At 35.1% G+C, this 72,089-nt stretch overlaps 3 protein-coding genes across 3 annotated transcripts; all 3 read left to right on the forward strand.

The window, feature by feature from the left end:
• The first annotated feature begins 15,021 nt into the window (after positions 1–15,021).
• LOC112771274 (bifunctional aspartate aminotransferase and glutamate/aspartate-prephenate aminotransferase) lies at positions 15,022–30,911 on the forward strand. Its single transcript, XM_029297457.2, is given in 10 exon segments — positions 15,022–15,363; positions 23,302–23,362; positions 23,365–23,624; positions 23,878–24,061; positions 24,064–24,125; positions 24,217–24,330; positions 29,897–29,980; positions 30,179–30,349; positions 30,428–30,541; positions 30,630–30,911. Coding segments are annotated over 10 exon segments (1,536 nt in total). The 3' UTR covers positions 30,774–30,911.
• Positions 30,912–53,489: 22,578 nt separating this feature from the next.
• LOC112791255 (bifunctional aspartate aminotransferase and glutamate/aspartate-prephenate aminotransferase-like) lies at positions 53,490–56,914 on the forward strand. The gene is given in 10 exon segments (XM_025834012.3): positions 53,490–53,791; positions 53,881–53,974; positions 54,053–54,156; positions 55,099–55,315; positions 55,318–55,346; positions 55,440–55,553; positions 55,702–55,785; positions 56,016–56,186; positions 56,308–56,421; positions 56,555–56,914. Coding segments are annotated over 10 exon segments (1,260 nt in total). The 5' UTR covers positions 53,490–53,599; the 3' UTR covers positions 56,696–56,914.
• Positions 56,915–58,115: 1,201 nt separating this feature from the next.
• LOC112791256 (protein NEN4) lies at positions 58,116–59,872 on the forward strand. The gene is made up of 5 exons (XM_025834013.3): positions 58,116–58,711; positions 58,786–58,832; positions 58,932–58,995; positions 59,113–59,295; positions 59,386–59,872. The coding sequence occupies exons 1-5, from the start codon at positions 58,268–58,270 to the stop codon at positions 59,476–59,478; spliced, it is 831 nt and encodes a 276-aa protein (XP_025689798.1). The 5' UTR covers positions 58,116–58,267; the 3' UTR covers positions 59,479–59,872.
• The last annotated feature ends 12,217 nt before the right edge of the window (positions 59,873–72,089 follow it).

Genomic DNA, 72,089 nt, shown 5'->3' on the forward strand with positions numbered 1-72,089 from the left:
AAGATGATCTTGAATTTCAAATTTATTATTAAGTTACTGGATAAGTAATCAGCATATATTATATATTGTTATAATTGTGAGATGATCGATTTTGTTGTCATCACATGTCAAATCTGTCTTATGAAACTTTATAGTATGATTCTGTAAAAATATGAGAAGAATCAAATTCTTTGATTCATCTTATTCTTATTTCCATTCTCATTTATGTTTCTGTCAACCATCCCACTTTGACTGCTTTGCACCAAGTGATAAAGAGCTTTTGTTTGAGGGAGGGGGATGATTTACATTATTTGTTTACCTGAAAAGACTTTGATATTGCAAACATGTTGACTTGTGTGTTTCTTAGCTTTCTTTTCCTTTATTAAGTGTGCACTATGAAGCTTTGCATCTTGTCCCTATATTATGCTGCTTTATGATAAATAATTGTTACTGAGAATAACATGTTATTTTTCTTTTGATAGTTTGTAATATTATCTTTCACATCTTTTCCCTAATTTATCTACATATTTTTAACTTTGAATAAAGTCTAGTATATATATTTTGTTTTGCATGAAAAACTCAGTACAAGAGAAAAGTTGGCTAGACTTGACATTATTTTGGAAGAGTTCTCAAATTGTGTTTTGTGTGGAGATGTCATAAAAGCTGTCCACTGTCTCTTTTTTCAGATGCAAAATTTTATAAGAGTATTTTGGGAGTAGCGTTGAAGGAGAAAAATCTGGTGTGGCTATGGTTAGGAAATGCTTTGTCATGTTTTGAAACATGGCTAGAACTAAAAATGCCAATTAACGTAAAAGAGATATGGTGCTTTGTCTTTTATGCTATAATTTGGTGTTTGGACATGAATCTCACTTTCTTTGTATGGAACTTTGTGAGTGTAAAAGCATGAAAAGCATTATTAGAGTTTACATTATGTTATTTTGCATGTTTAATCTTGTGTTCATGGTGTCATGGAGCAGAGTTTTTGTAATGTTATAATTGGATTTATCTATTTTTTTGGGGGGAAATATATTGGACTGGATTTCTTGAGGGATAAATTATTACAATATGCGGTATATGGGAGTTTATAGGGAGGGGAGTTAAAGGATAGAATATAAGCTTGATACTATATTGAATTTTCTATTGGTGCAACATAGATTGAGATTGGGGAAGTACAAATGAGATTTGCATTCTTTGCAAAAGGAAGGGAATAACTTGCAGGCTGTGTGGAGCCCTGAAGGCAAATTAATCACCATTCCTGTAAGTTAGTGGAAAAAACTTAGTGAAAAAATTATAATTAGTGTTATATCTTTTTTCTAACTTTTTTGTTTCGGTTTTTCTTATTTACAAGAGTGTTGAAATGGTGACCATATGCTACCTTGAGGGCTCAAGAATGTTTTGATGCATAGAGACACTAATCTATGTTAGAACTTTTATGTTTTGGTTGAACTTTTATGTTAAAACTTTTATATTTTGGTTGAACTAATCAATGTACTCACTAGCTAATGTTATTTTGTTTCAAGACAATTTTAGCTAAAAGGATCTTGTTTGACTTATGTATGTTTTTGCATATTATATGCATGTAAACTTGTTTATTAAAATCGTTAATATATTAGTTAATTTAAAAAATAATTTAGTAAATTATGCATGTAATTTGTAATAAAAAAAGTTACAAAATAATTAATTTGCTTTCGTAATTAAAGAAAAAATGTTACAAAATCATGTTATATTTTGTAACAAAATTTTTTGATAGGAAAAAAATTGACTGTCACGAAAAATGCCTTCAAAATCAAAATTTGTTATCACTTTTGTAACGTTTCTGGTTTTTTGTATCAGAAAAAATTGTTACAAAATATGGTATTGAATTGTAACAGTTCCATTTTTCGTTACAAAAATTTTTCGTAACGGGACTTACTGCAATGGACCCTTTTTTCGTTACAAAAAACTTTTGTTTCAAAATTTTGACGTTTTGTCGGTACCCTGGGAATTCTGGATCCTCTCCCTCTAATCCGACTACCCTGGTGATTTCACAAGTTGCAGATGCATCAGAATAGCCGTTCATCATGGTGCCTAACCCAAACTATGTCCCTGCGTCTATGGCGACGATGTCGCCTCCATCTGCTCAGTAGCCCACTATCTCAGCAATGCGATCTCCAGTGATAGACACCACGACGCCAGAATTCTCTCATGCAAGCCAGCCAGTTGAAGTCCTTTCACTACCTCCTATCGTACTGATGATGATTTTGCCTGATGGCGGAACGATGTAAGTAATGCTTTAAGTCTTTTATATGCTGAAAGTGTTTAATAATTCATGATTAGTGATTCTTGATTATTGATTCTAGCTATAGTAGATTTAGTGTTGTAGGTTTGAACTACTGAAAGTGTTTGATATATCATGATTAGTGATTTTTTATTATTGATTCTAGTTTTAGTGGATTTAGTATTGTATGTTTGAACTGCTAAAAGTGTTTGATATATCCTGATTATTGATTCTAGTTTTAGTGGATTTAGTAGATTTATAGATGTTGCTTCTTGATCATTCACTGTTGTTCATTGATTGTTGACAATTGGTGTTGTTAAAGTTAATTGTTGATGGATAGAGTTTGTGGCACATTCTAGTTATAGATGAAACTCTGCCGAAATTTCTAAAAAAATCTTTATATATTATGATTATTTGTTTCTGAAGTTTTAATTTATATTACCATATTCGTTTGTTTGTGAATTGTTGATAGGTTTGCGCTAAGCAACAACGTATGTACTCAAGAGATGACCAACATCATCAAGCTGATGTATGACCATCCATAGCCGAGCTACAAGAAAATACCCTTTGAGACCAGAGAGCGATGGTTTCAAAAGTGTACAGTAAAAACTTAATATAGTAAAACCTTGTTAGCTAATTTGTATCTCCTATTTTGTTTAATATGCTAATGGCTCTTCTACTTCAGTCGTGGATCCCAATGCGGTTTGGTGCGAGATCGCCTTGGCACCGTACAAGAACTGCATATACAGGTTGGGATCATTTTTCACCAGTAGCCTCCGTACCTCCACATCTGCCTCTGCCACCAGTCGAGGCATCGATCTCGAAGAAGGCATTGATTTGAGGTTGCAGGTGCAGGAGCTCACCCGGAGCCTTCATGAATAGGCTCAGGAGCTAAACGAGACCGGAACAGGAATCAAGAGATCCTCACACGCGTGATGGATATGGATGAGCTCAGGCTAGAGTGGAAGGAGCAGCTGGAGCGGCTTTAGCGGATGGAGTAGCAGATGACGGTGTACCATGCTCAGATGCGCGCCAGTGGCAGCAGTGTCACTTGTGGGACACAGACATTATTGCATTCTTCGCCGTCTCGGTAAGACCACGAGAATGATGACGACAACTACCAAGATCTTTAGTGATTAGGGCTTTGTTTTACTTTTTTATTGTATTTAATTTATTTGACTTTTAATTTATTTGAACATTTGATATTTAGTATTACATGATTGGTTTCTATTATTTATAATTTGACCTCTAATTTTGTGAAAAATAAATTTAAATAAAAAATAAAATTCAAAATAAAAAATTCAAAAAAATTGTTTCATAATATTTTTAAAAATTGATATCACTGTCGGATTTACCAAGGACATAATCCGATGGTAATAGTGCAAAAAATGGAATATTGTGACGCCAACGTTACCGTCGAAAAAAATCATCGGTAACCAAATGATTTTTTGGGTAGGTAATTAATCCGTCGCCGAATTTGACGGTAACTACTGTAAGAAAAAATCCAACGGTAATTGGTTACAAATGAGATTTACATTGTCGGATTCCTTTTGACGGTAAATCTGTCGATAACTAACTTACTGTCAGATTTTATTCATTTTTCCGACGATAATTCTGACGGCACTCAACATTTTTCTTGTAGTGAGAGATAGAACAAAACACAAAGAGAGAAATAGAGAAAACAAGAGCATGATGGAGAAGAAAAGCATCGTTGTTGCTGCTGCTGAAGTAGCCAGTTGTGTATAGTTGCCGCCGTTGCTGCTGCTGAAGGCCACCGCCGTGCTCCATCTTAACCCTGTTTGTCATTTGTCATCTTTCCTATATTCATTGAAGTTGCTGCAACTGCAGATTGGGATGGTGGTTGTCGACACTGACAAAATGGGATGGAGTCGCTGTCGAAAGAAAATGTCAGCGAACAGCTACACTCTTCCTTGCCGGCAACGCCTTTTCCTTCCTCTTCTTCTCTTCTTTTTCCTCTTCATTCTCCACCTCTCCGTCTATTCTTGTCTTTTTTTTCTTACTCTCTCTCCCTCTCTATTTATGCATTTGTATTTGTAGGGGTTAAGAATATTTTGGTCCAAAAATTAGACAAAGGATTATTTTAAAATAAAATTTAACGATAAAAATAGTTTTAAATGTAAAAATACTTTAGAGATGATTTTGATTTTTATTTAAGATTTTAAAGATGAAAAAATATTTAACAAGAAAAACTTAAGAAAAAATTACAAAATTTATTGAAAAAAATATAAAAATTTTACCACTATAAACATAGAAATTTATGAAGGTAAATACAACTTTTTAAAAAATAAAAAAATAAAATACACAAATTTATTAACAACAAATACAAAAGTGTTTTGAAAGTGAACACAATTTATTGAAGAAAAACAAATAATAAAAAAACACAATTTCTGTGTATTATGCAACTAAATTTTTTTTGTTTTTCAATTTTCAACAAAAATTTAAGGATTTTTTAGGATGTTATTCAACTAAAAAATTGCATGATTCAAAATAATTAATATGTTATGTGATGTAAATTTCTAAACTTTTTTGAGTTAGTAGGCAAATTCGTTCTTGAAAGATCACACATTTTTTAAATTAGTCTTCAAATGATTTTTTTAGTCATATTAGTCCCTGAAAGATAAAACGTAAGTCAAATTGGTCCTTTCGTCAGTTAGATAATGACGTAGCATGTTAATGCCACGTGTCACAAGATGATTGGTTGACGGTCAGGTTCGTAACACTTAGCACGCTACGTGACACTTGGCATGAAAAAAAGTTATTTATAATCAAAATAGTCCTTAAAATTTTAAAATTAATTATATTAGTCCTTATATAATTTTTTTTCATAATATTAAATTTAAAATATTTTTTAATACTATTAATTTTAATAAAAATATAATTGACAAACAAAAAATTAGTAATTGTATCTTTTCTTTTTAAAAATTCTTTTAATAGAATCATCTCTCTCCTTTAATTTTTTTCAAAATCTCTCTTATTTTTTGCTATTCTAAAACCTTTCTCTTATATTATTACATTTTGCTAGAATATATATAGGCTCAAAATTGAAATGTATATATTTATTAATCTAAACAAAGTTATATGTTCAAAATCAAAATTTATGTATGTTAACCTAAATAAAGTTATACTACTATTTTTTTCTACTATATCTTTTTTTTTTCATTACGATATTATTTACATATAGAATCCAATGTGATAGTGATACTTAGAGTCAAAATTTAAGAAGATCTACAGATTTTGCTCCAATTCCAAACTTTACCAAATATTAAAAATTTGTTGTTTAATTATTATTATTACTATATATGCTAAACAAATTGCTTCTTAAGCGTAATACATGCAAAGATCATAATAATTTTGTGTGTGTTTCACTCTTTCATATGTTTGAGATGGATTATACAATTTTTCTTTTTATTTCACAAATCAATGAGGTAAAATGAAATAGAAAACATTATACTTATGCATAGCATAGGTTACTCCGCACTAGTACATTATATAAATAGATATGCTTCGTATTAAAATAAAATTTCTTGTGTTTTAAATAAAATATTTAAAAAACTATATTAGAATATTAAAATAAATATAGTTGTTATTTTAAATATTTTAATTTTTCAGATCTTAGTAAATAAATATAGTAGTTATTTAAAAAAATATATTAGAATATTAAGATTCAAAAAGTGACCCCACAAATCAATTTTTTAATTATTGAATTCTACCATATAAATTAAACAATAATAAAAATTATCATTTTAAAAATTTTTAAAGATTTAAATTTTAAAATAACTACTATATTATTTAGTAAAATTTAAAATATTAAAATTTTAAATATATAATCAACAATAATTTGATAAACTCATTTGAATAAAAAAAATTCACTATAAAAAATTACAATTTGAAAATATAAAATTTTAAATACAAATGACAAAATAACCTTATAATAATTTAATTATTTTTATTATTTTATGTAAAGAGAATTTTATTTATTAAGGTTTAAAAAATAATATTAAAACTAATAGCATCAAAAAATATTTTAAATTTAACATTATGAAAAAATAAAAAAAATTATATAAGGATTAATTTGACTAATTTTTAAAATTTTAGGGATGAAAATAACTTACGTTTGAACTTTCAAGAACTATTTTGATTATAAATAACTTTTTTACATGTCAAGTGATACGTGGCGTGCTAGGTGTCACTGACATGACACGTCAACTAATAAGCTTGTGATACGTGGCATTAACCTACCACGTCATCCTGCCACGTGACACTTAACGTGATACATCATCATCTAACTGACGGAATGACTAATTTGACTTACATTATGAGTAAAAAATTATTTGAGGACCAATTTAAAGAATGAGTGATTTTTCAGGAAAGAATTTGTCTATTAACCCAAATTATTCAACTAAAAGATTTACTCAATTCAAAATAATTTGTATTATAGAATTAAAACTTTTGTATTTTTAAACTAATAATTTTCGTGTATTTCTCAAATTTCACCCTCTAAAGAAAAGGAAAAATTAAGTAAAAAAAAAAAAGAAAAATTGAAAATGCAAACAAAGTAAAAAATTTTAAAAAATACACCAACAATCATTAACAGGAAAAAGAAAAAAAAAAGAAAAAAAGTGTAATTTATGTTTTTTGGATTTAAATATTAATTAAAGACTAATAACTTACTTTTTTATACTTCAACCTATATTTTATAGGAGTAGATTATTTGATAGAGTTTTTTTAATTTTTCAACCTATATTTTATAGGAGTAGATTATTTGATAGAGTTTTTTTAATTTTGATATTGGGATAGGAGTGGTATATAGCGCGTTTATTGGAATACAGGGTGTATCACTTAGGTGTGTCGACAGCGCTGATTAATAAATCGGACAATCCAATGGGAGGGAGAATAATCGGACAGTCCGATTTCAGACATCACAAATACACAAATCGAACCACAGGTACATAAATCGGACCGTTCGATTTGTACACTGCATGCTATACGTTAAACATGCACTACTCCCCAACCCCTGTTTGTATCTCTATATTAAACAAATTAGACCATTCCTTTCACTCGTACCTCACTCACCCTAACCTCACTTTCTCTCTTTTTCTTTCATTGTTAAAGCAGCATCGGACCAGGAAGAAAAATTGGACCACCACCACCATCATCAAGTTTCATTCAACAATGCCAAGGAGATAAAAATAAAAGATGTCAATTATCAGGAGTTTCATATTACTAATTATCTTAATCATTCTAATTATTTTAATTATGTAAGTTTTTATTATTAAATATTTTGATTTAATAAAAATAATATTGATAATGTTAGAAATTAATAAAAATATTGTAATAATAATTATTAAGATTATAGGTATGATAAAATATTTAGGTTATTAATTGTTAGAAATAGTCAATAAAATAAAATAAATTTAGAAGATATTTAAAAATTATTGAATTAATTATTATTATTATGAATATATTATTGAGAAATTTAATTAAGGATTAATGGCTTGTTGTGTGATGTTAGAATAGAATAGTTATTTGAGAATGTTTGTTTATTATGTTAGAAGTGAAAACTTTAAAATTGTTTAAATACAATAATTGTTGGAAGTGAATTAATTAAGAATTAATGCCTTGTTGTTGTGTGTTGTTAGATTAGATTGGAATAATTAGTTGAAAATGTTTGTTTATTATGTTGGAAGTGAAAATTTTAAAATTGTTTAGATATAATAATGGTTGGAAGTAATAATTAAGGTATAGTATTATTATTGTTATAGTACCATGAAGAATGAAAACCAAATAAAATTAGTGTAATTTAGGTATGAATTATGTTAGTAATACTAAATTTTAAATATAAATTTAAAAAATTATTTATGAGTATTAATAAATTTGGTGATATAAAATATATATGTATAATAATAATTTAATTGAGGTGTTTAATACTTTTTAAAATTATTCTGGTTATATAAATAGAAAAAAGTGAATAAGAATTATTATTATAAAATAAATAGGTTTTAGACATGAGAAAATGTAATTTTAATGTATCTAATAATAATTAGATTTATATTTAAGATTCGTTTAAGGTTTATTGATAATTATAAGAATCTAATAAATATAAATGTAAATTTTTTGTAAAATAGATTTAGTATATTTTGAGTAGTTAATAATATAGTTATTAATATGATTATGTTTTATTGGTTATGTGATAATGAAATTTTGATTTTATTAAATTTATGTTGTTAATTAAATATGGTTATTTTTGTTTTGTTTAATGTGATGTATGACTACATTTTGTAAGGTTTACGGACAGTCCGATTAAAATTACGTCGCACCAAAAAAATTTTTATGCATGAAATTGGTGGGTCCGATTTCTTTATAAAAAAAAATTTTCTTCTGTAGACTAAAAATTGGTGGGTTCGATTTGCTTGGCCAAAAAAATTTTGTCCTGCATATATAAAAGGTGGATGCTATGGTAAAGTTGCCAATTTCATCTTTTTGTAAAGATGTTTTCCATTTTGTGGTTGTTATTGATTTAAAAGCGTATTATTAAAAGTGTTGCTTAAAGAGAAAGTGTTACCCTTAATCGTTAACTTGGCTCTGATACCAATTTTCAATTTTGACTTTTCTTTTAATTCTTTTTTTTTTTCGAAATTTCTACTAACTCTTCATATTTTGCTTCGAATAAGTTTATAATTTCTCAAATCCTTAAAAATTTCTTTTATTTCTACACTATCTCTTATTTCTAATTATCAACAGTTTTAATTCTTTTAAATTGTAATATAGTTTTTCAGGCATTTATAAATTTCCTAGATTTAATTCTAACTTGTTTATATTTATTCTTATTTCTATCATTTTTTATTATAAGATCATCAATTTCGATCTGAAGATTGTTTAATTCTCTTTTATACTCCTCTATTTTATTTTTTAATTTTTTCGCTCTTTTCCTTTTTATTTTATTTTCTGGTTTTTTAATCTTTTTATGCCTCATAAATTAGGTAATCTTATAATAGTTTTGTTTATCATTATTTATTTTAGAATTTATGTAAACTCCATCATTGATTCATCACTATTTTCCAGAGATTCTATTAATTTTTCTAGCTCTTCAACTTCTCTTTTTAACTTGTTATAGATTATTTTTAGAGCTTTAAATGCTCTTTGATTTATTTCAGAAAACTGCAAATAATTCAAACGATTTTCTCTTTCAAAGAGCTCTTGTTTCTTATCTTGATAAGTTACATATATTTCTCCCTTATTTATTATCATAATTTAGTATTTTGGGTTTCATTTAATTTTTCGACCCTTTTTGTTAATTCTTTTATTTCAGAGTTTTCTTCTTTAATTTTTAATTTAGATAAATTTAAAGGACTATTGATTTTAGATTCTCTTCTTTGAAAATTTGATGAAACCGATCTTTTTGATGGTTCTTTTAATAATAGAACTAGGTTTTCAATAGCTTTATATTTTGGTATTTCTGTTTTTACAATTTTCTGAAATAATTCATCAACATAAATTCTTTCTCTATTTTTAAATATTATACTATGATGGCTATTTGTTAAAGCATAATTTATTGCATATGTAACTGAAAATGGTTCATCATCTTGTTCCATTAAACTTTTTCTATGAAATTTATAAGTTAAACTTATAGATCTACCAAGATTTTCAGTTGATAAAGGTATGGCATATCCAAGATGGGCATTAAATTTAACATTTACATTTGTCAAATTTCCATGAGCAATTCCAATTATTTGATCTATTGGGTCATCAGTAATGCTTTTATCACAGATTGCTAAACTTATTGGTGAATTAATTCCTTTTATATATGTAGATTTAATTAAAACTTGTATGGTACTAATATGAATCCATCCAATTTTAGATCTTTTCTGTTGATCCTTAATTTTCTCAATTTGTTTACCTAATTCTTCATCATTTATCAAAGCTATTTCAAGTTCTCCATTAGCAGATTTTATTTTTACAGGGGCTTCAAGTTGAATTTTTCCATAGTATATTATATTTTTTCTATTAAAAACTTCTTTTAAAAGATTTTGTTTATTAAAATTTTCATTTGATTTGAGATTTAGTTCTGATTTTAGAACAACCTGTTTTTCATTACCTAATAAAGCAGTTAATTTATAATAATTAGATTCTTCTGTTAATTCTAAGCTTTCTAAGTAATTCATAACTAAGAGATTAGGACAAAGACATACCTTTCTGGAGAAAAACTTCCTTTATTTAGTATATTTTACATAAGGTGTTTTTATCTCCAGAAGGGAGATTGTAGATATTAACTCCAGAGGGGAGTTTAAAACTATTTTTTCCTAAGGGAATTCTTTTGTCAGACTACAGAATTGCCTCGGCAGCTTCCTCCTTGCTCTCCTAGCATATGAGTACTCTTAGCCTTCTGCTTTCTGTTTTCTGATGCCTTCTATAATTGCCTAAGCAATCTATTTATAATGGTTGGGTCTGATGGACAATTCCCATCCTTACCCTTCTTATGACGTCATTGCTTACGTTATTGTTTTATTATCTTGCACCAGCTACATTGTTGGTGCTGTATGACCTAAGCGCTTACGTCATTATACAATAATATTGAGGGATGCTTCAGATGCACTGTCCTCTTCTTTTATCATGTGGGTGGATGCACTGTCCTCTTCTTTTATGTGGGTGGATGCACTGTCTTCTTCTTTTATCATGTGGGTGGATTCCATTTCATTATTGCTTTCTTCAGATATTTCCAAGGCACATAACTGGCACTTGTGGTCTTCTCTATCTTTTATCAAATAGCAGAGATTCCTTTTTATCCCTTCAGGGAGCTTTTCTAAGAGTCCGGATAAATTGTAGAATACAGATTCAAATTTCACCAAGAGTCTCATCTCTCTTTCTTCAATTTCATTTCTTTTGCTGGACACAAGCAGAGTATTTCTGCTTTTATAATTAATTCTTGTGTGAGATTTCCTTGTTATTTTTTGAGTTCTTTCAAAGACCCTTGCTAATGTGCTGGCTAGTCTTCCTTCATGACTGTAGATTGTTAAATCTTGAATTTGATCAATTGGTTGAAAGTTTTCTGGAAAGACGGACATGAATATTACTTGGTGTGCTGGAACTAAGCATTCTTCTTCTTCACTAAAAATAGGTTGACTATTTGTAAATTTTAGAGATATATCCCTTGGATTTACATTGTCAATCATATTTTTAAATCTCTTTACTGCATCAACGAATCTTGCAGGAAACTCACTAATAATTTTTAGATCATTAAAAATTAAAATTGTATCAATTAATCCATACTGGAAAACTGATAAGTGTCAGATGGGGAAGCCTCTGAAAAAATAACCAGCTTTGTTAGCTGTTCTTTGACAATAGGATAGTATCTCAAACTTGCCCTTTTTTCTTCAGTCCAATTCAGGACTATATTAAGAATTTCTCTGAGATTTGATCTACAGACCCTTTTCTTTTCCTTGATTTCAGCCCTTGTAGGAATGTTTTTTATTATTCCTGTTCTTTGGGCTTGAATTAGAGCTTTATCTGCTCTTTTTAGGGTTTGCTCTAGATGAAGAGCTTCATAATCCCTGAAGGATTCCTTTGCCTCTTCTAGTGTTAAAAATCCTCCTTTATGAACTATCTTTGATTGATGTGTGAATGGTGCTGCTTTTTTCCAGGCATCATATACTCCTTTCATGGGGCCATTATAAATTACATAATATTTTGAGTAAAAGACATTTTCGTCCCTGACCTTTTTTTTTTGCGGACATTTTCGTCCTCAAGCAATAGAAAATATATTAAAGCCCCTGACCGTTGAAAAACGTGGACATTTGTGTCCCTCCGTTGATTTACTCCGTTTCCACTCAACGGAAAAGGCTGATGTGGCACAGTTGGCGCTGAGGTGGCACGTAACGGAGGCCACGTGGCATTGGGGAAAAAAGTTATAGGACATATAAGTCCCTGGAGACGAAAACGATGCCGTTTCGTCTCCTCCCCCAATCAACACAGTTGAATCCCCATATACAATACCCAGAAGACCAATAGTTGAGTGAGAGAATTACAGAAAACCCTAACCCAAATGATTAAACTCCTGCGTCTCTGTTTCTTCCTCCAAAACATACAACACGTAGAAGAGCAAAAGGTCAGGGGTGATCGCTGGTGGCAGAGGCTGAGGAGAAGCTTCGTCTGAGGTCGTGGCTGGTGTCATCGTCACAAGGTAAGATTGTTATGCTTAGCTAGGAATGCAATGTGTTTGCATGTTTACAGAGTAAGAAAGAAAGTGAAAAAGGGGTGTATTGCGTGCTGTGTAGGATTAGGGGGAGGGATTGTGTTCGGGAAATGTAGTGTCTTCCATATGTTGTGGTGTTTCCTTTTTTAATCCTAGTTCTGCACTGGTCAATTTCATATGGTTGACGTGTTTGTGGTTCCGGTCTTTCATCATGGAGGGAACTTCGTAAGAGGAGTTGGTGGAAAATTGGTTTATCAGAATGGAAAGGAGGAGAGGTTCCCTGAGATGGACCTAGACTTTGTGAATTTCGGAGACCTAGTGACACTATTTAAGGGTTTAGGCTACCAGTCATACAAGGAAGTATACTGGTATGATCCATCGAGCACTGAATTTGAATCCGGGATGAACATATTGACTGGGGATGTCGGGATCAATGCAATGCGAAAGAACCTAATGAAGCACCCAGGGCGAGGTGAGTTCCATATATACTTTGACCATCCTGTCGACGAGCCGGAGGTTGTTCAGGATGCTGCCCAGGACAGAGACACTGCAGGGGAGGTGGATGAAACTGCAGAGGAAGTGAATTCTTCCTCTTTATCTGATGACGGGTACGAGAGCACAGAGTACATCTTGTACAAACCTCCACCGGCTGGAATTGAGAGTGACAGCAGTGAGAGTGACAGCAATGGTGGGGTCACTGTTGGGAAGAGGAAAAGATGTGTGAAGGGTAAGAAGAAGGTAGTTACTCCTAAGAAGAAGGTAGTTACACCAAGGAAGCAAGGGAAGAAGAAAAAACAATTTCGCACAAGGGTTAATGAAAGAGGGGAAGGGAGTGGGAATGGGACTGATGCACGTGGTGAAGCAGAGGATCAAGGACCTGATGTCCAGCCAGATTATGCAGTCGGGGGCGGGTTTTATGTCAGTGAGCTCCCAACGGAGGTGGAGGAGATAATGTTTGAGTATGAGTCGAAGCCAGACCCACCTATTATCAAAAGGCCAATTGGACGGCCAAAGGTTCATAATAGGCAAAAGGATCCGGCTAAGCCACTCATGCAAGAAGAAAAACTGAAAAGGTCATTTGTTGTATCCTGCAGCAAGTGTGGTGAGAAGGGTCACAACTACAAAACATGTAAAGGAGCCCTTTCCAACCCAAACTGGAAGCCGAAGACAAGGCGCCCTAGTAAGAAATCAGCTACTGCCTCTCAGGCACTGATTGTGCTTCCACTGTCACAATCTGCTCCAGGTTCAGAGGTAAGAACCCTATAGTGATTACTCTGTCTTAGTATTAGTACTACTAATGTTAGGGATTAATCTGTCTTAGTATAGAAATAGCTAAGGACTACCATGTCTGATTACTGATATGCCTAGGGACTATTCTGTATTAGTACTGCTAAGCTTAGGGACTAATGTGTCTTCCTAATACTACTCTGTTCACATCTTACATGCATATTTGCAGGATGCATCCAGCAGCCAACCAGTCAACTCCCTAAACCCCACTATTGTGGAATCACCTGCCACAAGCAATCCACCTATGCCACAAGCTCCAACAAGGGTGACAAGATCCACACTTATCATTTCACCTCCAGGGCCAACAACTACTCAAACCAGGCCACCAACCCCAACTATAGGCCGTCCATTTAAACCTCCAGCGAAAGCCAATGACACATCTCGCCCACAACAGTCCAGGTTTAGACCAAAGCAGAAGATCTTCAGGCCGCCGGCTCCAGTCGCTGCATCCACAATCAACACTACTACACAACAGCCAACTCCACCAACCATCCCATCTACAGCTCCAAATCAAAAAGCTCGACCCCAAAGTTTGCCACATTCTCCAAAAACAAAGGACTCGAAAAAATGAAGACTACTGTCATTAGGTGCTTTTTGTGATAACTTTTTGTCTATGTAATGGTTGTTGACAAGTTGTACAAACAATTTAGGTTTCTGTCCCATACTTTTTGAACACCCTTTATGGGTCAGATAAACATGGATGTTAACTAAACAACTTTTTTGGATGACTAATGCAATGGTATGTTATGTATTAGGGAATCAATTTTAATTTCCTCCATATCTTACACAACAAGTACAGGGCAATACAATCATCAATCATATAAATAACACTGAATTCACCTATAATTGCTGCAATAATATTACACACTTTTTGATTCATTTGTCAACTCTTACAACTTAGAACAACAAAAATTAACACAATGACAATGACACAGATACACCATTTTATTGGCTTTCTTTTCATCTCTAGAGCTAATATCCTCTTCTCCAAGCAACTTATCCTCATTTTCATTTCCTGCTGCCTGTGATAATCTTCTACATCTACAGATTCTTTCTCTCCCATATACTTTGTTGCTGTCAATCCAAGTCCAGCAACGTGCTCATCAAGCCACACAAAAAATTTGCAATACGGTTGTCTTGCCTGCAGCAAATCAACCCACATAATTCAAACCCTAAAAATTAGTAACCCTAACAAATCTTCAACCAAACGTGCATCACATTTCGTTTTCATACCTTGTAAAAGGGACAGCCCAGAAACAATCTATCCGGATTGCTTCGGGTCTTCGACATGAAAAGGACTGCGTTTTCTCCACAGAAGCACTTTGGTGAGACGCCATGTTTGTTGTCTTTCTCCTTAGGACGCGAGCTCGAGGCCACCGGACCTCCCCCTCTTCTCCAGCTGGATGATACCCTTTCAGATGCCATGGAAGGAGGAATTTCCTTTCTGCCACAACTCCCCACTACACCCACTGCGCCGTCACTGTGCAGACCAAGGGTGAGGGAAGACGAATTTCAAAGATTGGGGGAGGAGACGAAACGGCGTCGTTTTCGTCTCCAGGGACTTATATGTCCTATAACTTTTTGCCCCAATACCACGTGGCCTCCGTTACGTGCCACCTCAGTGCCAACTGTGCCACCTTAGCCTTTTCCGTTGAGTGGAAACGGAGTAAATCAACGAAGGGACACAAATGTCCACATTTTTCAACGGTCAGGGGCTTTAATGTATTTTTCATTGCTTGAGAACGAAAATGTCCGCAAAAAAAAAGGTCAGGGACAAAAATGTCCTTTACTCTAATATTTTTTATCTTGTGTGGATTTTTTAATAATTTCAGCAATTATTTTATTTTCTGAAATTTTTTCTTCACCTGGTTTGTCCACCATGCTTAGCTGGCTGAACTCTGATGGTTTTGTTTGTTGTGTTGATTTCATTTCTTCAATGGCTTTCTTGAGGGATTGGATCTGTGCCCTTATTTGCAGATAATGCTTGCATTCTTCGAGTTCTTGTTGATATTTTTGAATTTCTTGATTTAATGCGTTGTAGACAAATTCCATTCTCTTGTCAATGTATCTGCAATAATATTTTTGTCACCCTTAATATATTCAATTTTTATTGGACATTGTAACAAAAATAATTGCCATCTTACCAATCTCCCATGATTATAATCAACTTTTAAATTGTATCAAATGAAACCTGTTAGGTAACTTGAATCTGTCCTTAATGTAAATTCTTTGGGTAGTAAATCAATTTTCCATTTTTTTAAGAGATTTAATTGCTGCTAGAGTTTCCTTTTCATGAGTAGTATATCTCTGTTCTGTTGGAGTAAAAGTCCCTGAAATATACCTGCAAAGTAATTCCTTTGGGGAATATTTAGAATCTAGTTATTCTTTTTCTTGTTTCAAACTTTTTATAGCTTTCTTAGCTTTTAGACATCCTGACCAGGTTATGTCTGAAGCATATGTTTCTACTATTAAGTAGTCATTTTCTACTGGAATATAAAGTTTTGGAAGCTTTTCACATAATTCTTTGATTCTTTGAATTTGCATACTATCTTTTTTCTTCCCATTTCCATTCTTTTTTAGTACTTATTTTTGGAAATAAGTTTTTAGTGTATTCTGTTATATTTTTTAAAAATCCTTGATCAGAAATATAATTTATACACCCTAAAAATTTTTGTAATTGTTTTCTATCTTCTATTTTATTAGGAAATAAATTTACCTTTTCTAAAATATTTGGTTGAAGTTTTAGCTTTCCTTGAGTGGATAAAATTAACCCAAGAAACTCTATTTCTTGTCTTGCTATTTTTGCTTTCTTTTTGCTAAGAACTAATCCTTTTTCTTTACATCTTTCTAAAACTATTAATAATTTTTGAAGATGATCTTCTTTATCTTGTTTTGTAAAAATTAATATATCATCAATGTAAACTAGAATAAATTCATTTAACTCTTTTAGATTTTCTTCCATAAATCTTTGATAGATACCTGGGGCTTGTTTTAATCCGAATGGTAAAATATTCCATTCATAGAGCAACACACTTGTTGATTCTTTTGTTGGGCAAGTAAAAGCAGTTAATTTCTTTGTTTCTTCGTCTAAACGAAGTTGCCAATATCCTGATTTTGCATCAAGAGATGAAAACCAAGTTGCTCCTTTGATTTTTTCCAAAATAGAATCTTTTCTTAAAAGTTTATGAGCATCACCAACAGTTGCTTCATTCATTTTCTTATAATTAATTACCATTCTTCGTTTTCCCCTTTTAATTTCATTATTGTTTTCGACATAAAAGGCTGGATCCGCATGAGGACTTTTGCTTAGTCTTATAATTTCTTTTTCCAAAAGATCTTTACATTCTAATGAGAACTCTTCTCTATCTCTTGCTGAATAAGAAATTTTATTTGGAACATTTATTTCTTTTGTAGGATCTTTTAATTTGATGCTTACTAATTCTTTATTTGTATTTTTAACATCTAAAGGATTTTCAACGCAAGTTTCATCCAAAAGTTCTTCTATTTTTATTTCAAGATTATTTTTTGGGATATTTATCTGAAAACATAAATTTAAATAACATGTTTCTAATATAGAAAATATTTTAAATTTTAAAATCTTATCTATAGTAGTAGTTGGTATCTTTATACGTTTTGATTTTTTATTTATTGAAGAATCGTGTGGAGCTTTTAAAACTATATATGTTAATTCTTGAATGAATGGATGATATAGCTTTAAGAAGTTATTTCTTATGATAAAATCCATCCCAGAATCTAACATATATATGGATGGAACAATGAACCTATAATTTTGAATAAATATTTCAGCCATTTCTGCTTTTTGGTCAATATTATGTATTGATTTGTCAGCTATTCTAACTCTTAATGGTTTCTTTAATTTTTTCCAATCAAGTTTTATATTTGTACTAGCAAAGCATTGTGTTGCTCCAGTATCTATGAAAGTATTTATAAACTTTTCTGTTATTTTTATAGTAATAAATATGGCATTATTGCTCAGTCTCTGAGTCTGTTTCTGAAACATATTCAAAAATATAGTCTAAATTATCATCTGATTCTTCTAATGGTTCCATGAAACAAGACTTAGCAATTTCTATTTGTTTGGTAAGGTCTTTTTTATCCTTCTTTTTTGGACATTCATTTGCATAATGTCCTTCTTCTTGGCAGTACCAACACTTACAATTTTCTTTTTTATTTGGGCAATAGTCATTTTTTGTTTTTTATTTTTATTGTTACTTCTTTTTCTAAAATACCTCTTTTTTTTTTCAATTTGGATAGTATTTTCTTTTTCTAAATTGATATTTTCTTTTTCTTTGAAAATTTTTATTAAGACCATATTTTTGAGGTATTTCTTCGTTATCTTGACAGCAAATTCTAATTATATTTTCAAATCTTTTTTGAGTTGCTTCTTGCATACAACGTTCTTTTATTTCCTCTTTTATTGCAGATGTTGCTCCTCCAAAATTATTTTCAATTGTTCCTCTATTTATTTCTCTTATAAATCTTTCCATTATAAATTCATTAGCAGGGTATGGAAGTTTTGTTATATACATACTAAGATAATGGTTTTTATCTTCTTCTTTTAATTTATAATAATGTATTCTATATTCACATATGTAAGATTCCACATTACATAAATCATATATTTGAATATTAGCTAAATGGTTTTTTGCTTCTTGATATTCTTTATCATAGACTTCTTGTCTATGATCTATAATATTTTTTCCAAAAAATTCTTTATATAGAATCATCATTATATGTAATATCTTATCGTAAACTGTTATTTTTGTTGCTAATTCTTGTATTATTTGGTTTTCTATTGATGTCATATAATCTCTTACAGTTCCTTTAGTATGAAATCCTATATAATTCCAGATATCTCCTCCAGACAATTCACTAAGTTTTGGATTAGTAAAGGCTTCTAATAAGAAGGAGTTCAACCAGTTCTCGAAAATTTCTTTTTCATTCTTTTTATAGTCTAAATCGAGCATTTTTTCTCCTTCCATTTCCTAGATTTTAGGAACGTATTTTGATGGTATTTTTGTATACTTTGAATTTTTATTTAGGAAAAACTACTAAAAGTACCCATAAAATTTACGAACGCTGACTAAAGTACCCATAAACTAAGGAAATTAATGATGTACCCATGGAAGATGGGTTTCGTATGACAAAAGTATCCAAACCCTAATTTTTTGTTCATTTTTTAATAAAATTCTCAAACTACCCCCACTCTCAATCTCAACTCACTTTTTCAACCTTGCATAACCTAACCTGCACCTTTAAAACCTTTGTCATGGAGTCTAAAACTACTTCTATAATAGACCAGGCTGAAATCAATGGTGGTGGTGGTGGTAGAGAACTTCGACCAGTTCCTAGCAAATAAATTTAGTATGGTGAATTCTTTCCCATTTTTTTCACCACATGTCTTCACACAAAGAAAGTCCTCAAATTTAAAAAAAAAAGGAGAAAACAACTGAAACGATTAAAAATTGTTCCTTTATGATTCTTTCTCTGATTCTTCATCGATATTGATTGATTCTTTTGTTAATCTTGGCGTGCAATCCTCTGTTGCGTTACTATCCAAAACTCACACTATAAATGTTCATTTCATCTGTTGTAGGAATAGTTTTGGACTCCATGGCAAGGATTTTAAAGGTGCATGTTGAGTTATGGAAGATTGAAAAAGTGAGTTGAGGTTGATGGTGGGGGTAGTTTAAAAATTTTATTAAAAAATTAACAAAAAATTAGGGTTTTGATACTTTTGTCATTCAGAACCCATCTTTCATGGGTACATCATTAATTTCCTTAGTTTATGGGTACTTTTGTCAGCGTTTGTAAACTTCATAGGTACTTTTAGTAGTTTTTCCTTTTATTTATAAATCCCTTTTTAAAAGCATAATTTTCAAACCCTGTTTCCATTTAAATTGAGATTGATTATCCTTAGATGTTTCAGCTTCATTTTTTACTTGTATTGGAATTGCTGGTTTTTCATCACTTGAATAATCTAAGATGTGTTCTTCATTTTCTATATTTTCAGAATTTACTAATTCTTCTTCTATTTGAAATTCTTGTTCTATAATATTATTTTTTTGAACCATTTTTAATTGTTTAAAAAGCATTGTAACTTCTTCTAATTTTTCTTCAATATTCATAATTTCAATGGTGGTTTTACTTTTAGTTTTGTTATGTTGGCTATATTTTGAATTTTTTCTTTTTTGGGATTCTCTTTCTGAAAGTATTTATTTAATATTTGTTTAATTTTGTTTATATTAGGTTCCTCTTTTTCCTTATTTCTTTGAAAATTTATGGATACTAATATTTCTTCAAGCATATCTACTATAGAATTTAATTGTGGGTTAAACGTATGGTAGAGATGTGGGGAATCATTTCTATGGTAGCATTTTTTAGAAATTTCATGTGAAATATAAGTTTTTTCAGGTTTTTGAAGTCCTTCAATAAAACTTATAGTAAAATAAAGATTTTGAGAAAAATTATTTTGTATTGATTTTAAGAATTCGGTATCATTACAATTAACATTAGTTAAAATCATTAGTTTTTGATCTATTAATTTTGATACTTCTCTTAATCTTCTAATTTACTTTTTTCCATTAGGTGACGCTTTTCTCATAAAATGTTATGGTTTTAAGTATTATGTAGTTAAAAATGTGACTTTAGAATATATGGTTGAGATTTTACCACATGCGTTTTTAAAAAAAATTATTTTTGGGATCTTTATTTGAGTGGTGCCTTATATAAAATTGGTGAATCTAATTTTTTTAGTCAAAATATATTTACCCAACACAAATCAAACAATTCGATTTATATTCTTCTCTCTCCTTAAAAAAATCAAACCATTCAATTTATTTTGATCAGTTAATCACCATCACAACAGTATATAATACCTCTAACGTCCATAACGCTCTAGTCATATCCAACAAAATTACCTATTTGATAACCTGTTTAAAGTCTTTTTATATCAATAAAATGCAAAGTTGAAAAAGTATCTATCATTATCTTTATCTACTCACAAACGGCTAAGTCTTACAAAACTATAATTTCTTTTGTTAGATTAAATTCCTTAGTTGACCGAGTATTAGTTAGAGACTTGGAGTATAGATGATATCTCTGACCCACACCTATATGGAGAGGAAACTTGATAAGTAAACAATTAGCTCGCCAATTAGGGAGTTAAAAATCTAAGATTTGAATCTATGATTATGACAACGTTAATAGTAGATAATTCAAATAGAAGTTTGCATTGAGAGGCTTGTTTGTTGTTTTAGTGCTTTTTGTTTAAAAATAAAAAAATAAAAAAGACACGCCAAATGCATGTCTGTCAAACTGTTATGTTTATACAATTTAACTGTCTGTATGTATAAAGTTGTACGAAAAAGAAATGAATCCCGACAAGATGCATACTGAGAGAAACAATAGTAAAAAAATGATTTTTTTTAATAAATAATAGATTAAATATTTATCTAAAAGACTATATTATTTTTTATTAATTTTTTAAGATAAATTATACATTTTTTCATTTTTTTACACAATTTTTTTTATCGTAGAATTATCCTACTAACAAACCCTGCTCACCTAAATATTTTTCATCTATTTTCATATTTTTATAGTATAGAAATATTTATTCCCATTCCAATTTTTTTTGTGAGAAAGTATAATTCTATAATCTGGGGCATTTTATTATTAATATGAAGGTTAAATATGTGTAATATTAGAAAATGAGAATTTAAGTATATAATGTATAAATATGAAATTAATAACGGTTTATATAAAAATCGTTGTATACGACTTAATTAAATAAAATTGTTAGTTATTACGATTTTATGGAAGAGAGAATGAAAAAGAAAAGTCAGATAGATTAATGATCACAGCAGAAAGTTATTTAAGAATTTGGGATTACTGATTTAATGGAGGGAGCCATGTGTCATCGAAAGAGAGAGAGAACAAGAACAGTCGAATCGCTGATCAACGGCAGAAAATTTCTCAAGAAATCGGTATTTTTCCTGAGGAGAAAATTTTGTTTTTCTTCAAATCGCTAGTTATGGTTTATGTATTTTTTTTTGTCACTTTCTCAAATCGTCACCTATGGCTTATTCTAACAGTATTCTATCCTATATTGATGTATTACACCAAATTTGTATAATGTTGCCGTATCACGTCTTTAGTTTTACAAAAACCAACAAAATTAGTCTGGATGAAAATTATTTATTCTAATAAAATCTACAAATTCTAATATAATTAAGCTAAAATAAATTTAATATTTTTTAATTTTATCATATAATAAAAATAATAAATGGTAAATCATCAAATACTAAATAAAAATATATAATATAATTTTAAAAATAAAAAATATTATAAATTCTGAACAGTGTTATACATAATTTATATCTATATTTATTAAAATTTACCCACATAAATAAATATATTCATATGTATTTTATACGTATAAATTTATAAAATTTATTTATTAAAAATAATTTAATATTTATATTTACGGTTAACCATCAAAAACGCCCCCAAATTATTCAAACGTCGACAATACCCGAATTTTACTATCGACAAAAATGCCTTCAAATAATTTAAAAACAGAACAATAATACCCAACAGTAAATATATTTTTTCAAAAAATACCTTAGAAATTGAATTTTGATGCAATTTTTTGCAAACATGATTATAAAAATAATATATTATTATACATAAAAATTGGTAATTTTTTGTTAAGTATATAATTTTTTTATAATTGTTTTTGTTAACAATCAATAATACTTTTAAAAAATTACAAAATAATATATACTTAACAAAAAATAACCAAAATTTAAGAATAATAATCTCTTATTTTTCTAATTATGTTCGCAAAAAATTGCATCAAAATTCAATCTCTAATGTATTTTTTGAGAATACATATTTAATGTTAGTTTTTTTGCAAAATTATCTAACATTAAATATGTATTTCTCAAAAAATATATTTGAGATTGAATTTTGATACAATTTTTTGCAAGCATGATTAAAAAAATGAGATATTAGTATCCTTAAAATTTGGTAATTTTTCGTTGAGTATATATTTTTTTTGTAATTTTTTGTTAACAACTAATAATACTTTTAAAAAATCACAAAAAATATATACTTAAAAAAAATTATCAAATTTTAAGAATAATAATATCTCATTTTTTTAATTATTCTTGTAAAAAATCACATCAAAATTCAATCTCTAAGACATTTTTTGAAAATATATTTACTGTTGGCTATTTTTGTTATATTTTTAAATTATTTAAATATATTTTTGTCGATACTAAAATTCGGATAAATTTCTGTCGGCATTTGAATAATTTCGGAGTGTTTTTGGTGGTTAACCCTTATATTTACGAGATTAAAATTACTAAAAATTGTTGTCCCTAAAAATACTAGGTAATCCTCGTGTAATGCGAGTCCTTATTTTAATTTCTGGTTAGGTGTGGTTAGGACTTAGGAGTAAGGTGCGTGGGTGGAGAGGCAGGAGCAGTGAGGAATGGAGGATATGACGGAAAAGGAAATAATGTGGTTGAGTTAACATGTGAAGGGAGTGAGCACTTCAAAGACAATGCTCATTAGCGACTATGCAGCTTCGCTTTTTCAATCTGGGTTCCTGTGATCCGCTTGGCAGCTGGACAGCCTAATTTCCAAACTCCCACACCCATTTCTCTCTCTGGAATTCATACTATTCATCAAAGCCACACAACCTACACCTTCAATGCCGGCACCTTACAACTACGCCAAGCCATTTCTCGTAAGCTTGCACACGAGAACGGAATCTGCTACACACCCGATTAGATTCTTGTTAGTAATGGAGCCCAGTAGAATATTGCTTAAGCTATGCTTGCACTTTGCTCCCCTAGAGATAAGGTGTACTATTACTATTAATTTTACTTCAATATGTTATTTATTGACCACTATTCATGCGAAAACCGGAAATTAACGGTTGAAAATCTTTAGACCATAATTACCAAAATATTTGATAATAAAAAAATTAATAAAAAATAATTAAAATTTATCTTATTTAATATTTATTAATTATTATAAATATTAAATAAAACAAATTTTAATATTTTTTTCTAACATTACCCCTAATTAAAAACGTGAAATTATTTAACTTCAGGTCATTATTCCAGCTCCGTACTGGGCCAGTTACCCAGATATGGCCAAGTTGGCAGATACAATACTTGTCATTCTTTCAACATCAATAGATAATCATTTCTTTTTAGATCCTAAACTCCTGCAATCCAAACTTACTCAAAGATCCAGACTTTTCATTCTGTGTTCGCCATCTAACTCTATAGGATCTTCTACCCCAAGAAATTACTTCAAGAGATGGCCCGCATTGTGGCAAACTACCCAAGACTTTTGGTACAATCCTTACTAATTTACTATGCACCTTTCAGCATCACACTACAACTCTTCTAGCTTCTTCAATTTTGATCTTCTCTCTTTTGTGCAGGTTCTTTCTGATGAAATTTATGAACACATCGTTTATGAATCGGCAACTCATACAAGCTTTTCCTCTTTACCATGAATGTGGGATAGAACATTAACTGTTAATGGATTTTCTAAGGTTGCTTTCTAACTTGATGCTTTTGATATTGGGTTTTTGGGCTCCCTTCCTATGTGGAGAAAAAGTTTAAATGCTAGTATCCAAACCCATGAATAGTTGAAGTGGCTGAGGTGAGTTAGGGTTGAGTTAGAGAGAGGTCATTTTGCAAGAAAAACACCAAACACTCGAGAGAAGAGAAGAGAGAAAGTCATTTTTGCACATACACAAAGTTGTCTCTATAAATTGGTCACTACAGATTCGTTAACTGTTGGATAGAGCTCAAATTTGGACAGTGTGTTCTACATATCTTGTTCTTTGATTTTACCGTTCGGATCTTTAATTCGATATCTGTAACTGGAGATATTGGTCACGCACAGTAACTTTATTTTTGTGGTATTTTCATCTTCTTGTTCTTGTTTTGTATGTTTTGAAGCTTGCGTTGTTTGGCTTGTTGTATGCACGTTTTGTGCAGTAATTTGTGACTCTCTTGTACCCTATTTTTCATCATAGTGAAGCTGTATCTTGGTCTTGGTGACTCGTGGTTTTTACTTCTCTCATTGAGAAGGTTTTCCACGTTAAAAATCCTGGTGTGTTAACTTGTTTCTAATTTCTGGTTTATGTGATTTTTCTACTGATATTGGGTATTATTGTGCTGGTATTAATACTTGTTGTGAGTGGATATTGTTGCTCCTCTAATTCTTGCAAGTAGAAAATTGTGTTTTATTCCTATCAATTGGCATCAGAGCTCAATTTTGGGTATTTGGTTATAACTTGCTTGAAAGATGGAGGCAAATAATTCTACTAGGATGATAAGTTTAAATGGCACTAATTACCATCTATGGAAGGGAAAAATGAAAGATTTGTTATTTGTCAAAAATTTATATTTACCCGTATTTTCTACACAAAAACCAGAATATAAAACAGATGAAGAATGGGAGTTTGAACACCAACAAGTTTGTGGTTTTATTAGGTAATGGGTAGATGATAATATTTATAATCACATTGCTAATGAGACTCATGCTAGGACTTTGTGGAATTAAATTAAATCCTTATATGCTTCCAAGTCTGGCAATAATAAATTGTACTTGTTGAATATGTTGATGAATTTGAGATACAAGGAAGGGTCACAAGTATTAGATCACTTGAATGAATTTCAAGGGGTTCTGGATCAATTGTCAAGCATGGGAATAAAGTTTGAAGATGAGGTTCAAGGATTGTGGTTGCTAAATACTCTACCAGATTCTTGGGAGACATTTCGTATCTCTCTTACTAATTCTGCTCTGAATGGCAAAGTGAGCATGCAACTTGTTAAAGGTGGCATTTTAAATGAAGAGATGAGAAGGAAGACGCAGAATTTTTCGTCGCACTCTGAAATGTTAGTCACTGAAACCAGGGGGAGAAATCAGAGTAGAGTTCAAAAGGGTAGAGGTAAAAGCATACAAATCCAAGGAAAGATACAAGAATGTTGAGTGTCACTACTGTCACAAAATGGGTCATGTTAAAAAATATTGCTATCTTTGGAAAAAGAAAAACAAAGGTAAGCAAGAAAAGAAGGATGATAGTGGTAATGATCGTGTATCTTCTATTTTAGATGATCTTCTTACTGTTGATATTGTTGATTATGAGTACAAGGTCAATCTTGTTTCTGATGATGAGTTCAGCTGGGTAATTGATAGTGGCGCCTCAATACATGTTACACCGAAGAAGGAGTTCTTCACTTCTTATACTCTAGGTAATTTTGGAGTGCTTAAGATGGGTAATGATGGCTTGGCAAAGGTTATTGGTGTAGGAGATGTTTGTCTTGAGACCAATATGGGAATGAAGCTACTACTCAAAGACGTTAGACACGGTCCAGATGTTCGCTTGAATTTGGTGTCAGTTAAAAGGCTTGATAATGAAGGCTTTGTAAACACTTTTGGCTTTGGACAATGGAAGCTTACTAAAGGCAACTGAGTGGTGGCTCAAGAAAAGGTACTTCAAATTTGTATGTGATGCATGCCATGATTGCAAAAGGTAGTGTGAATGCGATTGAAAGTAAAGAAGTTTGTAGCTTGTGGCACAGAAGACTTGGTCATATTAGTGAAAAATGACTTAGCTATTTGGCTTGAAAGGATGCTCTTTCAGGTTTAAAGAATGCAGAGTTGGAGAAATGTTCTCATTGCATGGCTAGCAAACAAAGAAGATTATCCTTCAAGAAGCATCAACCTTCAAGAAAATCAGACTTCTTGAAATTGGTGCACTCCGATATTTGTGGTCCTTTGAAGGTACGGTCTTTTAGTGGAGCTATTTACTTTATTACTTTTATTGATGATCATTCAAGAAAGCTTTGGACTTATGCTTTGAAAACAAAGAACCAAGCTTTGGAAAAGTTCAAACAATTCCAAGCTTTGGTTGAGAGGCAAACATGTAAAAAGCTTAAATGTATTCGCATTGATAATGGTGGTGAGTATTGTGGACCATTTGATGTATATTGCAAGCATCAAGGTATTAGGCATGAAAAGACACCTCCTAAAACACCTCAGTTGAATGGTTTGGGAAAAAGGATGAATAGAACACTGATTGAAAGAGTTAGGTGTATGCTTATTGAAGCTAAGCTACCTAAAGTCTTTTGGGGTAAAGCGCTACTTACATCAGCTCATGTGATTAATCTGAGTCCTACAATTGCTTTGGACAATGATGTTCCAGATCATGTTTGGTCGGGTAAAGATGTCTCGTATGGTCACTTGAGAGTCTTTGGATGCAAAGCATTTGTTCATGTTCCAAAGGATGAGAGGTCCAAGTTGGATGTGAAGACAAGACAGTGCATTTTTATTGGGTATGGTCAAGATGAGTTTGGTTACAGCCTTTATGATCTAGTTGAAAAGAAGCTTGTAAGAAGCCGTGATGTAGAGTTTGTTGAAGACCAGACAATTGAAGACATTGATAAGACATAGAAGAGTCAATCACAAGAGAGCAGTTACTTGACTGATGTAGATCCAGTTTAGCCGCCTCCTTCATCAGAACAAACAGAGAATCAAGATCAGGAGCATATGCAGCAAAATGAACCTTTGGTTCCTGATGACCAGGAGATGGGAGATCCAATTGATGCTCCAGTTGATGATGATGCTGATAATCAACCTGAGCTACCTAAAGATCCACCAGGTTTCTATCCTATGAGGTCTACTAGAGAGCGACGACCTTCAACGAGGTATCCTTCTAGTGAGTATGTAACATTTACTGATGGATATGTGACCTTGACTGATAGGGGAGAACCTGAATGTGATGCGAAAGCTATGGAAGGTGACAATAATAAGAAATGGTTTGATGCAATACAAGATGAAATGAAATTCTTGTATGATAATCAAACATTTGAGCTTGTGAAGTTGCCAAAAGAAAAGAAAGCTTTGCAAAATAGGTGGGTTTATAGGTTGAAGTATGAAGAAAATTCTCAGTGTCCAAGGTACAAGACTAGATTGGTGGTCAAGGGCTACAGGCATAAAAAGGGAGTTGACTATAATGAAATTTTTTCACCGGTTGTGAGAAGATCTTCTATTAGGACTGTTTTGAGTTTGGCTACAAGTCTTGATTTAGAGATAGAGCAAATGGATGTGAAAACTACTTTCCTTCATGGTGATCTTAAGGATGAAATTTATATGGAACAAAATGAAGATTTCATGGTAAAAGACAAAGAGGATCATGTTTGCAAACTAAAGAAAAGCTTGTATGGCTTGAAGCAAGCTCCAAGACAATGGTACAAGAAGTTTGAGTCTGTTATGGCAGAACAAGGCTACAAGAAGACTATTTCTGATCATTGTGTATTTGTTAAATAGTTTGCTAGTAATGATTTTATTATCCTTTTGATATATGTTGATGACATGCTTATTGTTGGTCAGAATGCTTCTAGGATTGATATGTTGAAAAAGCAACTTGCAATGAAGGACCTTGGGCCAGCAAAGGAGATTCTTGGTATAAGAATCGTGATAGAAAGGAGAAGAAACTTTAGTTGTCATAGGAGAAATACATAGAGACAATGTTGCACAGGTTTCAAATGGAGAAAGCAAAGGGCGTTAGTACTCCTCTTGCTACACACTTTAAATTGAGTTGCAAGCAAAGTCCATCAAGTGATGAAGAGAAGAAAGACATGAAAATGTTCCATATGCATCAGCCATGGGTATTTTAATGTATGCTATGGTGTGCACAAGATCGGATATAGCTCATGATGTTGGTTGTGTTAGCCGTTTTGTTTCAAACCCAGGAAGAGAGTATTGGAATGCTGTAAAATGGATAATGAGATATCTTCGTGGTACTTCTAACATGAAGTTGTGTTATGGAAGTGATAAGCCTATTCTAGTTGGTTACACTAACTCAAACATGGCAGGAGATATTGACTCTAGAAGGTCCATTTCTGGCTTCTTGATCAACTTTGCGGGTGGATCTGTGTCATGGCAATCAAGATTACAAAAATGTGTTGCTTTGTCTACTACCGAAGTCGAGTTTATTGCCATCACCGAAGTGTGCAAGGAGATGCTTTGGATGAAGAAATTCTTGAAGGAACTCGGGTCTACTCAAGAGAGGTATGTGTTGTTTTGTGATAGTCAAAGTGCTATACATTTTGGTAAAAACTCTACTTTTCATTCTTAATCCAAACATATTGATGTGAGGTATCATTGGATATGTGATGTTTTGGATGCTAAGTTGTTGAAACTTGAAAAGGTTCATACTGATGAGAATGGTTCTGATATGATGACCAAGGCATTACCAAGATGGAAGTTTGAAGTTTGTTGCTTAATCGCCGGATTGGCGGTTACCTCCGCATAGTCGTGAGGGGGAGATTTGTTTGGTTTTTGGGCTCCCTTCCTATGTGGAAAAAAAGCCCAAATACTAGTATCCAAGCCCATAAATAGTTGAAGTGGCTGAGGTGAGTTAGGGTTGAGTTAGAGAGAGGTCATTTTGTAAGGAAATACCAAACACTAGAGAGAAGAGAAGAGAGAAAGTCATTTTCGCACAAGACAAAGCTGTCTCTGTAAATTGGTCACTGCAGATTCGTTAACCGTTGGATCGAGCTTAAATTTGGATAGTATGTTCTACACATTTGGTTCTTTAATTTCACCGTTCAGATCTTCAATTAGATATCTGTAGCTAGAGATATTGGCCACGCACAGTAACTCTGTTTTGTGGTATTTTTATCTTTTTGTTCTTGTTTTGTAAGCTTTGAAACTTGGGTTGTTTGGCTTGTTGTATGCACGTTTTGTGCAGTAATTTGTGACTCTCTTGTACCCTATTTTTCATCATAGTGAAGCTGTATACTGGTCTTGGTAACTTGTGGTTTTTACTTCTCTCATTGAGAAGGTTTTCCAGGTTAAAAATCTTAGTGTGTTAGCTTGTTTTTAATTTCTAGTTTATGTGATTTTTTCGCTACTATTGAATATTATTGTGCTAGTGTTAATACTTGTTGTGAGTGGATATTGTTGCTCCTCTAATTCTTGCAAGTAGGGAATTGTGTTTTATTCCTATCATTTGATACATCTCAAACTAGTATAGTTGCAACTTGTGATGTGGAAGCTGGATCAGGGATTGGATTTTCACGCTTTTAATCTGTGCTCCTTAGACCTTTGCAATGACTGGTTGGCGGCTTGGATATATTGCCGGTCCAAAGCATTTTGTTGCAGCATGTGCAAAGCTCCAAAGCCTGGTATGTGCACAATTTCATATTTTCTAATCCATTAGTATATATAGATAGATTCTTAGATTTGACAAGATTCAACATTGGTGAATGAAATTTAAGAAATTTCTACTTTCTAGTTTCATTCAGAATGAGTTGGAGGATTACATATGCTATACATTTGTGCATATCTGTAAAATGGCTGCTGATGCATGTTGTTGAATTCAGCTGACTTCGTCACCCAATAGCATATCTCAGAAAGCTGGAGTTGCGGCCTTAGGACTAGGCCATGCCGGTGGGGAAATTGTGGCTGAAATGGTGAAAACCTTTAGGAAGCGACGAGATTTCTTGGTGAAAAGCTTCAGTGAAATAGAGGGTATTAAAATATCAGAACCACAGGTATGCAAACTCAATTATATTCTATTGTGATATGTTCTGTTGTATGTTTTACTTGATATATAAATATGCATGTTGCAGGGAACATTCTATCTGTTCGCTGATTTCAGCTCCTTCTATGGAAAAGAAGCGGAAGGATTTGGTAGAATTGAGGATTCAGAGTCCCTGTGTCGATATCTGCTGGATAAGGGCCTGGTAATTATTAATTAAACTCTTTTTGATGAGATAGATGTTATTTATGTTGAAATGATGAAAAAGTAACTAATTGTTTTGGTTTGTAAAGGTAGCATTGGTGCCTGGGAGTGCATTTGGAGATGATAGTTGCGTCCGCATATCATACGCTGAATCCCTTCCTATCTTGAACTCTGCTGTTGACAGAATTAAGAAAGCCCTCGCTCCTCTCAAATCTGCTGCTGAACTCCTTTAAAGTCTTGCTTTCTTCTTATCTTATGCCTCTAATTGTAAATTGTCTTTTCTGAGATAAGGGACTATGCCTATTGAAGCTGATAACAGGTGCTACTACAAGCACCTACATTATTGGAATGGAATGGTTTCATACTTTCAATTTCTTTGGCTTTTAAAATATTCATCGCGTATCTTTTTTTTTAATAGTTCACCAACTTTTTTACTATTCATCGGAGTAGAGATTGTAATTATAATATCGAGGACCCATTAGACTGATTATATATATTTAGTTAGACACTTAAAAGGTATTTATGAATTTCGTTTACTGAAATATTTTTATGGAATGACTAAATGAACAAAATGTATAAATATCCACATAACAATAATATAGTATATTGAAAAGATTCAAAAGAAATGTATTAAAAAAATTAGAAAATCAATACTTTTAATAAAAAATAAAAAATTAATTATTGTTAATTTAATACAAGACAAATAAATGAAAAAGTGAAAAACTAACATTTCTCTGAAATAAGAACTCAATATAAACATAAGTATTAGATTAGTTACTTGTTTATAAGTTAAAAAAAAATCAAGACTTTATGTAAAATTAAAAAATAAATTAAATATGTAAAATTTGAAATTATAATAAGATTTAAATCGTAATCATGACCACACGTTATCCTACAGGAATTAACAATTAAATTCATATCCTTAATTATAAATCTTTGTATATTTATTATTAAATATTTTATAATTACATTAAAAATTTTCGATTATGCAGTGTTATTGTATACTGAGTAAATTGTCATGTTGGCATTTGAAAAATTATGTGTTTGTCAAAATAGATCCGAACATTAATTTTTGACAAAATAAATTTCAAAAAATATGCATCATTTGAAAAAATAACTTCAACGTTAATTTTTCAATTTTAGACGTTAATAGAGATGTCTAGGTGATACGTTAAGTTCTTACCTGAAGAGTTAGAATGATATTTTGTGAGGTTGATTCACATTTTAACTTGAAAAAAAATCCTAAACCCCAAATTGAGGAGTTAGTAGAGCAAAAATATAAAAGAAATCTTTGTTGACTCAAAATGGCGCTTCTATCTACGAAAACCATGAGGGCTGCACCACAAGAAAGGAAAATTTATTTGATGGAACCTGCATTTGCTGTTAGGAGGTGGTGATGCTAAAATTGAATACTTAGACCACTTCTGAGCGTTGGTTTTTTCGTTATTTTTTTTTTGGTAGGTATGTTGTTTTGTATGAAATTCATTGAAATAGAATTTTTTATTTTTTTTTATTTGTTGAATCTTTTTTTTCATTTCTATTTTGACAAAAATTGAGAATGGGATGTGTTCATATCTTAGCCCAATAGTAAAGGTCCAGGTCTAGACAAAAGGTCTAATCCCACGGATTGAGCCTCACCCAGCGCCGACCTTCGTCTTACGAAGTCGGCACTCACCACGACCTATTCTAAAGAAGTCGGGAACGAGGGTTAGCTGGCAGATAAGCACCCATTCAGATGGGTAACTGCCCCTAAAATCTCTCTAACCACTTCCAGTATCCATATCTTAACCTCCCCAAGATAAAGGGACGGTTAACACCCTAAAAAGGTGGCACTACTCCAACGGTGGTTATTGGTTCACCACTATAAATACACTGACATTCTTCAGGTATCTCTAAGTTCCAATACATTCTAAACCTGCTTAACCCCACGCTGACTTAGGCATCGGAGTGTCTTTGCAGGTACCACCCCCCATTCTTTCACATACACAACTCGGAGGCAGCTCCCAGACGTAAACCAAGTCGGAGACCACGCTCCTCCAATGCTTGGGCCTCACAAACAAGCCCAACCTCCGTCCGGTTCTAGGTAAGCCCCGGAACATTGGCGCCGTTGCCGAGGACCGAGAGGTCAACCAGTGATGGCGGACAGATCACCCGAAGAGGGTCATGTGGAATCAGATTCTGAACAAGAGAATCTGGACACCGGAAACAATGACGCAGACTTGACCCTTCACCAGGAAACCAACGATCAGCACAGAGAAGGTACCTCCGGAGTCAAAAATCCGAAGGCAAATTCTTCAAAAGGGCGCGGCTCGGAGAAAGAGGGACCATCCCACGCAACTGAACTCATGGGATTAGTCCACGTCCACCAAAGTCGCTTGGAACAGTTAGAACAGGAACGGGAGCGACAAAGGGAAACTGAGAAGAACCTAAAAGAGGAGATGGAACGACGAAAAGAGTTAGAAAGAAAACTCTTGAAGTTGGAATCCTCCCTCAAAGGCCGGAACTCCCGAGACGAACGAGAAGAGCCGCCCATAGGAGGGGAGGACCCTTTCAGCGAGGACATCATGAGGGCAAAAGTTTCAAGGAACTTCAAAAGCCCCGATATGGACCTCTATGACGGAACCACGGATCCAAAGCATCACTTAAGCAATTTCAAAAGTCGGATGTACCTGGCTGATGCTTCCGACGCTACGCGATGCAAAGCTTTCCCGACTACCCTATCGAAAGCAGCGATGAAGTGGTTCGACAGCCTCCCTCCGAGGTCGGTCACCAGTTTTGAAGACCTCTCAAGGAAGTTTTTGATGAGGTTCTCTATCCAGAAAGACAAAGCAAAACATGCGCCAAGCCTCCTGGGAATAAAACAGGAGGTCGGAGAATCCTTACGAGCCTATATGGAAAGGTTCAACAAAGCATGTTTAGAGATCCAAGACCTGCCCACCGAGGCAGTCATAATGGGGTTAGTCAATGGGCTTAGAGAAGGTCCTTTCTCACAGTCCATATCCAAAAGACACCCCATCTCTTTAAGTGATGTATAGGAAAGAGCTGAAAGGTACATCAACATGGAGGAGAATGCTAAGCTGAGAGATCCGAGTTGGCGACCCGGACACCCTCCCTCAACAAAAGAGAGAGAGAGGGAGCCCAGGAAAAAGGAAGAACTCGGCCTCGATAGACCAAGGAAATATCACTCTTATACTCCTCTAAAGGTTTCTATAGTGGATGTATACAGAGAAATTTACAATACCGAAAGGCTGCCACCTCCCAGACCCATAAAAAATAAAAAAGGGGGGAGCCGCAGCGACTACTGCGAGTACCATAAAATATATGGTCACTCCACAAATGACTATTACGACCTTAAAAATGTGATAGAAAAGCTGGCTAGAGAAGGTCGGCTTGACAGATATCTCATAGAAAGGTCGGACAGTCATGGAAAGAGAAAGCGAGACGATATGGATAGAAGAGACCCACCACCGCGGACTCCGGAGAGACATATCCATATGATCTCAGGAGGGTTTGCGGGAGGGGGACTCACCAAATCCTCTCGTAAAAGGCATCTCAAGAGAATCTACCAGGTCGGAGGAGAATCATTCGACCTCCGTACCATTTCATTCACAAAAGAAGATGGGTAAGGAATAATCGCTGGACACGATGATCCAGTGGTAATAACTATGATCCTAGCAAATTCCCATCTCCACAGAACCCTAGTAGACCAAGGAAGCTCAGCGGACATCCTTTTTAAGCCCGCTTTTGACAAACTAGGGTTGGAGGAGAAAGAATTAAGAGCTTACCCCGACACCTTATACGGATTAGGCGACACGCCAATAAAGCCACTGGGATTTTTTCCCCTCCACACCACTTTTGGAAAAGGGAAAAAATCAAAAACTCTGAGTATAGCTTCATAGTCATCGATGTAGGGTCATCATATAATGCTTTAATCGGCAGAGCTACCCTTAATCGACTCGGAGCGGTGGTATCCACTCCCCACCTTTGTATGAAATTCCCGACCCCAGCGGGGATAGCAACGGTAAGGGGAGATCAGAAATTGGCAAGGAAATGCTATAATGAAAGCCTAAACCTGAGAGGAAAAGGCAGAGAGATTCACACAATAGAACTCGGTGGTGCAAGGGCTAGAGAAGAGCTGCGACCACAGCCGGGAGGAAAAACCGAGGAGATACAGGTAGGCGAAGAGGAAGGAAAAAATACTCACATAGGAGCCAACCTAGGGGAAACCCTAAAACAAGGGTTGACTAAGCTTCTAAGAGACAACTCCGATCTCTTTGCCTGGAAGGCCTCCGACATGCCCGGGATAGACCCCGAGCTCATGTCCCACAAACTCTCGGTCTACCCGGGGTCCCGACCCATGCAACAAAGAAGGCGCAAGCTCGGCCCAGAACGAGCCCTAGTAGTAGAAGAACAAGTACAGGCGCTCCTAGAAGCCGGCTTCATCAGAGAAGTCAAGTACCCAACATGGCTAGCCAATGTCGTGCTAGTCAAAAAACAAAATGGCAAATGGAGAATGTGTGTCGACTATACCGACTTAAATAAGGCCTGTCCTAAGGACCCTTATCCACTACCAAGTATTGATACCCTAGTAGACTCCAGCTCGGGGTATCAATACTTGTCATTCATGGACGCCTACTCGGGGTATAACCAAATCCCAATGTATGAGCCAGACCAGGAAAAGACATCCTTCATCACGCCTAGAGCAAATTTTTGCTATGTGGTCATGCCATTCGGATTAAAAAATGCAGGGACCACATACCAAAGGCTGATGAACAAAGTGTTTGCTCCCCACCTTGGGAGCCTAATGGAAGTATACGTCGACGACATGCTGGTGAAAACCAAGAAAGAGGCTGACCTCTTGTTAGACCTCTCGCGAGTCTTTGACACCATAAGGTTACACGGGATGAGACTAAATTCTGCAAAGTGTGCCTTCGCGGTAGAGGCGGGAAAATTTCTAGGGTTCATGCTGACACAAAGAGGGATTGAAGCCAATCCCGATAAATAGAGCTATCCTGGAAATGAAAAGCCCGACCTGTTTAAGAGAGGTCCAGCAGCTAAATGGCCGACTCGCAGCCCTCTCCAGATTCTTGGCAGGATCAGCACTAAAATCCCTTCCATTGTTCTCCTTATTGAGAAAGGGATGTCAATTCGAATGGACTCCTGAATGCGAGGAGGCATTTCAGGAGTTCAAAAGATTCTTGAGCCAACCTCCGATTCTGACCCGACCTGTAGCTGGAGAAGACCTCGTCCTATATTTATGTGTAGTAAACAAGGCTGTCGTGTCAGCCCTGATAAGAGAAGACAAGATCGGCCAGCATCCAGTGTATTTCATCAGCAAAGTTCTACAAGGACCCGAGCTAAGATATCACAAACTAGAGAAGTTTGCCTACTCCTTAGTTGTAGTCTCACGAAGGCTACGGCCTTACTTTCAAGCTCATACAGTAAGAGTCCGCACGAACCAACCCATGAAGCAAATCCTCCAAAAAACGGATGTCGCAGGGAGAATGGTTCAATGGGCAATAGAGCTCTCCGAGTTCGACTTGAGGTATGAAACTCAAACGGCGATTAAAGCCCAGTGCCTCACCGACTTCATCGCAGAATACGCAGGAGATCAAGAGGAAAAGCCAACTACATGGGAACTCTATGTAGATGGATCCTCAAATAAAACAGGAAGCGGTGCAGGCATAATATTGGTGGATGAAAGAGGAACCCAAATAGAGGTTTCCCTCAAATTTGAATTCCCAGCTTCAAATAATCAGGCCGAGTATGAAGCCCTGATTGCTGGATTGAAGCTGGCAGAGGAAGTCGGTGCTATAAAGGTGATGATATACAGCGACTCACAAGTGGTGACCTCCCAGATAAGTGGAGAGTATCAGGCAAAGGACCCAAATATGAAGAGGTACTTGGAAAAAACTCTGGAACACATTGGACGCTTTGCAAAAACCGAGGTCAAACACATAACTCGGGATCTGAATAGCAGAGCAGACGCCCTATCCAAGCTAGCAAGTACCAAGCCAGGAGGGAACAATAGAAGCCTGATCCAGGAAACTCTCCAGGAACCCTCCGTGGTAAAAGAAGACAAACAAGAGGTCCTTGAGGTAGCTGGTTCAAACCTCAAATGGATGAACCCCTTGGTCGAATACATGAAATTCGACATCCTTCCTAAAGAGGAAAAAGAGGCCAAGAAAATTCGGAGGGAAGCACAACATTACACTTTGGTGAGAAATATTCTCTACAGAAGGGGGATATCAACACCACTGTTAAAGTGTGTACCGACCTCAAGAACCACCGAGGTGTTAGAGGAAGTTCACAGTGGGATTTGCGGAAATCATCTAGGAGCAAGATCACTAGCCAAGAAAGTGATCCGAGCTGGATTCTACTGGCCGACCTTGCAGAAAGATGCCACAGAATTTGTGAAAAAGTGTCAACCATGTCAGATGCATGCAAATTTCCATGTGGCTCCCCCGGAAGAGCTAATCAGTATCACTTCTCCATGGCCCTTTGCAAAATGGAAAATGGATTTGTTAGGTCCTTTTTCCCAAGCGCCAGGACAAGTCAAATACCTGATCGTGGGAATAGATTACTTCACAAAGTGGATAGAAGTAGAACCATTAGCCACCATCACCGCTCAAAGAAGTCGGAGGTTCCTCTACAAAAATATCATCACAAGATATGGGATACCTTATTCCATTACTACAGATAATGGTACCCAGTTCACCGACTCTACCTTTAGAAGCCTAGTAGCCAGTATGAAAATCAAACATCAGTTCACCTCGGTAGAACATCCGCAAGCCAACGGACAAGCCGAGGCAGCCAACAAAATCATACTGGCAGGACTGAAAAAAAGATTACAAGATGCAAAAGGAGCCTGGGCTGAGGAGCTCCCGCAAGTGCTATGGGCCTACAGGACAACCCCCCAATCCGCCACTGGAGAAACACCCTTTCGACTAGTCTATGGCGTAGAAGCCATGATACCAATAGAAATCAATGAACAAAGCCCAAGGGTGACTCTCCATGACGAGATTGGGAACATACAGGGGCACAAAGAGGAGCTCGACCTGCTCCCCGAAGTTCGAGAGCAAGCCCAGATAATAGAAGCAGCGTTGAAGCAAAGGATGACTAGAAGATACAACAAAAAAGTCATTCGAAGAACATTCACCCCAAATGACTTAATCTTGATCAGAAACGACATTGGAGTCAACAAATCAGGAGAAGGAAAGCTCGCTGATAATTGGAAGGGACCATACAAAGTCAATGAAGCCTTAGGAAAAGGGTATTATAAAGTGACCGACTTGAACGGCACCGAGTTACCGAGGTCGTGGCATGCTTGTAACATGAAAAGGTAATACAGTTAAAAGCGAACTCTACTCCCTGGTGTACTCTTTTCCCAACTTCATGATTTTTTCCCAAAATCAAAGGGTTTTTTCTGGAGAAGGGTTTTTAACGAGGCATCATAGTAGGGGCTAAGGGAAATAAGTTGGCAAAAACCATTAGTAGCAATAAAGTACCTCCCCAATAAATAAAGATCTTTACATTTTACAAATATCTCTTATAAATTCCTTTCTGTTTTCTCTTTCTTTTCTACGAAATGCGCCGACTTAAGCTCGACAAAACGTGAAAATCCCATGAACCGACCTAGATGGTCGTCAGGATAAAACGACGAGGTACAAGTCGGTGTAAAGAGGTTATATAAGTTGATCGTAAGAAACTCGAAAACACTCCAACTCATAAGTCGAAATGAAAACCCGAGTAGAGAAGCTCGGAAACACTCCGACCCGTAAATCGAAATGAAAAACCGAGTAGAAGAAAAACGCATCGCAAAAATAACCTAAGACATAAAAGCTCAATAAACCACAAAGTTGAGTATAAAGGAATAGTGGAAAAGAGAGATCGAAAAAACCTAAGGCCAAAAGACTGTCAAGCTCATAAAGACAGACAAGCCAAAGAAAAGGTTTTTCAAGAAAAAGGCCAGAGAAAAAGTCAAGTCACCACCACCATAAACAACAAAGAGTTTAAAAAAGGGGGGACCCAAAGGCCGGGCCCCCATATAGCCAACAAACTTTTAACTATCACCTCCGGGAGTAGTAGGATCACCACCAGAATCAGGAAGAGGAGTCGGAGCGCCATCAGGACCAGGGAGAGAGGCACCTACAAGAGCTGGAAAAGAAGTCTCGGGAGTCTCGGAAGAACTCAGAGCATTGTCTGGACGGGGAGAAGACTCTATGATTCTCTGACCCCGAGTCTTCAACTCAGACTCAGATACAGGTCGGGGAGGAGACACAATGGCCCCATTAATGACAATTTTGTCAGGGTCCAAAGGAGAGAGATCCAAGTCAGGAGCAAAGACGCCGACCTGCTCCTTAAAAATCCTCCAAGCCTCCTCAGCTCCCTCAGTAATAGAGTCCTCCAACTCGGCGTAAGCAGCCAAGAATTCAACAAGTCCTTCCTCACCTCCACGAGATCCTTGAACAAGTGATGAGCGGATAATTTATACGCTTTTTGGCATTGTTTTTAGGTAGTTTTTAGTGAGTTCAAGCTACTTTTAGGGATGTTTTCATTAGTTTTTATGTTAAATTCACATTTCTAGACTTTACTATGAGTTTGTATGTTTTTCTATGATTTCAGGTAATTTCTGGCTAATTGAGGGACTTGAGCAAAACTCTGAAAAAGGCTGACAAAAGGACTGCTGATGCTGTTGGAATCTGACCTCCCTGCACTCGAAATGGATTTTCTGGAGCTACAGAACTCCAAATGGCGCATTCTCAACGGCGTTGGAAAGTAGACATCCAGAGCTTTCCAGAAATAGATAATAGTCCATACTTTATTCGGAAATTGACGACGTAACTTGGCGTTGAACGCCAAGTACATGCTGCTGTCTGGAGTTAAACGTCAGAAACACGTCATGATCCGGAGTTGAACGCCCAAAACACGTTATAACTTGGAGTTCAACTCCAAGTAAAGCCTCAGCTCGTGGATAGATCAAGCTCAGCTCAAGCATACACCAAGTGGGCCCCGGAAGTGGATTTATGCATCAATTACTTACTCATGTAAACCCTAGTAGCTAGTCTAGTATAAATAGGATAAGTTACTATTGTATTAGACATCTTTTGACAGTTTAATCTTTTGACTTTTTAGTCTTTGATCATTCGGTCTTTTGATCATGGAGAGGGCTGGCCATTCGGCCATGCCTGAACCTTTCACTTATGTATTTTCAACAGTGGAGTTTCTGCACACCATAGATTAAGGGTGTGGAGCTCTGCTGTACCTCAAGTTTTAATACAATTACTACTACTTTTTATTCAATTCTCTTTTATTCTTATTCCAAGATATACGTTGCACAACACTTTGATGAATGTGATGATCCGTGACACTCATCATCATTCTCACCTATGAACGTGCGTGACTGACAACCACTTCCGTTTTACTCTAGGCCGGGCGCATATCTTAGATTCCCTAACAGAATCTTCGTGGTATAAGCTAGATAGATGGCGGCATTCATGAGGATCCGGAAAATCTAACCTTGTCTGTGGTATTCCGAGTAGGATCCTGGGAATCCGGAAAGTCAAACCTTGTCTGTGGTATTCCGAGTAGAATTCCAGTATTGAATGACTGTGACGAGCTTCAAACTCCTGAAGGCTGGGCGTGATGACAAACACAAAAGAATCAAGGGATTATACTCCAACCTGATTGAGAACTGACAGATGATTAGCCGTGCTGTGACAGAGCATTTGGACCATTTTCACTGAGAGGATGGGATGTAGCTATCAACAAGGGTGATGCCTCCAGACGATTAGCCGTGCAGTGACAGCGCATAGGACCATTTTCCCGAGAGGATTAAAAGTAGCCATTGATGATGGTGATGCCCTACATACAGCTTGCCATGGAAAGGAGTAAGAATGATTGGATGAATGTAATAAAAAAGTAGAGATTCGAGAGGAGCACAACATCTCCATACGCCTATCTGAAATCCCCACTATTGATTTACATAAGTATTTCTATCCCTTTTTATTTTCTATTTATTATTAAGTTTCGAAACCCATGACCATTTAATCTGCCTAACTGAGATTTACAAGGTGACCATAGCTTGCTTCATACCAACAATCTCTGTGGGATCGACCCTTACTCACGTAAGGTATTACTTGGATGACCCAGTACACTTGCTGGTTAAGTTGAACGGAGTTGTGTCCACACATAGCCAAGAGCCACAATAATGATTCCATACAACAACAAAGAATACTACATTGATGTGATCACAATTTCGTCCACCAAGTTTTTGGCGCCGTTGCCGGGGATTGTTCGAGTATGGACAACTGACGGTTCATCTTGTTGCTCAGATTAGGTAATTTTCTTTTCAAAATTCTTTTTCAAAATTTTTCTTTTCTTTTTCGTTTTTCCAAACTTAATTTTCGAAAAAATTAATAAAAATAAAAAAAAATTAATAAAATCATAAAAATCAAAAATATTTTGTGTTCCTGTTTGAGTTTTGAGTCAATTTTTAAGTTTGGTGTCAATTGCATGATTTAAAAAATTTTTCTTGCATTTTTCGAAAATCTCATGCATTTATAGTGTTCTTCATGATCTTCAAGTTGTTCTTGGTAAGTCTTCTTGTTTGATCTTGATGTTTTCTTGTTTTGTGTCTTTTGTTGTTTTTCATGTGCATTTTTGCATTCATATCTTCCAAGCATTAAAAATTTCTAAGTTTGGTGTCTTGCATGTTTTCTTTGCATAAAAATTTTTTCAAAATTATGTTCTTGATGTTCATCATGATCTTCAAAGTGTTCTTGGTGTTCATCTTGACATTCATAGTGTTCTTGCATGCATTATGTGTTTTGATCCAAAATTTTCATGTTTTGGGTCATTTTTATGTTTTTCTCTCTCATCTTTAAAATTTCAAAAATAAAAAAAATATATTTTCTTTATTTCCCTCCAAATTTTCGAAATTCTGGGTTGACTTGGTCAAAAAATTTTTAAAATTAGTTGTTTCTCACAAGTCAAGTCAAATTTTTAATTTTAAAAATCTTATCTTTTTAAAATCTTTTTCAAAAATTATATCTTTTCATTTTTTTTCTATTTTTCGAAAATTTCAAAAATATTTTTCAAAATTATTTTCAAAATCCTTTTCTTATCTTTATATCATATTTTCAAAATTACACTAACAATTAATGTGATTGATTCAAAAATTTGAAGTTTGTTACTTTCTTGTTAAGAAAGGTTCAATCTTTAAGTTATAGAATCTTATCTTGAAGTTTCTTGTTAGTGAAGTAAGTAATTTTAAAATTAAAAAAATTAAATCTTTTTATCTTTTATCTTATCTTTTTCAAAAATTTTATCTTTTTCAAAATTTGATTTCAAATATCTTATCTAACCTCTTATTTTTTTATCTTTTCAAATTTGATTTTAATATCTTTTTCAACTAACTCTTTGACTTTTTGTTTGTTTCTTATCTTTTTCAAAATCACCTAACTACTTTTCCCTCTCTAATTTTCGAAAATATCTCATCTCTTTTCAAAAATTCTTTTTGTTTTAAATTTTAATTTTAATCTTATCTTATTTCTAATTTTCGAAAATTACTAACCTTTTTTTTAAATTATTTTCGAGTTTTCTATCCCTTCTCTCTTATTCTATTTAATTATTTAATTACTAACACCTCTCTTCACCTCTCTCCATCTAAATATCCGAACCCACTCTTCTTCACTCTTCTCCCATTTCTTTTTCTACTAACATAAAGGAATCTCTATACTGTAACATAGAGGATTCCTCTTCCTTTCTTGTTTTCTTCTCTTTCATATGAGCAGGAACAAGGAAAAAGGCACTCTTGTTGAAATTGATCCAGAACCTGAAAGGACTCTGAAGAGAAAATTAAGAGAAGCTAAGTTACAACAATCTAAAGGCAACCTTTCAGAAATATTCGAACAAGAGAAGGAGATGGCAGCCGAAAATAATAATAATGCAAGGAGAATGCTTGGTGACTTCACAAAGCCAACATCCAAATTTGATGGAAGAAGCATCTCCATTCCTGCCATTGGAGCCAATAATTTTGAGCTTAAGCCTCAACTAGTTGCCTTAATGCAACAAAACTGCAAATTTTATGGACTTCCATCTGAAGATCCTTATCAGTTTTTAACTGAGTTCTTGCAGATTTGTGAGACTGTAAAGACGAATGGAGTTGATCCTGAAGTCTACAGACTCATGCTTTTCCCTTTTGCTGTAAGAGACAGAGCTAGAATATGGTTGGATTCACAACCCAAGGATAGCCTGGACTCCTGGGATAAGCTGGTCACTGCCTTCTTGGATAAATTCTTTTCTCCTCAAAAGCTAAGCAAGCTGAGAGTGGATGTTCAAACCTTCAAACAAAAAGATGGTGAATCCCTCTATGAAGCTTGGGAAAGATACAAGCAGCTGACCAAAAGATGTCCATCTGACATGTTTTCAGAATGGACCATATTAGATATATTCTATTATGGTCTATCTGAATTTTCGAAAATGTCATTGGACCATTCTGCAGGTGGATCTATTCACCTAAAGAAAACGCCTGAAGAGGCTCAAGAACTCATTGATATGGTTGCAAACAACCAATTCATGTACACTTCTGAGAGGAATTCCGTGAATAATGGGATACCCAGAAGAAAGGAGTTTTTGAAATTGATGCTTTGAATGCCATATTAGCTCAGAACAAAGTGTTGACTCAATAGGTCAACATGATCTCTCAAAGTCTGAATGGATGGCAACATGCATCCAACAGTACTAAAGAGGCAGCTTCTGAAAAAGCTTATGATCCTGAGAACCCTGCCATGGCAGAGGTTAATTACATGGGTGAACTTTATGGAAACACCTATAATTCATCATGGAGAAATCATCCAAATTTCTCATGGAAGGATCAACAAAAGCCTCAACAAGGCTTTAACAATGGTGGACGCAATAGGCTGAGCAATAGCAAGCCTTATCCATCATCTTCTCAGCAACAGACAGAGAATTCTGAACAAAACACTTCTAATTTAGCCAATCTAGTCTCTGATCTGTCAAAGGCCATTTTCAGTTTCATGAGTGAAACAAGATCCTCCATCAGAAATCTGGAGGCACAAGTGGGCCAGCTGAGTAAGAAAGTCAGTGAAACTCCTCCCAGTATTCTCCCAAGCAATACAAAAGAGAATCCAAAAGGAGAGTGCAAGGCCATTGATGTAATCAATATGACCGAATGCACAAGGGAGGAGGAGGACGAAAATTCTAGTGAGGAAGACCTCCTGGGACGTCTCTCAAGCAAGAAGGAGTTTCCTATTAAGGATCCAAAGGAATCTGAGGCTCATATAGAGACCATAGAGATTCCATTAAATCTCCTTCTGCCATTCATGAGCTCTGAAGACTATTCTTCCTCTGAAGAGGATGAAGATGTGACTGGAGAGCAAGTTGCTCAATATTTAGGAGCTATCATGAAGCTAAATGCCAAGTTGTTTGGTAATGAAACTTGGGAAAGTGAACCTCCATTGCTCATCAATGAACTAGATACCTGGATTCAGCAAACTCTACCTCAAAAGAAACAAGATCCTGGCAAGTTCTTAATACCTTGTACCATAGGCACCATGACCTTTGAAAAAGCTCTATGTGATCTGGGGTCAGGGATAAATCTTATGCCACTCTCTGTAATGGAGAAGCTGGGGATCATTAAGGTATAACCTGCCTTGTTCTCATTACAACTGGCAAACAAGTCATTGAGACAAGCTTATGGAATAGTGGAGGACGTGTTAGTAAAGGTTGAAGGCCTTTACATCCCTGTTGATTTCATAATCTTAGACACTAGGAAGTAAGAGGATGAATGCATAATCCTTGGAAGACCTTTCCTAGCCACAGCAGGAGCTGTGATAGATGTCAACAGATGTGAACTAGTCCTTCAATCGAATGGGGAATACCTTGTGTTTAAGGCACATGGCCATCCCTTTGTGACAAAAGAGAGTAAGCATGAAGAGCTTCTCTCAGTTCAGAGTCAAAAAGAGCCCCCACAGTCAAACTCTAAGTTTGGTGTTGTGAGGCCACAACCAAACTCTAAGTTTGGTGTTAAGACCCCATATCCAAACTCTAAGTTTGGTGTTGGGACTATACAACATTGACCTGATCACCTTTGTGGCTTCATGAGAGCCACTGTCAAGCTATTGACATTAAAGAAGCGCTTGTTGGGAGGCAACCCAATTTTATTTATCTAATTTTTATTTTATTTTTATTTTATTGTTATTTTGTGTTTTATTAGGTACATGATCATGTGGAGTCACGAAAAAAAATATAAAAATTAAAAACAGAATCAAAAACAGCAGAAGAAAAAATCACACCCTAGAGGAAGCACAGACTGGCGTTCAACGCCAGTAAGGAGCATCTGGCTGGCGTTCAACGCCAGAACAGAGCATCAACCTGGCGCTGAACGCCAGAAACAAGCAACATTCTGGCGCTGAATGCCAGGAATGTGCCTAAGAGGAAAAGCTAGCGCTGAACGCCAGTAACAAGCATGAAACTGGCGTTCAACGCCAGAAACATGTTACATGTGGGCGTTGAACGCCCAGAATGTGCACCACTCGGCGTTTAAACGCCAGAATGGTGTGCAAAGGCATTTTACATGCCTATTTGGTGTAGGGATGGAATTCCTTGACACCTCAGGATCTGTGGACCCCACAGGATCACCTCAAGATCTGTGGACCCCACAGGATTCCCACCTACTATATTCCCACCTTACCTCCTAATCCTATTTTGTGATGAGTATTCCCCATGTCACACTTCCCAACACTCTTCACCAATCACCTCAATTCCTCTTCCCAATCACTCCCTTCACCACTTACATCCATCCACTCTTCCCCATAAACCCCACCTACCTTCAAAAATTCAAAACCATTTTCCCACCCATTCCCACCCTAAATGGCCGAACATACACTCCCCCCTCTCCCTATATATACCCTTCCATTCTACTTTATTTTTCACAAAACACAACCCCCTCTTCTTCACCTTGGCCGAACCTACATCTCTCCCTCTCTACCATATTCTCTTCTTCTTCTTCTTCTCTTCTTTCTTCTATTGCTCAAGGACGAGCAATATTTTAAGTTTGGTGTGGTCAAAGCATAATCTTTTTTGTTTTCCATTACCATCAATGGCACCTAAGACCGGAGAATCCTCTAGAAAAGGAAAAAGGAAGACAAAAGCTTCCACCTCCGAGTCATGGGAGATGAAAAGATTCATCTCCAAAAGCCATCAAGACCACTTCTATGATGTTGTGGCAAAAAAGAAGGTGATCCCTGAGGTCCCTTTCAAGCTCAAGAAAAATGAGTATCCGGAGATCCGACATGAGATCTGAAGAAGAGGTTGGGAAGTCTTAACCAACCCCATGCAACAAGTCGGAATCTTAATGGTTCAAGAGTTCTATGCCAATGCATGGATCACTAGGAACCATGATCAAAGCATGAACCCGAATCCAAAGAATTATCTCACAATGGTTCGGGGGAAATACTTAGATTTTAGTCCGAAAAATGTGAGGTTGGTGTTTCACTTGCCCATGATGCAAGGAGATGAATGCCCCTACACTAGAAGGGTCAACTTTAATCAAAGGTTGGACCAAGTCCTAATGGACATATGTGTGGAAGGAGCTCAATGGAAAAGAGACTCCAAAGGCAAGCCAGTTCAACTAAGAAGACTGGACCTCAAGCCTGTGGCTAGAGGATGGTTGGAGTTCATTCAACGCTCCATCATTCCTACTAGCAACCGATCTGAAGTTACTATGGATCGGGCCATCATGATTCATAGCATCATGATTGGAGAGGAAGTAGAAGTTCATGAGGTCATCTCTAATGAAATCTACAAAATAGCCGACAAGTCCTCCATCATGGCAAGGCTAGCTTTTCCTCACCTTATTTGCCATCTATGTTACTCAGCTGGAGTTATCATAGAAGGAGACATCTCCATTGAAGAGGATAAGCCCATCACCAAGAAGAGGATGGAGCAAGCAAGAGAGACCCCTCACGGCTCTCAAGAAATGCATGAGGAAGCTTATCATCAAGAAATCCCTGAGATGCCTCAAGGGATGCACTTTCCTCCCAACAACTATTGGGAACAACTCAATACCTCCTTAGAAGATTTGAGCCACAATGTGGAATAATTAAGGGTGGAACATCATGAGCACTCCATCATTCTCCATGAAATAAGAGAAGATCAAAGAGCAATGAGGGAGGAGCAACAAAGGCAAGGAAGGGACATAGAAGAGCTTAAGGATATTGTTGGTCCTTCAAGAAGAAGACGCCACTAAGGTGGATTCATTCCTTGTTCTTATCTCTTTCTATTTTTTGGTTTTTAATGTTGTGTTTATCTATGTTTTATGTCTCTACTTCATGATCATTAGTATGTAGTAACCATGTCTTAAAGCTATGAATAAAATCCATTAATCCTTCACCTCTCTTAAATGAAAAATGTTTTTAATTCAAAAGAACAAGAAGTACATGAATTTCGAATTTATCCTTGAATTTAGTTTAATTATATTGATGTGGTGACAATACTTTTTGTTTTCTGAATGAATGCTTGAACAGTGCATATTTTTGATCTTGTTGTTTATGAATGTTAAAACTGTTGGCTCTTGAAAGAATGATGAACAAAGAGAAATGTTATTGATGATCTGAAAAATCATGAAATTGATTCTTGAAGCAAGAAAAAGCAGTGAAAAAGAAGAAGCTTGCGAAAAAAAATAGGCGAAAAAAATAATAGAAAGAAAAAGAAAAAGCAAGCAGAAAAAGCCAATAGCCCTTAAAACCAAAAGACAAGGGTAAAAAGGATCCAAGGCTTTGAGCATCAATGGATAGGAGGGCCCAAGGAAATAAAATCCAGGCCTAAGCGGCTAAATCAAGCTGTCCCTGACCATGTGCTTGTGTCATGAAGGTCCAAGTGAAAAGCTTGAGACTGAGTGGTTAAAGTCGTGATCCAAAGTAAAAAGAGTGTGCTTAAGAGCTCTGGACACCTCTAACTGGGGACTCTAGCAAAGCTGAGTCACAATCTGAAAAGGTTCACCCAATTATGTGTTTGTGGCATTTGTGTATCCGGTGGTAATACTGGACAACAAAGTGCTTGGGGCCACAGCCAAGACTCATAAGTAGCTGTGTTCAAGAATCAACATGCTTAACTAGGAAAGTCAATAGCACTATCCAAAATTCTAAGTTCCTAGAGAAGCCAATCATTCTAAACTTCAAAGGAAAAAGTGAGATGCCAAAACTGTTCAGAAGCAAAAAGCTACAAGTCCCGCTCATCTAATTAGAATTAATATTCATTGATATTTTGGAAGTTATAGTATATTATCTTCTTTTTATCCTAATTGATTTTCAGTTGCTTGGGGACAAGCAACAATTTAAGTTTGGTGTTGTGATGAGCGGATAATTTATACGCTTTTTGGCATTGTTTTTAGGTAGTTTTTAGTGAGTTCAAGCTACTTTTAGGGATGTTTTCATTAGTTTTTATGTTAAATTCACATTTCTGGACTTTACTATGAGTTTGTGTGTTTTTCTGTGATTTCAGGTAATTCTTGGCTGAAATTGAGGGACTTGAGCAAAACTCTGAAAAAGGCTGACAAAAGGACTGCTGATGCTGTTGGAATCTGACCTCCCTGCACTCGAAATGAATTTTCTGGAGCTATAAAACTCCAAATGGCGCACTCTCAATGGCGTTGGAAAGTAGACATCCAGATATTTCCATCAATATATAATGGTTCATACTTTATTCGGAAAATGACGACGTAACTTGGCGTTGAACGCCAAGTACATGCTGCTGTCTGGAGTTAAACGCCAGAAACACGTTATGATCCGGAGTTGAACGCCCAAAACACGTTATAACTTGGAGTTCAACTCCAAGTAAAGCCTCAGCTCGTGGATAGATCAAGCTCAGCCCAAGCATACACCAAGTGGGCCCCGGAAGTGGATTTATGCATCAATTACTTACTTATGTAAACCCTAGTAGCTAGTCTAGTATAAATAGGATAAGTTACTATTGTATTAGACATCTTTTGACAGTTTAATCTTTTAACTTTTAGTCTTTGATCATTCGGTCTTTTGATCATGGAGAGGGATGGCCATTCGGCCATGCCTGAACCTTTCATTTATGTATTTTCAACAGTGGAGTTTCTGCACACCATAGATTAAGGGTGTGGAGCTCTGCTGTACCTCAAGTTTCAATACAATTACTACTACTTTTTATTCAATTCTCTTTTATTCTTATTCCAAGATATACGTTGCACAACACTTTGATGAATGTGATGATCCGTGACACTCATCATCATTCTCACCTATGAACGTGCGTGACTGACAACCACTTCCGTTCTACTCTAGGCCGGGCGCATATCTCTTAGATTCTCCAACAGAATATTCGTGGTATAAGCTAGATAGATGGCGGCATTCATGAGGATCCGGAAAGTCTAACCTTGTCTGTGGTATTCCGAGTAGGATCCTGGGAATCCAGAAAGTCTAACCTTGTCTGTGGTATTCCGAGTAGGATTCCGGTATTGAATGACTGTGACGAGCTTCAAACTCCTGAAGGCTGGGCGTGATGACAAACGCAAAAGAATCAAGGGATTCTACTCCAACCTGATTGAGAACCGACAGATGATTAGCCGTGCTGTGACAGAGCATTTGGACCATTTTCACTGAGAGGATGAGATGTAGCTATCAACAAGGGTGATGCCTCCAGACGATTAGCCATGCAGTGACAGCGCATAGGACCATTTTCCCGAGACGATTAAAAGTAGCCATTGATGATGGTGATGCCCTACATACAGCTTGCCATGGAAAGGAGTAAGAAGGATTGGATGAATGTAATAAAAAAGTAGAGATTCGAGAGGAGCACAGCATCTCCATACGCCTATCTGAAATCCCCACTATTGATTTACATAAGTATTTCTATCCCTTTTTATTTTTTTATTTATTATTAAGTTTCGAAACCCATGACCATTTAATCTGCCTAACTAAGATTTACAAGGTGACCATAGCTTGCTTCATACCAACAATATCTGTGGGATCGACCCTTACTCACGTAAGGTATTACTTGGATGACCCAGTACACTTGCTGGTTAAGTTGAACGGAGTTGTGTCCACACATAGCCAAGAGCCACAATAATGATTCCATACAACAACAAAGAATACTACATTGATGTGATCACAATTTCGTCCACCAACAAGCTTGAATAACTCTCCTGCGCCTTCTTCCTCAAGTCCTCCTCCATATTGCATTGGGCTTGTAACTTGTTCCCCTTTTCCCGAAGATCATCTCTCTCCTCCCTCAATTTAGCGACCTCCTCCTTCAACTCCTCATGTTTCTGATATATGAGAAGCCTTTCCTCTCTTCAACCCTTGAAGTTGAACCCAGAGAGCTAAGAGGAGTCTTCTCAAAAACATCAAGAAACTTGGTGCACACCGCCGCCGCCCTGACACTCTCCTGAGCCAGAATAGTGAGGTGGTTCCGGACAGAAACATCATCCATACCTATACGGATATGAGTATAGATGTGTTTCCGGACAAATGCAGGAGCATCCACCTTAGCCTCACCTTCAAAAGAAGAGGAAGACTCTAAAGTCTTACGCTTCTTCTTCTCCGGCTCAGGAGAAGGTCGGGGGGGAGGGGGCGGCTGAGAAGAAGCCGAGGAGGAAATAACAATAGGCCGAGAAGGGGTCCCCAAATTTTGAGGAGGAGGAGGAGGAAGAGAGGAGCTAGTTACCCTGGCACCGCCAGCCCTGGCGCGAGATCTTGCCCTGGCCTCCTGGACTCTCTGGTAAGATTCGCTGGAATTCTTGTTCGCCATCTCTGTAAAAGCAATTATTAGCCAAAAAATTGAGACAAGTCGGAAAAACAAGATACAAGTCGGAAACAAAGTATAAAAGACAAGGCTACCTAATTGTGCCTGGACAAAGGACGGCGACCCCTGGAGAAATTTTTTGGTATCCAGATATGGGGCCCTCCCCTACACTTCTCGGAGGAACCCCACAATGGCTGCCTCCACCTCATCCAAGTCATCCAAACCATATTTCTCACAGGGGGAGGCCTCCAACCAATACAGAGGAATGCGAGGAACAGAATTTTCATCCAGAAAAAAGGAGTGGTGACCCTCTACACATTGAACTTTGAAAAAATAATTTTTAAAGTCATGGAAGGATTCATCAAAAATGGTGAAAACTCTCCGACCTTGTATGGCTCGGAAAGACACCCATTGCTGCTTATTATTTAGCCCACTGAAGGGCTTGGTCATATGGAAAAGATAGAAGAAAATCCTCAAAGAGGTCGGAAAATCTAAGGCGTGGCTGATAAACTGGTAAATTTTCAGAAAACCCCAAGAATTGGGGTGAAGTTGGGTAGGAGCAACTCGGTAGTGACGCAAAACAGCTATTTCAAAATCAGAAAATGGAAGAAAAACACCCAAACGGGTAATCATGCTTTCATACATGTAGAAAAAATGAGGGACCTCCTCAGTATCCCTTCCAAAACAAACCCGGTCTTCCAAACCCGGGACCACCAATTCATACTTCGGCTCATCCTCCTCAGAAGTACAAATATGGTGATGAGTGCGAAGGTTGGTGATGAACTCGGCATCGACCAAGGGTTCCTCCCCCAAGACCGTAACATCAACCCACTGAGCAAGAACTTCTACAAAAGACATTTTTTCCTAGGGTATGATGAAAACCTACAAAGGAAAAAGAAAAAAGAATAAAAAACGAGAGTTCCTAAGGGACATGAAATCTAATAACCTACGACGTCACCTTCTCCCTCTCCTAAGAAAATAAAAGGCATGCAGAAGCACTTAATAAAAGGGAAGAAAGAACCAACCTTTGCCTGAAAAGAGGTAGGGAAAGATGAAAGCCTTCAACGAAAGTATCCCACGAACAGATACGAAAGTGTTCCACGAACAGATGAAAAGGGAAAAATTTTAAAAAATCGAAGAAACGAAACAACGAAGGAAGAGGGAAGCATTTATAAGCACGTTAGGGGCATAATGGTAAAAATGGAAGCGGTCATTAATGAATGCACCGTTACCAAGGTAATTAATACCTACGCACACCCCTAACGGACGCGACGTTTGATTAGATGTAACTGTGAAAATCAAAAGTCACGAAGATTCACGTCGGTTGCAAACAAATCACATCGGTTCCCTCACAAGTCAGTTACGACCCCGAATAGAATACTCGAACCCAAATCTCGAAAAGAAAATTGGGCTCGAGTAGGGGCACTGTTCATACCCTGGCCCAATAGTAAAGGCCCAGGTCCAGACAAAAGGCCTAATCCCACGGATTGAGCCTCACCCACCTTAGTCTTACGAAGTCGGCACTCACCACGACCTGTTCTAAAGAAGTCGGGAACGAGGGTTAGCTGGCAGATAAGCACCCATTCAGATGGGTAACTGCCCCTAAAATCTCTCTAACCGCTTCCAGTATCCATATCTTAACCTCCCCAAGATAAAGGGACGGTTAACACCCTAAAAAGGTGGCACTACTCCAACGGTGGTTATTGGTTCACCACTATAAATACACTAACATTCCTCAGGTATCTCTAAGTTCCAATACATTCTAAACCTGCTTAACCTCACGCTGACTTAGGCATTGGAGTGTCTTTGCAGGTACCACCCCCCATTCTTTCACATACACAACTCGGAGGCAGCTCCCAGACGTAAACCAAGTCGGAGACCACGCTCCTCCAACGCTTGGGCCTCACAAACAAGCCCAACCTCCGTCCGGTTCTAGGTAAGCCTCGGAACAAGATGTGAGTATTTTATTTGGGTTGATGAAGTGGAAGAAGAGTTTAAAAAAAATTAAACTGAATGTTGGAAGGAGTAAAAGGAAGAAAAACTTAGATAATGAGAGAATTATAAGACATATAGCTAATTAGCTATGAGGTCATCTGGGATTGAAGAATACTCGAGGATGATAGAAACTTTATTGTTGGTACTTGTAATTGAGATAGCTTTAGTTATATTTATGAATCTGTTCTCATTATTTAGGTGATGGTAGTGTCGTTGTTGCTATATGATGATAAAAGTTAATATTAAAAAATGTTATCTTTGGGTGTGTTGAATGTTAAAATTGTATCCAAAATGAATACGTACCTTGAACATGTGTTGAATGTAATAAAGGCAATCTTTTGTCGGATGAAGTTTTTGCTGTGAGGCGATGGAGATAAACTGAGTCAATGGAGTTAAACTGAAATGTGAAGGTGAAATAGAGATTTTAAGTTTAATAATCTTCGATTTTAAAAAAAATAATAATATTATAATTTCACATCTAATTCTTTAGATAAATACTTAACGTGTCACTTAAATATCTTTGTTAATATCTAAAATGAAGAGTTAATGTTTACACTATTTTGTCAAACGATACTTAATTTATTTTGTCAAAAATAAATGTTGAGATCCATTTTAATAAAAACAAAATTTTTCAAGTGTTAAAATTATTATTTATTTTTATATATTTTTAGCGTATATTTTATATATTTTAACAAATATTTTGTATTGATAAATAACTTTTTAGTAATGATTTGTATACACATTATATAATTCATTTTGTTTAAAATAGATTTTATTAAATAGTGTGAAATTATATCTAATAGTAAAAAATTACTCACTTTTTTTTATGATTAAGTACTGACAGAAAACACAAAAATTGTTAGCTCCTAGACTTTTTCATATTATTTTGTCAGATAAATATTAGAAGATAAACAAAATTTTTCTTTAATCAGTAATTAATTAATAATATCTAAAAATAGAAATTAAAAATTTATTATTAAATTATTCTACTAAAAAATAGTGGATGAATGCAATAAATTTTGCTGGTTTAACTGTTTTAGTTTTGCTTATGACGCAAGAAACACGATATCGGATTTACATTAATTACCTCCCAATTCCGATCTCTCTAGTCTCTACCTCGCCTGACGTGGTTAGTTCTGTTGTTACACGTCACTATCATTCTAGTTAGTGTTGAGTGGACAATTGCAACACTCATCTGTGGTCTTCCGCGCAATTCAAAGTGGCCAACACATGCCGTATACATTTCGTTAATTCCCATTCCACGTCCATCCAAATGGAGAAGAAGCAGAGTAGTGCAGCGGCCATGGGGGTTGATGACTCCTTGAACCCACGAGTCGACGCCGTGAAGCCTTCAAGGACTGTGGCCATAAGCGACCAAGCAAACGCACTGGTTCAAGCTGGCGTCCCCGTTATTCGCCTGGCCGCCGGGGAGCCCGATTTCGACACTCCCGCTCCCATTGCTGAGGTCACCAACTAAACTAACACTCTTTCCATCTTTCCATGTTTCCAATTCTGTGCTGACTCCTCACTCTTAATGGTTATGGTTATGGATAGGCTGGGATTAATGCAATTCGTGAAGGCCATACAAGGTACACCCCGAATGCCGGAACATTACAATTACGCCAGGCTATTTCTCATAAGCTCAAAGGTAAATCTCACCTTCTTTTTCCCTCAATAACAAAACTCGCTATCAGATTATCATAGTGTGCCACAATTGCTGTTGCAGAGGAGAACGGGATCACTTACGCCCCTGATCATATTGTGCTTAGTAATGGAGCCAAGCAGAGTCTTGCCCAGGCCGTTCTTGCAGTTTGCTCCCCGGGAGACGAGGTAACTATTTAATTTCAGCATAATTTTCTTTTTTCCTCTTTTTAATTGTTCTGAGTTTAGCCTAATGCTTGGCCTAGTAGTTCTGTTGCATAGGTTATGATGATGATACCGTGATACATGCTTTAGCAAGATGTAAAGTATTATTTAATAGTTATTAATTTATATTTTTAAATATTAGAATATTTAATTTAATTTTATGTATTTTGTTTTTTATTTATTTAGTTATTAGATCAAATTTTATATTAGTGGGTTTAATTTTTTTTTATTTAAACTAATAAGAGATTATAATTTCTGATAGGACAAGTGAAGTTGAGTGAGTCTCTTTCTTGTTACCTTAGGCTACAGTTAGTTAGTGTTTTTGAGATACATAAATACAGAGACAAATAAACAAAAATATAAAGATACACAAATTTTGTAATGTGTTTAGTAATATACATGACACACATGTATAAATTAAATGTCAATTTTACTCTCTAGGTCTTATCCATTGTGTTTTATACATTGATAATTTAAAAAATAATTAAAAATAAAAAAGTCAAATTTTGTGTCCTATGCATTATGTCTCTTTGTCTCAACTTTAAGGAATAACACTAAATACATGTCTGTACCACTGTGTTTATCCAAATCCGTGCCTCACCAAACAAATGCTATATGTGTACCACCGTGTCTAGCAATTAGTGTCCAGGTCCAACAAACAAACACAATCTTAGGGAATTAGACAGAAGATTGAGTGATTCCTTTTGATTTAATTTTTAAACTATGCTGTTGACAATTTAGGTTAAGTGAATCTCTTTTTTGTTGCATAAGAAAATGGATAAAAAGTAGAATGATTTTCTTTTTAATCTAATTTCAATTTATCTCTTTTATTTTTTTTTTATTTCAATACTTGTCCTTTTTTTTTATGCCTTATTTGGTATCATATGATGTGAAAGAATTTTTCAGGTCATTATTCCTGCTCCATATTGGGTGAGTTACCCAGAAATGGCAAGATTGGCTGATGCTGTACCTGTTATTCTTCCAACATCAATAGATAATCATTTCCTTTTGGACCCCAAACTCCTTCAATCCAAAATTACTCAAAGATCAAGGCTTCTCATTCTTTGCTCGCCATCTAACCCAACAGGATCTGTCTACCCCAAGAAATTACTTCAAGACATAGCCCCATTGTAGCAAACCACCCCAGGCTTCTGGTACACTCTTCATCATGACATCAGTGTTTCAATTTGTTTGACCTTCATAGTTTCATTCAAGATCTTACTTCACTTCATTTCTGTTTTATTCAGATTCTCTCTGATGAGATTTACGAGCATATAATTTATGCACCAGCAACTCATACAAGCTTTGCATCACTACCAGGAATGTGGGACAGAACCTTAACTGTGAACGGATTTTCCAAGGTTGGTCGGTAAATAATGTGGTGTTGTCTTTCTAGTAGAGTTGTATTTGTATCTGCAATATCCCCACCATCCTGGCTTTTTAGTGTCAGTTTTTGGTCTTTGTTTTGTTGATCTGTTGCCAGATGATGTATATTACTATATTTCATAGGCCTTTGCAATGACTGGATGGCGGCTTGGATATATTGCTGGTCCAAAACATTTTGTTGCAGCATGTGGAAAGATTCAAAGTCAGGTATGCAGCAGTTTTCTGTTAGGCCATGTTTTTCTGCACAATATCATATCTCATGATTTCCTTCTGATATGCTACATACATACAATAGATTATTGGTTTTTTATCAGATTTTCCATCTGGAAGTAAAAAATCAGGGGGATATCCTATCATTCATTTGGAATTAGTTGAGACAACTATGCTGTTTGTATTATATGCCTTATATAATGGCTGATGCATCCTATTGAATTCAGTTCACTACAGGGCCCAATAGCATAGCTCAGAAAGCTGGAGTTGCAGCGTTAGGACTAGGCTATGCTGGTGGGGAAATTGTAGCTAATATGGTGAAAGCATTTCGGGAGCGCCGAGATTTCTTGGTTAAAAGTTTTAGGGAAATGGAGGGTCTTAAAATATCAGAACCCCAGGTTTGAGAAAACTCAATTATGTATTTGTTAATTCCCTAATAGTTATTCTCTTTGTTCTGTCTCTTCCTAATATGTTTGTTGTTCTGCTTCATAAATGTGTACTCTTTCTTCCCACATGCAGGGGGCATTTTATCTATTCATTGATTTAAGCTACTACTATGGAAGAGAAGCTGAAGGATTTGGTAGAATTGATGATTCGGAGTCCCTTTGTCGATATCTTTTGGATAAGGGCCAGGTAAATTCTTTTTAATGGCCTTTATTGTTTATTTGAGGAACATATTAGCCAAGTTATAAAACTTGCATGGAGTTTCCATGTTGCCAGTGAGGTAAACATTATTTATTACGTTTTTTGGTGTTTTGGATTGCAGGTGGCCTTGGTGCCTGGGAGTGCATTTGGAGATGATACTTGTGTTCGGATATCATATGCAGAATCCCTTACTATCCTTCAAGAAGCTGTGGAGAGAATTAAGAAAGCACTCGCCCCTCTCAGCTCTGCTGCACTCCGTTAAAACCCTTGCTTTGTTGTTCTAGTGGGTTTATTTTAGTTTAAGTTCGGCATTGTATATATGTCTCTATTCTGAAAATAATACGCTACGGCTATTGAAGCTGCGGCAAACACCACCCAATAGAAGGCATTGTGCGAAATTTATTCATCTGCCTCTGAAGTTTGGACTGAAAAGTACGAGATCGAATAACAATGAATACAGTTTTACATCATTTCTAAACAAGGAGAGATAGGTGTCTTTACTAGACTTCCATATCTACTGGAGTAAAATTCTTGTTTGCTTCTTTTATTATTAATAGAAGATGGTATTTTGGCATTAACTACAATAATAACTGCTCAAACAATGCACAAGTAAGCAAGTTAAGCAACAATTAATTAAAATTTAACACGTAATGTAGCTAACATAGTAATAGTTAGTCTTTTATATATCATGTGAAGTTGGAATAATTTTTAGCTTTTGTCTAAGACTAAATTTTAGCACTTTTTTGTTTTTGCCAGGATGGGTTGGAGGACAACCTCCAACCATGGACATTATAATATCACAATACTCACGCACAGTCGCATACTACGCATTTACACACACAACATTAAGGTTCTATCCACTAAATCTTAGCTTTATTACCTTCAATATTAAAAAAAATGATTAGTAGAAATAACAGTATGGCACTTTTGTTTATTGGATCATCACTAAACAAAATAGTTCCTGACGTTATCCCGAGCAAAACCCCAATTACAAAATTAGCTGAGATTAGCTGAGTTTTCTTATAGTAGGACTTGTTAAACCAGAAGGCTTTTACGGTTTTACCCCAAAGGCTCAAGAACATGTGCTATTGGACATCATACCCCGAGAAGTACAGCCCAATTTGTGTTTCGTAAAGGCCCGTAACATGTTGTGCCGTGTTCTATTGTTTCTCTCGTTGGCGTGTAGATTAATACAGTGTTTGATAAATTGGCCCAGCTATATTTTATTCAATGGCAAAAACTTCTATTCTAGTTATATTCGTTGACCCAAAAAAATCCGGTTATATATTCCTCTAGTATTTCTTGACGTGGCTTGGGACCGGAAAAAAAAACGATACGGAAAGAAATAGAATCATCAATTAACTAATTTGGCATGTCATATTTTTCGATTAAAAATGTACTTTGCATACGATTTTCACACGCCAACAAGGTGATGATGATTATATTACTTACTAATTACCACAAATTATGTCTCACCTTATTAGATTGAATTCCGTGAATGGAGAGGGCTTGAAAGTTTTGATTGAAAGTTTCCTGCTCAGGAGGCAAAGCATGCAGCACAAGCAATAACGAAAAACAGTGTAGCAAGGAAAACGCAACCTTAACCCGTTACCCTTAATTCCCATATTCGGATATTCCTAATATACGCGCACGTTTAACCTTCTCCTTTCCCCCTTCATGCACATTGACTTTAACTTGAAGACAATCAACCTTCTTCATCCACCTTTTCTCTTCCAAAGGACTACCTTTGCTTATATATAGATGAACCCAAGTTATTGGAGCCAGAAAGAACGAAGAAGCTAGCCTTATTATTAACTAAGTGATATCGACCATCATGGATTCATTCAATGTTGAAAATGCACCCGAGATTGTGTTCTTTGATTTGGAAACCAACGTGCCCAAGAAGGGTGGAGAACGGTTCTGGGTGTTGGAGTTTGGAGCCATTGTTGTGAGCCCCCACAAGCTCACGGAGGTTGAGAGCTACAGCACCTTGATCAAACCCGAAGACCTATCCGTGGTGCCAGTGAGGTCCAGCAGAAGCCACGGAATAACTCGCGCTGCTGTGGAGAAAGCTCCCTCCTTTGAGGACGTTGCAGACAGGATATTCAGCATTCTTGATGGCAGGGTCTGGGCTGGTCACAACATCCAGAGATTCGACTGTGTTCGTATCAAAGAATCCTTTGATCAAATTAACAGGCCTGCGCCTATCCCAATTGGAATCATCGATTCTTTGGGTGTTCTAACTGACAAGTTTGGGAGAAGAGCCGGTAACATGAAGGTACATGCAAAACATGAAGCTACATTCATTCTTATCACATGTTCTTAACCAACATTATTTATATTATGGGGCAGATGGCAACGTTGGCTTCTTATTTTGGCTTGGGTCAACAAAAGCACAGGTATGCTATTTGCATTTCTACTTCTAAATATTTTGTATTAGTTCCTTTTGTGTAAAACTTGAATGATATATGGATTTGTGGTGGCTTGTTTTGAAACAGGAGCCTAGATGATGTTCGCATGAACTTGGAGGTTCTTAAGCATTGTGCTACGGTGTTGTTTCTGGTGAGTGTTTACAAAATTAGTAAATTAACTTTGAAAACAAACGCAAATATGAATTACAGGAGAATGCATGATGATGGTTCTTACACATTTAATTTGTTCATGTTTTGGGGATGTCAGGAATCAAGTCTGCCAAGCACATTGCATAGCAACTGGAATGGGTGCTCGAGTTCGACCATTATGACTCGAAGCAGAAGTTATGGGAAATCGCCCTCCAGAGAAGACACAAGCAGAAAATCTCCTCCATCTTCTTTATTAGGATATCAGAGGACAGTACCCTATGCCAGGGGAAGTTTAGGAAAGGTTTGTTTAATTTTATATTGGAATACTCAATTCATTTTGATCATATATGTATATATGCTGTAATGAGAATGAAAATGTTTTCAAATGCAGATGGCTGAGAGTGTGAAGGGCCTAGTCTCTAAAGCCCAAGGGCAACCAACTATTAACCAAATATTAAAGCATTCTCATTCACTTCTAAGATGATGGAAGCCTCTTTCAGAATGTATGTGACTCACCAGATTAGATTGACTGACTAGTGACTACCTTGTGAAAAAGGCCTCACATTGTTGGAAGGAGGTTAACTAAGGCCACCATCATGTCTTTCTAAGATGTTCAAGATCCCTAAGGGAAACCATGATGTGGCACCACACAAATTCATTTGTACATAGATTGATCATTCATTCATTTCAAAATTCTTGAAGCACCTCTCTTAAAGTGAAAGCTGCTTCCAAGTTGTAATAATGCACTTATCCGTATAAAAATCATGTTAATCCTATGAAAAAGTGCTATATCATATTGTAGACAAATATCACACAAGTCGAACTCCAAACGCTTTTTCTGTTACACAATAATAGGTATATGCTTTTATAGTACAGAACCCAAATTGCACTTATTCCGCTGTCCCACTATTATTCTACATAAAGTATGTGTGAGCAGGAATATCTATACATGACCTATGTTACAACATGGAAAGATAAGATTTTATCGTCACGAACAATGTAGAGTCACAGTGGTTGGTTCAATTTGTGGCCAATCAAACCCAACTTGTTATTAGCAATCCAGTTTGCAGTCAATAGCTTCTGCAACAGTCAAGAAGACCCTCCAATTCTCTTGATCACTTGCCACCTTGGATTGGCAATGGCTAACAGAGAAATTTATAGCAGTTGGTAACACAATATAATGAACAATGTAAAACCTGAAAGCAAATGGAATATCTGCCTTACCTGTTTCCCACTTGAAACCAGACTCTTATGAAGTTCTCTAGAGAAGCAATTCCTGAGGTGTCAATGATCACAAAATCTACCATCATAATTAAAGTGGTGTGTTGCTCATTGCCCTGTGCTGCTGCTTCATGAGTGATCCATTTCATGATCCTTAATTAAAAACAAAATTTGCTGAGATGAGTTTTAAATGCTTATTGGAAGTTGCTAAATACCTTTCTCTGACAGAGTTGGCATTAGAAAAGCAACGCAAGGGAGACTTAACACGAATGATTCCATCCCCAGGAGTGTTAAGACTTATGACCTCCAATTGATATCAATGCGATCTTTGCAAATATAATCTTCTTAATTTAGTTTCACTCATCTACTAGTAATATATTAAAAAATAACTGTTTTTTACATTGACCATGTAAATAGTCAACCAAAACAACAGATATAATTAGATAAATGTGTAAAATATTTTACTTTGTATTACATATTTTACATTGTATTAAAATTAAACTCTACTTTTTTAATTTTAACTTTTCATATTCTCTTACTCTATATTTTTATGTAGGTTACCCTATTACTTTCAATATTAATATTAATTCTTTTTAATAGGTATAAATTTAATTAAAATCTAATTCCTTCTCTTCTCTTTTTATACTTATTACCAATAACGGATCCAAAAAATTTTAACAATGGGACAAAATATATATAATATAATAATAATTTTTATAATAAAATTATTATGTGTATATAAAAGTGAACTATTAAATTATCTATTAACTATTATGTATATATATACATACATGTATTTTTTAATTTATTTTTAATGTGTATTTTGTATTTCAAATATATATTCTATACAGGAAGTTCTTTTCTACAAACAGATAGCATGATTATTATAATTATATTTTGTTATTGTAAAATATGATTAATCTTCGAAATATCTAATTTACAAATTAAAATACTAAAATAATAATTTAAAATAATAATATATAATTTAAAATTCTATTTTTTAGATTTTTATTTTAAAAAAATCAAGTAATATTTTTCTTAACAATAAATATATATATATATATCACTAAAAATTATTTAAAAATTTATTTTTCATATAATTATAAATCAACTCTTACCGATATTCATAATTAAGAAAGTTCTTTCAATTAATGTAGTTGCTACGAAAAAAAATAAAGCTAATTTTAAAAGAAGATAAATAATACTTTTTTAAGTTGATTTCTAACAAAGAACACTAATCTCATTTAAATTGATAATTGATTATTCTAATAGACATCTAATATAAAATTTTTGAATTAATTATTATGTACCAAAAGTTGAGTAAAAAATTACCGTGGGGTCTAATTTAATAATTTAATGAGGACAAATAAATATTATTATCATATACTACTTAAAAAATTTTCAAATTGTAGTGGGGCGCTTGCCCCGCACTCAATAACGTAAATCCATCTGTGCTCATCACTCATTTTATATTTATTATATAAATTAATATTCACTTCACACATTTTTTTATCTCCTTTCACATAATCTTATACATTTTTCTCTTTCTCCTTTTTCTCTCTATTCTTACTAAATTTTTTGCACAATTAGAATTTGGTTGATAACTATCATTTTTATTTTTATTTCTTTTAATTTACTAAACGTATGTATTAAGTGATTGTGTGATTGTATTTATTAATTTGTTTATTTCTTTATGTAATTATGTTCATGAGTTATATAGAGTTTTAGTCACGTATGTATCACTCCTTTTTTCTTTTAATAATTTATATTTTTTAATCTTATTTAGTTATAAAAATATTATTGAAAATACATGTTCTCATAATTCATGAAAAATAAAATTAAAAAAATTGAATATCATTTTTCATTATCAAAACATTAATAATATTTACTATATAAATCAATATTCACTTTACCCATTTTTTTTATTTTCTGTAACATAATTTTATACCTCTTTTTGTTTTTTTCTCTTCATTTTTATTAATTTTTTGCACAACTAGAATTTGATTGATGACCATAATTTTTTTTCAAATTTGTTAAATGTATGTATTAAGTAATTGTATTCATTACTTTTTCTATTTCTTTGTGTAATTATATTCATAACTCATAAGTTATATAGTGTATTTGTCGTTTATATATCACTTTTTTTTTCAATAATTTATATATATTTTTAAGGGCAATTTATCCAAATAAATAAATTGAGTGAATCCTTTACCTAAATACACAAAATGAAAACTTGTTACGTGCATGTGCATTTTTACTATTATGTAAATCATGATAGCCAACCACGGTTTCTAATTTCTACGTAAACCGTTGCTACCAGTGATGGATTATGGTTGGAACACATTAGGCATAAATCGTGGTAGCCTCCCACGGTTTATGAAGGCAGCAAAATATACATAAAACCTGGTGACCAGCAACAGTTTATGAAAGAGTTCGTATGGTCATAAACCTTAGTTGGTTGCAAAGGTTTATGAGGAGTGAAATTCTATATATATGTGTGAGAGAGATTGAAGCTGCACAAGAGATCATCGTCACAATGGCAAGTGAGGAAGAGAGTTTTCTTGCCTTAGTGCATTGTTCTGGGAAAATCCAAAAAAGAAAAAGATATGGTGTGAAGTTCACTGACAGAGAACCACTAAGTATTTTCATCAGTTCATCAAGCACTTTGTGAGATTTGAAAAACAGCATCTTGCAGAAGCTTGGGGTGTTTAGTAGCAAGTGGGTGAAGAAGCTATTCTACAAGATTCTCATCACAGTTGTCTCGACCGATGTTAAGTATGATACCTTTGTGCTAGCAGCTGATGAAGATATTAGGGTTCTATTCCATTGTGTTAGGAGTTTTCCAGAGGTCAGAATACACGAGTTGTTCGTGAAGTTGGAGGTTGGTGTCGATAGTTCTGGGGCATCAGCTCCAGCACATAGCTCGACTGCCGCGGGCGGTGCGTCTAGTTCGATGCCTACGGTGAGACCATCCGTTCCACTGGTAGCATTCCCTTCATTCGCGGCTGATTTAGATCAAACAGAGGTTGTTGGTTCTGTACCTTTGGAGAATGCAGGGGTCTTTGAGCAGGCGTATGAAGTGGGCACCGGTGGTGGCTTGCTACCTGATATGCAAGGCTTTGGAGAACCTGATCGAGTAGAGAATGCAATGTGTGACGATGACTCTGACCAGGAGCCTGTAGATATCATTGGGGACAGCGATGATGACACAGGTGCCAATCCACATGCACAACATGGGCCTTCAAGTTCTGGCACTCAGCAGTATCCTCCACACTTCTCCACACTAAACTTGGAGGCTCTGGGTCCACAGGCGGACTGTGGTCCTACAGTTGGGGGATCTTCTACATAATTTTAGATTGGGCAATCATTCCAGAATAAAGATGAGGTTGTGCTGAGTGTGAAGGACTATAGCATCCGCCGAGGTGTTGAGTACAGAGTCATCGAATCAGATCATCTTAAGTATCATAGAAAATGCAAGGAGTTTGGCAAGGGTTGTACTTGGTTGATTTGCGTAGCGTTGCGTGCACGAAAGGGCACTTGGGAGGTTAGGAGGTACAACAGGCTACACACTTGCTTGACAACCTCTATTTCCAGTGATCACCATCAGCTGGATTACCACATTATCTGTGTGATGATTCTTTCGTTGGTTAAGGCAGATGCTGTGGTGACGGTAAAGGTATTGCAACAAGCTACAGAAGCCGATTATGGTTTCAAGCCTAGTTACAGGAAGGTTTGGATGGCGAAGCAAAAGGCAGTGGCACAAATATATAGAAATTGGGAAGAGTCGTATGCGGAGTTGCCACGTTGGATGTTAGGGGTACAGTCAACCATGCCTGGGATAGTTACTGTGTTGAAGACCTCTCCTGTTTGGCTTGGGGGTGAGGTTGATGAGTCCACGGTGTACTTTCATCGACTTTTCTGGACATTTTCACCCTGTATCGAGGCATTCCGGCATTGCAAGTCCCTCGTGAGTATTGACGGTACCCACTTGTATGGCAAGTATGGAGGGACGCTACTGCTGGCGATAGCACAGGATGGAAACTCGAACATCCTCCCGATAGCCTTCGCCCTTGTGGAGGAAGAAAACGCAGAGTCATGGTCATTCTTCTTGTCCAACCTACGAGCGCATGTGACGCCACAAGAGGGTATCCTTGTTATCTCTGACAGGCATCATGGCATCAAGGCAGCACTATAGGCCCTTGAGACTGGATGACTGCCTCCACGTGTTTTTCGAGCGTACTGTATTCGTCATGTGGCTGTGAATTTTGCCCTTACCTTCAAAGGTAAGGATGCAAGGAGGATGTTGGTGAATGCTGCCTACACAAAAACTGAAGTAGAGTTTTATTATTAGTTTGACATCATGTGGACTGAGAATCCGGTAATGTGTGACTGGGCCAACCGGATGGAATACGACAAATGGACCCAACACGAGGATAGTGGTAGACGGTTCGGGCACATGACAACCAACATTAGTGAATGTGTGAACTTCGTGTTAAAGGGAACTCGCAACCTCCCGGTCACATCGTTGGTTAAGTCAACTTACAGGAGGCTTGTTGAGCTATTCGTGGTCCGCGGACAGACAGCAGAAGCACAACTCGGATCTGGGCATGAATTTTGTCAGGCGTTGGTCAAGGCTATTGATCGGAACATAAGAGACTCAAGGTGCTTCACCGTGACCTTATACGATAGGCACCAATCGGAGTACACTGTGGCCGAGACTAGGGATGGCAAGCGGGGAAACCCGCCCCGTCCCGCCCCGCCCTGCCAGAAGCCCGCCCCGCCCTGCCTAGTGAGGCGGTCTTAGAATCCTAGCCCGCCCCACCTAACTGCAGGCTGGCGGGCTAAGCCCGCCAAAGCTCCTCTTTTTTTTTATTATTAACTACTAAGTAATATATATAATTTCACAACCATATTAATAAATTTATAATTTCTAATGGCATAAAAAATTATATTTTTTATATTAACAAACATTAAAGTCTTTGTAATTATGAATATCTAATAAACATAATTATAAACCAAATTTTCATTCAAAATATAAGTATAAATATTCTCTCTAAAGCAAAATAAACATAATCCAAAACATAATTATAAATATTGTCTCTAAAATAACATAAACATAATTCAAAACACTCAATTTTTATCTTCATACTCTTGTAAGTTAGGTTGGAGGAAATTAGGTTTTGGCAAAAAATTACAAAAATACCCCCTAACTAAAAAAAACCTTAGCCCGGTGGGGAAGCCCGTCCCGCCCCGCCAAAACTCGTGGTTTAAGCGGTGCGGGTTAGGCGGACTTTTGCTATTTGGCGGTCCCAATTTTCCAGCCCAGCCCGCCTTTTTTGGCGGATTATGCGGGCCGGCCCGACGGGTTTAGGCCCGTTTGCCACCCCTAGCCGAGACAACACTGACCGGGAACTTCTCGCTGGGTAGCTACAGAGTTTTTCTTAAGGATCACACCTGCGACTGTGGCCACTTTCAGGCGCTCCATTATCCTTGTTGCCACACCATTGCATGTTGCGCCTACTCGCGCCTTAATTGGGCGTCATATGTTCACGAGGTGTATCGTATACTGGGCCAACTATCATTCCTGATCCTAACATGAGACGTACAAAGGAAGGTCGTCCGAAGGCAACCAGGATCCGTGGTAGTATGGATCAGTCTGTGGAGAACCAGCCGAAGCGCTATGGGCTATACCGTCAGCCTGGGCATACGTAGAGGAACTGTGACTAGCGAAGACATGCTACTGGAGGGGATGCTTAGATCTCATTACGTTTATTGGGTCGTCGTTGTTGTTTAAGTTGTATTAGGCACTCTTAATTTGAGTAATGTAAGGTTGGTTAAGTCAATGAATGTCGACATGTTTGTTTAGTGTACTAAATTCATCTGAGTAAGTCCGTTTATTATATATGTTTAATTAAATCACTTTTATATGTTTGTTTATGTATTTATACTACTTAACATGTAAACCTTGGGAAGCTAAGGGGTTTAGTTGAAGCCATTCTCTTCATAAACCGTGGGAGGCTACCACGGTTTATGCCTAATGTGTTCCAATCATAATCCGTCTCTGGTAGCAACGGTTTATGTAGAAATTAAAAACCGTAGTTGGTTACCACGGTTTACATAATAGTAAAAATACACATGCATGTAACAAGTTTTCATTTTGTGTATTTAGGTAAAAGATTCATTCAATTTATTTAATTGGGTAAATTGCCCTATTTTTAATGTTATTTATTTGTAATAAACTAATAATATTATTAAAAATACATATGGTCATGATTCATAAAAAATAAAATAAAAAAATTAAATATTATTTTTAATTATTAAAAAATTAGCATTTTTAAATTTTTTTTAGTTTTTATCTCTCAATCTTAGTCTTTTTATCTTTGTTTCCCTTTCAAACGCTATCTAATAGAGTTTGATTATTGCATTTGTTGCCCACTTTTTAGACATCTTGACTATTTCAACCTCAAAAAACAGCAGTAGCACCGACGGATGCTGCCACTGCCACCCAAATACATGGACCAAACTTTAAAAAGTTCAAAAAAAAAATGAAAAGTATTCCTTTCTAACACCGTGTTAATATCGGATCTTAACTCTGTAATTCGGCTCTAAACAAGACTAAACTAAACTCATTTATTTTTATATCCTTGAATTTTACTCCTATATAAGAAGGTGCCTTCTATGGTACCTATCATCTTATTGTACCTATGGTGACTACAAAGAAGTTTACCAATTAGTTGTGGACATTTGGTAACTGAAAGCGTATCACTAAAAGTGTTGCTTAAAGAGAAAGTGTTACCCTTAATCGTTAACTTGGCTCTGATACCAAATTTTTAATTTGGATTTTTCTTTTAATTTCTTTTTCGAAATTTCTATTTGTATAGGTGCTTTATAAAAAGTATTGACCATAATTTTTCAATCTTGTTTTAGTTTATAATATTCTTTTTTGCATGGATTATTGTATATAAAATCTTTTATCTGTTTATCTTTTTCTTTAATATAATTTCTCAAATCCTCAATAACTTCTTTTATTTCTTTACTTTCTCCTGTTTCTAAGTATCTGTTTAATTTTTCAATTTCCTTCTCCATTTTTTCTTTTAACAGCTTTAATTTTTTTAAATCATAATATGGTGTTCCAGGCAGTGGTGGAGCTTAGTTCAGACAAGGGGTGGCCATGGCCCCCCCAAACTTTTATTAAAAAAATTAGTAATACTTTTTTAAAAAATAAAAAATAGTTCAGTTGGCTCAAATATTTTATTATGACTTAAAATACCTAAGTTTAATCTTCATCTCTTGCTTTTATTGCACAATAATTTTTAGTTTTAAACATTCAAAATATATTGGATTTGGAATGAATTGAGTGTATTCGCATTTCGCAGCTCTCTATTCAATAAGCAACACTCCCTTTACCTTTGAGTTCAAATATAAAAAATTAGGTATTTTTTATTTATGTAATTTAATATTATTTTATATTTTACCATTTATTTAATTTAATTTTTTATATGATAAAAAATATTAGAATATTCAATAAGTATTAATATTATTGTATGCGTATAAATTGATAAAAAAATTTAATAAATATTATAAATTTTAATATTTGTTCTTCTAATTTCTTTTTTACATATTTTACTGGATATATATTCAAATTTTTATATAAAATAGTCATAAAAAATCAAAGAGTTAATGATGCATTTTTTAAGAGGAAGGCTAATATTCAAAAAGGAAAACATATAACTTTTATAATATCAACATTTGTAGATAGTTCTTCTACTTTATTGAATCACGAAAAAAGTAAGATACAACCTTCAAAAGTTTAAAGAGTTACGTCTGATGAGTTTGGCCTTAATTCTTTAGAACGATACCCTGAAAAATGGTTTTAAATTTGGCAATATTACCCAAATCAGAAAGATGAGGTTAGACGAGCTTAGTTTAAATGAGATTCATATCAAAAGCATCTTGACAATTATCTTCTATCTGGCCCCCCCAAAATTTCGTTTCAAGCTCCGCCACTGGTTCCAGGCATTTATAAATTTTTTAAGTTTAGCTCCAGCTTGTTTATATTTGTTCTTATTTCTATCCTTTTTATTATAAGGTCATTAATTTCGAATTGAAGATTATTTAATTCTCTTTTATATTCCTTTATTTTACTTTTTAATTTTTTCGCCCTTTTTCTTTTTATTTTATTTTCTGGTCTTTCAATCTTTGTATACTTCATTAGTTATCTTAGAATTTCTGCAAATTCTATCATCGATTCATCATTATTTTCTAGAGATTCTATTAATTTTTCTAACACTTCAACTTCTCCTTTCAATTTGTCATAGATTATTTTTAGAGTTTCAAATGCTCTTTGATTTATTTCAGAAAACTGTAAATAATTCAACCGATTTTTTCTTTCAAAGAGCTCTTGTTTCTTGTCTTGATAGGTTACATATATTTTCTCTTTATTTATTGTCATAACTTAGTGTTTAGGGTTTCATTTAATTTTTCGACCTTTTTTGTTAATTCTTTTATTTCAGAATTTTCTTCTTTAATCTTTAACTTAGATAAACTTAAAGGGCTATTAATTTTGGATTCTCTTATTTGAAAATTCGATGAAACTAATTTTCCTGATGGTTCTTTTAGTAAAAGAACTGGGTTTTCAATAGCTTTATATTTTGGTATTTCTGTTTTTACAATTTTCTGAAATAATTCATCGACATAAATTCTTTCTCTGTTTTTAAATATTATACTATGATGGCTATTTGTTAAAGCATAATTTATTGCATATGTAATTAAAAATGGTTCATCGTCTTGTTCCATTAGATTCTTTCTGTGAAATTTATAAGCCAAACTTATAGATCTTCCAAGATTTTCAGTTGATAAAGGTATAGCATATCCAAGATGGGCATTGAATTTAACATTTACGTTTGCCAAGTTTCCATGAACAATTCCAATTATTTGATCTATTGGGTCATCAGTAATTCTTTTGTCACAGATTGCTAAGCTTATTGGTGAATTAATTCCTTTCATGTATGTAGATTTGATTAAGACTTGTATAGTACTAATATGAATCCATCCAATTTTAGATCTTTTTTGTTGATCCTTAATTTTCTCAATCTGTTTACTCAATTCTTCATCATTTATCAGAGCTATTTCAAGTTCTCCATTAGTAGATTTTATCTTTATAGGGGCTTCAAGTTGAATTTTTCCATAGTATATTATATTTTTTCTATTAAAAACTTCTTTTAAAAGATTTTGTTTATTAAAATTTTCATTTGATTTGAGATTTAATTCTGTTTTTAGAACAGCTTGTTTTTCATTATCTAATAAGGCAGATAGTCTATAATAATCAGATTCTTCCGTTAATTCTAGACTTTCTAAATAATTCATAACTATGAGATTAAGATAAAGGCGTACCTTTCTGGAGAAAAACTTCCTTTATTTAGAATATTTTACATAAGATGTTTTTATCTCCAGAGGGGAGATTGTAGATACTAACTCCAGAGGGGAGTTTAGAATTGGTTTTTCCTAAGGGAATTCTTCTTCAAACTATAGAATCGCCTCGGCCGCTTCCTCCTTGCTCTTCCTAGCATATGAGTACTCTTAGCCTTCTGCTTTCTATTGTTTGATGCCTTCTACAATTGCCTAAGCAACCTATTTATAATGGTTGGGTCTGATAGACAATTCCCATCCTTACCCTTCTTATGACGTCATTGCTTACGTCATTGTTTATTATCTTGCACCAGCTACATTGTTGGTGCTCTATGACCTAAGCGCTTACGTCACTATGCAATAATGTTGAGAGATGCTTCAGATGTGCTGCCCTCCTCTTTCATCATGTGACCTTCAGATGCGTTGTCTTCTTCCTTTATCATGTGGATTGATTCCGTTTTATTATTGCTTTCTTCAGATAACTCTGAGACACATAGCTGGCACTTGTGGTCTTCTCTGTCTTTTATCAAATAGCAGAGATTCCTCTTTATCCCTTCGGGGAGCTTTTCTAAGAGTCCAGATAAGTTGTAGAATGCTGATTCAAATTCCACTAAGAGTCTCATCTCTCTTTCTTCAATTTCATTCCTTTTACTGGACACAAGCAAAGTATTTCTGCTTTTATAATTGATTCTTGTGTGAGATTCCCTTGTTATCTTTTGAGTTCTTTCGAAGACCCTTGCTAGTGTGCTGGCTAGCTTCCTTCATGACTGTAGATTGTTAAATCTTGAACTTGATCAATTGGTTGAAAATTTCCTGGGAAGACGGACATGAAGATCACTTGATGTGCTGGAACCAAGCATTCTTCTTCTTCATTAAAAATAGGTTGACTATTCGTAAATTTTAGGGATATATCCCTTGGATTTACGTTGTCAATCATATTTTTAAATCTTTTTACTGCATCAATAAATCCTGCAGGAAACTCACTAATAATTTTCAAATCATTAAAAATTAAGATTGTATCAATTAATCCATACTGGAAAAACTGATAGGTGTCAGATGGGGAAGCCTCTGGAAATATAACCAGCTTTGTTAGCTGTTCTTTGGCAATAGGATAATATCCCAAGATCGCCCTCTTTTCTGCAGTCCAATTCAAGACTATGTTAAGGGTTTCTCTGAGATTTGATCTACAAACCCTTTTCTTTTCCTTGATTTCAGCCCTTGTAGGAATGTTTCTTATTATCCCTGTTCTCTGGGTTTGAATTGGAGCTTTATCTGCTCTTTTTAGGGTTTGCTCTGGATGAAGAGCTTCATATTCTCTAAATGATTCCTTTGCCTCTTCCAGTGTTAAAAACCCTCCTTTATGAATTATCCTTGATTGCTGTGTAAATGGTGCTGCTTTTTCCCAGGCATCATATACTCCTTTCATGGGGCCATTATAAATTACATAATATTTTTTATCTTGGGTGGATTTTTTGATAATTTCAGCAATTGTTTTATTTTCTAGAATTTTTTCCTCACCTGATTTGTCCACCACGCTTAGCTGGCTGAACTCTGATGGTTTTGGTTGTTGTGTTGATTTCATTGCTTCGATGGCCTTCTTGAGGGATTGGATCTGTGTCCTTATTTGCTGACAATACTTGCATTTTTCGAGTTCTTGTTCGTATTTTTGAATTTCTTGATTTAATGTGTTGTAGACGAACTCCATTCTCTTGTTAATGTATCTACAATAACATTTTTGTCACCCTTAATATATTCAATTTTTATTGGATATTGTAACAAAAATAATTGCCATCTTACCAATCGTCCATGATTATAATCAACTTTCAAATTATATCGTATGAAACCTGTTAAATAACTTGAATCTGTCCTTAATGTAAATTCTTTGGGTAGTAAATCAATTTTCCATTTCTTAAGAGATTTAATTGCTGCTAGAGTTTCCCTTTCATGAGTAGTATATCTCTGTTCTGTTGGAGTAAAAGTTCCTGAAATATACCTGCAAAGTAATTCCTTTGGGGGATATTTAGAATCTAGTGATTCTTTTTCTTGTTCCAAACTTTTTATAGCTTTCTTAGCTTTTAGACATCCTGACCAGGTTATGTCTGAAGCATCTGTTTCTACTATTAAGTAGTCATTTTCTTCTGGAATATAAAATTCTGGAAGTTTTTCACATAATTCTTTAATTCTTTGAATTTGTATGCTATCTTTTTCATCCCATTTCCATACTTTTTTAGTACTTATTTTTGGAAATAAGCTTTTAGTGTATTCTGTTATATTCTTTAAAAATCCCTGATCAGAAATATAATTTATACACCCTAAAAATCTTTGTAATTGTTTTCTATCTTCTATTTTATTAGGAAATAAATTTACCTTTTCTAGAACATTTGGTTGAAGTTTTAGCTTTCCTTGAGTAGATAGAATTAATCAAAGGAACTCTATTTCTTGATTTGCTATTCTTGCTTTCTTTTT

Source organism: Arachis hypogaea, chromosome 3, assembly GCF_003086295.3.
Source record: "Arachis hypogaea cultivar Tifrunner chromosome 3, arahy.Tifrunner.gnm2.J5K5, whole genome shotgun sequence".
NCBI classification, from domain to species: Eukaryota; Viridiplantae; Streptophyta; class Magnoliopsida; order Fabales; family Fabaceae; genus Arachis; species Arachis hypogaea.

Coding starts and splice junctions, on each gene's coding strand:
- LOC112791256 (XM_025834013.3), top strand. CDS start 58,268: ATGGATTCATTCAATGTTGAAAATGCACCCGAGATTGTGTTCTTTGAT. Junction 58,712..58,785: donor GAAGAGCCGGTAACATGAAG/GTACATGCAAAA, acceptor ATTATGGGGCAG/ATGGCAACGTTGGCTTCTTA. Junction 59,296..59,385: donor CCAGGGGAAGTTTAGGAAAG/GTTTGTTTAATT, acceptor TTTCAAATGCAG/ATGGCTGAGAGTGTGAAGGG.